Source organism: Pteropus medius, unplaced genomic scaffold (assembly GCF_902729225.1).
Source record: "Pteropus medius unplaced genomic scaffold, Ma_sr-lr_union100, whole genome shotgun sequence".
Classification (NCBI taxonomy): Eukaryota; Metazoa; Chordata; class Mammalia; order Chiroptera; family Pteropodidae; genus Pteropus; species Pteropus medius.
Window position 1 is genome coordinate 494,660 of NW_024352786.1, and position 72,089 is coordinate 566,748.

Consider the following 72,089-nt stretch of genomic DNA (forward strand, 5'->3'; position numbering starts at 1 on the left):
ATTGTTCAGTTTCATATTTTTGCATGTATCTGTTCAGTTTTCTCAGCACCATTTGTTGAAGAGACTGTCTTTACTCCATTGTATATTCTTGACTCCTTTGTCATAGATTAAATAACTGTATATATAGATGTGGATTTATTTCTGGGTTCTCAATTCTGTTCCATTGATCTTACGTGTCTTTTTTTTTTTTGCCAGTACCATGCTGTTTTAATTACTATAAGCCTTATAGTATAGTTTGATATCAGGTAGTGTGATACCTCCAACTTTGTTCTTCTTTCTTAAGATTACCATGGCTATTTGGGGTCTTTTATGGTTCCATATAAATTTTAGGATCATTTGTTTTAGTCCCCTGAAAAATGCCATTGGTATTTTGATAGGGATTGCATTGAACCTATAAATTTCTTTGGGTGGTATGACCATTTTAACGATGTTGAGTCTTTCTACCTAAGAGCATGGTATACACCTCTATTTATTTGTATCTTCTTCAATTTCTTTTTTCATCAACATAATTTTCCAGCAACAGGTCTTTTACCCCTTTGATTAATTTGATTCTGAAATATTTTATTATTTTTGATGCAATTGTAAATGGAATTATTGTCTTAATTTTTCTTTTTGATAGTTCATCATTGGCGTGTAAAAATGCAACCGAATTCTGAGTATTAATTTTGTATCTTGCTACTTGACAGAATTTGTCAGTTCTAATGGTTTTCTGGTAGAATCTTTAGAGTTCTCTCTATATGGTACCATGTCATCTGCGAATAATGCCAGTTTTACTTCTTCATTTCCAATTTGGGTGCCTTTTATTTCTCTTTCTTGTCTGATTGCTGTAGCTAGGATTTCCAATACTATGTTGAATAGAAGTGGTAGAAGTGGGCATCCTTGTCTTGTTCTTGATCTTAAGGAAAATGCCTTTGCCTTTTCCCATTGAGTATGATGTTACCTGTACGTTTGTCATATATGGCCTTTATTATGTTGAAGTGTGTTCCCTCTATTCTCACTTTGCTGAGAGTTTTTATCATAAATGGGTGCTAGATTTTGTCAAATGCTCCAAAATATGTTGAAAGCGCAAATTTAATCATTGGCAGCAAATACTATCAGTTGTTTTCCTTAAAGTAACAGCCTTACATTGTTAATTTTCGAGAAATATCTGCCAAACACCCAAGTCTGAATAACTGCAATCAAGACTATCAGTTGATCTCACAAGCAAAAAAGATGTTCCATGCAAAGAGCAGCTGATTCAGATCACAGCTTGAACAATGGCCTCGGTGCTCTTCTTCTAGACCAGCATGGTACTTGGGTATGCAGCACATGTCCCATTTCTTCACACAGAATATTAAGAATGTATATACTTAAGGTCTGAATTATGATAAAATTATGAGCAACATCATTAAGTGAAACTGCCATTAATATTATCATTATTAGTATTTTTATTGCAAGTATACTACAGTAGGACCCCTTTTATCCACAGGTTCACTTTTCACAATACCAGTTACTGCAGTCTGAAAATATTAAATAAAAAATTCCAGAAATAAACTATTCATAAGTTTTAAATTACTAATTATTCTGAGTAGCATGATGAAATCTAGCAGTGTCCTGCTCCATCCCACCCGAGATGTGACTCATCCCTTTGTCCAGCTATCCATGCTATATAAGCTCCCTGTCTGTTAGTCATCTCAATGCTTGTGTTCAAGTAACCTTATTTTACTTAATAATGGCCCTAAGGTGCAGGGGTAGTGATGCTGGCAATTTGGATATGCCAAAGAGAAGACGTAAGTGCTTCCTTCAAGTGAAAAGGTGAAAGTTCTCAACTTGATAAGGAAAGATAAAAAATTGTATGGTGAGATCGCTAAAATCTACAGTAAGAATGAATCTTCCATCCATGAAATCGTGTAGAAGAAAAAAACCATTATGCTGGTTTTGCTGTTGCAACTCAAACTGCAAAAGTTAGGGCCGCAGTGAGTTATAAGTGCTTAGTCAATATGGAAAAGGCATTAACTTTGTAGGTAGAAGACACGAACAGAAAATGTGTTCCAACTGACAGCAATGTGCTGCGCCAGAAAGTATTGAGCCTATAGGAAGATGTTGGCAAGGGATCCCCTGAAAGGAGCAATGCCCGGCCATTTTCTGTGAGTAAGGAAGGTTATACAGACTCAGGAATAGGTTTTGACTGAAAAATATAAAAATTACTGAAGAGGCTGTGTCTGCTGATGAAGCAGCTGGTGCTACACTTCTGGCAGAGCTGAAGAAGTGAATTAAGGTTTGGTACCTTCTGCGGTTTTCGGCATCCACTGGGTGTCTTAGGTCATATCTCTTGCAGATAAGAGGGGACTACTGTAGTTAAAATTTGATGTATGTTTATTATTATTACCTCAAGTCTCAGTGTCCTCAACATTTATGTTAGATGACACATAAGCATTCCAACAATAACTACTAATTCCTTTCTGTATGGCTGACTTTTGTGCTAATAAAATTTCTGAAAACTGTTGACTGCTGTTCAAAAAGAAAATCTATTAGTATGAGGAGGTCACATATTTATATACACCATACACAGATTTAAAAAGAAAATGCAGTTTATGTCTTTTCTCATTTATTTGATCTTTCTTTTATGTACTTAATCTACTGAGTAAGTAGGTGGGACAATTTATTCTAATTTAATAACCTTAGTGTAATCCAATAGTTTAAATCTTTAGGCAACTTAGTGGATTTTGGTCTAAATCCTAGTATTCTGGTTTCCTTTTTCTCAATCTGCTACTCTCCAACATGGTGTCTGGGTGTGTTGGAGAGGGAGATCATGTGGCGAAGGGAAAAAGACGGTCCCTAAGATTTATTTTCAAGGCTGTACACTGTCCTCTGGTCTCTGTAGAAATGTTTGTTGTTTAACTATGGCTACTGCTTGTCCTATTAGACAATGAGGTGGTTGTCTGTTCTCTATAAATTCAGGGTCAGGGCCAAATACCTCTCTTTGATTATTGGCCTTAAGATCTTTGTGACATCCATTCTGTCCTGGAACATGTTGTCTTTGACACACTGACTCTGACTATGAGCCAAGTCATACTATGAGCTGACTCCTGTGTGCCACCTTGGGGTCATGTGGGAACATCTATCTTAGAAGAATTCAACGAAGACCCTTCTGTCTAATCACATCGTGTTACATTTTTACTCTATTGTCACTACCCATTCTCCCAAGGGATGGTGTAGAACAAAATCTTGTGTTTTAGGCATTCCCCTAAATCTAATACTCTCTCCTCTTTGCCTCTGAGATAGGAAAGCAGGACACAGACATTTTGCCTACCTTTCCATGGTTCTCTTTACCCAGGGCCAGAGGGTGGGCTTTCCACCTGCTTTATGTCACACCTTGGGTTCTGTGATCTGGCACAGCAGCCCCGCCTTTCTATGTGTTGAAAGTGATGCTTTGTAATTTAGACATCTTTCTTTCTCCTGACAGCCTGGCTTTCAAGTCCTCTCTCACTCTTAAAGAGGCCAATAAAATCAGCTCTGAGAATAAAAGCTAATCAACAGCGTCTTTGTTCTAGGTTCTTTCCTGCCCTAGAGCAACCAACCTCAAGCCTCAAATTGGTGAAGGAAAGCTGAAATGATTTAAAGGGGAGAAATTAAGAACATTACTAATTTAATATATCTTTTGTTATGTTAATTTGCTAATGTTTGTCTAACTTCAAAACCCATGCTTTTTCCAATGCGGGATATTTGGCACTGGGTAAGCCTGTAGTCTTTTAGGGCAAAATAGAAGAAAATCACAAATTGGAGGATATAAAGAGATTTGAAGTAGCTAGAATTTGGATACAAGAAGTGAGGAAGGAAAGAGACATATTTAAGATTTTCTGAGAGTGCCTGTGCCAAGTATCATTGCTATAGAAAATGGAAGTATTCCTAAACATCTTATGATGTTGCTTCAAGACAGATATCTCCATTTTAAAGAGTTATTAGTAAAAGGGCTGCTTGCAATCCAAAACATATAGGTCTCATCCAGTGGTATATCCAGAATAATTAGGGTATAATATTATTGCTAGATAGAATTTCTTTAAAATTTCAACATTTGTTTTGAGACCATCTAAATTGAATTAGGACATGGAGTCAGTCTGTCTGGGTTTGAGGACTTCAGTTTTCTCATCTATAAAATGAGAATTATAATAGTCAGCATTTGTTGAGTGTTTTAGTAAGTCAGGCACTCTTCTAAGCACTTGTATATTAACTTACGTAATAGGTAAATAACCCCAGGATATATTATTGCCATCTCTTTTCGCAGATGACAAAACTACATCTCTGAGAGATTAAGTTACTTGTTAGAGTTGAAAGGGGACTAGAACCCAGGTAGTGTGGCTCTAGATCTGAGTGGTAACAGTTAACACTTTTTTACTTATTCTACCCCAGGCACTGATCTAAGTGCTCCGTATCCTAAGAGATAAGAACTGTTTTTATCCCATTTTAAAGATTAGAATACTGAGTATTCTAAGTACTTAAGTATCTTGCTCAAGCTGGCACTGTTAGCAAGTGTGGAGCACTTGACCATGCAGTCTCCTCCAGAGTTTGTGCTCTCGACTTCAATGTTATATTGTCTCAAAGATACTTATGAACAAAAACGAAGAAAATCCATGTGAAATACTTAGCACAGCACCTGGGACAGAGGAAATGCTCAGTAAAAATAAACGGATTATTAATCAGGAAATCCTATCAATTGACAAATGTGACATAGATCCTTTAAGCAAGGAGTGTTCTGTACAAGTAAATCTTTTGCTATATGTGCCCACCTCATTTAATTTTATAGAATTTCATTCATTCACTCATTCATTAATTCATTAATACATTCAATCAGTCAATTTTGCCTCACATGTTACTTTAATGTGCCAACACTGTAGCAAGTGCTCTGGCGTGTGAAGTAGATACCTCCTTGAAAAAAGGCTCATGGATTTGCTGTAGTGAAGTTAAAAAAAGCATTAAACAACTTAAAAAAATTCTATGTTAGCAGTTGAGCTTCTCGAACTAGTTAATTTTAGTTGTTTGAAAGAGATTTGTTCTGGGCTTCGGAAATGCCTGGTAATACTGTGTCATTTAGCTGTTTCAGGCTAAATTTTCACACCTGCCATGCAACATTTTTACATGCTTAACTTTGAAATGCTTTACCTCTTAATCTGAAAGCTGTGTGCAAAACTTTATAGCTTTACACTTAATGTCCTGCTCACTGTTATTTCCTTACATATTTAAAAAACATAGCTCTGTTGTGAATGCCATTTGCTCCTGCTAAGGGGAGTCTGTGTAACCTAGAAAGCATAGGTTTCAGAATCAAAACATATGTGCAAAGCCAATTCTCCTAGTTTTTTGACCTCTAGCAAGATATTTAACTGCATCGAACATCAGTTTCCTCATTTATGAAAGGGGATGATGCTTTCTACCCTACAGGATTGCTGGTGATTAAATTAAGTAATGAAGGCAAAAAACATCTCCTCTAAGGCACTCTGCTCCAGCTATATATTTCTATTGGACTATTGTTATTCTAATAATTTTAAGAAAGTGTGATTTTTGTCTTTTTTTTGGTTTAAAGTCATAAACAGTTATTTACTACTTTTTAAAAATTCATTTGCTTTTTTATAAGAGTTATTTTTTTCCCCCTTCTAGTTTTTCGGTAGTTATCTAAATGAAGTGATGCAATGCAGTTTAAAGCTAATGAGAATATATATTTTAAGGGGAATAAATTCTTATTATGGAAACCAATAATAGTAAATTAGATAGGATAAGGGAAAAAAGTGACCCAAGCAGAATTTTCATAAAAACGGGAAAGGTTAGAAAAAGAAAGATTTCAAAATTGATATGAACAAAGAGAAGAATCAAAACAATGAGAACTGTCTTGACTTTTGCAAGCCAACATTTGAAATGATAAAACAATTGAATCTTAGACTTTTGAGGGGTTCTTAAAAGCCAAAGGGAGTCCAGTGCCCGCCATAGAAATCTGATGCACAGCATCTCTGCTAAGCGGCCATCCAGCCTCAATTTCTAGAGAAAAAGAATTTACATCTTTGTGAAGCATCATAAGACAGTTACAAAGTGTTCTGTTCGATGGAGATGTCCTTTCACAATTCTACCATTCTTTGAAAGATCACATCATTGTTCTTATTTTTTATATGAAAGTTCTTCAAATATTCAAAGACAGGACTTTCTTCAAATTATACCACATCTTCTCTCTTGTTTTCTACAAGTTGCCAGTGTTTCTCTTAGAATGTAGAGCATAGAACAGACGAAATTAAGTATTTTTTTAATTGAAACTGTATCAATCCACTCCTATTCCCTACTGCCATGTGGATTTTTTTTTACCTTAAATATTTTATTACTGATACCCGAATCAGGATTTAAACTGAGGCTCATAAAATTTCAAAGATATGTTTTTCCTAGCACCATAATATTTCATTATAACCTACATTCTAGGCACAGAAAACTGATTTTCTCCAAATATACCATGTTCCTCTCATCACAATAATTGTCCACAAACATCATTTCGGCCTGTAATTACTCATTTCTGTCCTTGTAAATTTTAACTCAATTTTTCATACTCAGGACTCCACCTTTTGCTTCCCAGGCCCTTCCCTCCACACAAGACAGACAGCTCTTTTTTATGATCTTATACAACAGAACTCATATACATTTATTGAGAAGAAAATGGAGGCGAGGGTCCAATTTGTTGTCATGTTTAAATTTGCTTGATTTTATTTGAAATAATTTAAACTTACAGAAGAATAACCATGTTAGCCATGCCTTTGATCCAGAAACATTTTTTTTTTTTTTTTTTGGCAGAAAAAATTAAATATTTTTGTAGAATTTATTTAAAATGGATCTGGAGTCTATGGCCATGCTACCCTGAACAAGCTCGATCCCGTCTGATCTTGGAAGCTAAGCAGGGTCAGGCCTGGTTAGTGCTTGGATGGGGAAGACCAGGTGCCGTAGGCGTAAAAATTAAAAAATAAGAGATCGTAAGCTTGACAAGGTCCTTGCATCTGTGAGGTCAACCAAGGGTTGCCTCGCCTAAAAAAAAAATGGATCTGAAAATATATTTCCGATACAGATATTTAGAAGTCTTTAAGTTGCACATTCTTTTTCTTAATCAGGAAATCCTATAAATTGCTCAAAATATATTTGTGTTCTAAAAGTTTTCAGTAGAATTCAAATTCATTTTTTTTTTTTTTAATAATAAAAACAGAAAATTGGTTACCTTTAGTGTTAGGTGCTTCTGGATATTTCTAAGCAAAAAATCATTCTAGAAGTGGATTTTTCACTTTTTCAAACACCAGGTAGCTTGCTTTCCATCAACTCATACTTTATTATATATTTTCCTGTCATATATTAATCACGAAAATGAGTATTTTACTTAATAATATTTAGCAGACGCATTTACAAAAGCTAGCTAATATCATATTTCTACTGAGAATTTCTCTGAGAATTTTTTCGTTTCTGAGTTTTGCGGAGAGTGAGATGGCCAGATACCTAATGACCAAGAAGATTAATTTACATTATATTTAGAATCGTAACCTCTCACATGTTACTGCAACTAAAGGCTAGGTGACAGTTTTATTTTCTTTACATAGTATCCACAAACTTTATCTAGGGGTTTTCTTTTTCGTGTATTTTTTTTTTTTGTCACCATTTTATTTTGAACAATGCTACAATGAAAGAAAAATGATTGTTTTTTTCTCGTTCATGATAATAGCATGATATGCCTTAACATGTTAATTAAACTGTTTCATGATTTCTATTTTCTCAAGACTATAAAATCAATAAAGTCTAGAAAGTTCAAAGAGGAAGTCTTGATGTAGTTGAATATTAGGAAATTCAATATATTTAATCAGAGCATGTATTGAAGTAACGTGATGGAGGTCATTTAAAAATAGATAGCTGCTGTAGTAATTTTCGCTTCAACATGCATTTATCAGTCACAGGAGAGCATCAAAAAGTTCTTGCTGAAGCGCTTGAATTTCCTATCCTTATTGTTAAAGCTGCTTTGAAATTTGAGAGAGAGAAGCATTGCAGCTGCTGGCCAAAGAGCCACCAAAGAGCACGTATATATACAGCAGAGAATGGCGCTAAATTCTTACTGAAAAAAGATGCAACTAACGACAGTAACAACAAAATAGAGACTGTTGAGTGACTTTTAGACTTGGGAAATTAGAGAATCAGAGAAGCTTAATGATGAAAGGGGACATTTCTTTGTATTTATTATGATTATCTGAGATCTTAGCACAAATGCCTTCTAGGCAGGTGCTATAAACTAGTGACATGGGTCAGACGGGGACAGTGGCTGACTAGAATTTACACACCCATCCACAGGAAGAGGCTTCCATTCGGTGCCAGCGTCTCGTAACTGTAAGGGAATACAGGCCGAGCTGTGCATTACTGGATTTCTCAAGAGAAGACAGAAATCTGGATTTTAATGTGAAAGTTCCTTGGGCTGTTTTGCATAATTGCACAAATTGTGAAAGGACAGCATGGAGGGCTGCAAGTAGTATGGCTATTTGTGAACCAATTACCCAAGGGTTAAATTTGTCCCATTGGTAGGTAGTTTGCAGCCTCTGGTTGAGACTGTTAGAAAGTTTTCTTATTATTAACTGAGATCTCTTTTTCAGAAGCTTTGATTCCTTGGATGTTAGGGTCATGCTGAACTAATGTAATGTTTACACATGCACACAACAGTGTTTAAAATATTCGAAGTCAGTTATCATATTTCTTTACTAAATTTAGGGTTTAGGAAACCAATCAAAGAAATAAATGCTTAGTCTGTTGTGAATGAACAGTAATGAATGTAGGCTAGCCCCTAGTGCTTGCTTCTTTCCATCTGATTGTTAACAATTACTTTAATAACGCATTCTAGAATCCTGCCTTAAATCAAAGTTAAGATGACTGGTTTATTGTTTGAAGAATCTGTCAATTTCTGGACTACCCAGTGGAGAGTTCTAAATGTCTGCCACCTGTGGGCTCTTTCCTGCCAAGTCCCCAAAACCGTAGGCGCGTGGCTGGCAGTGTATTGGTGAGTGGGATCCTAAAATAGTCTGTTGTGACCACACCTGGTGTTGAGAAAACTTGGAGGGAATTTAGCCTCTTGGTGACTTCATAAGCTTTAGACTATATCCTCTCTCACTCATTCCCTTTGTGTGTGTGGCTGGTCTTTATTAGACTGAAAAGGCCATACTTTAGAACAAGTCGTACAGGCTGCTAAGTTTGTGCTGGGCACAGTTCCAACTGCTTTATATGTATATTAAGTCATCGAATCTTCACAATAACTCTGAGATAGTAACCTTGCTTTTTAAAGACAAGGAAACTGAGCACAAGGCCATAGTGATAAAGCAGGAGTTCGATCCAGGCGTCTGGCTCCAGGACACGTTCATCTTTCTTTCTATAGCTCAGCCTAGGTGCCTGGATCTTCACTACAAGTTTAAATCCCTCCACAGACTGCAGCTGGACTGCAAACAAAACAAAACAAAACAAAACAAAACAAAACAAAAAAAACCCTGCTTTGGTAGAGACTGTGATGAACTCTGTCCTGTGTCTGGCCCCTAGCTGGACTGACCTCCCCATGCACTTCAAGCCACCTCTACACCAGCCCACGGAGACAGTGGCAAGAGCTCTTGGATGTCCTTGCAGTGGCCAAGGAAGTCTCCTTGATTGTTGTTGACGTGCCTTCCTTTCCTCCTGTCTTCATCCAATGCTGAACTCGAGGTTCTGCTACAGTCACCATCCACCTTGACTGTAGAGCTTGGTATTTTCACTTGGTCCTCTCTGCTTTTGATCCTTAACTGGTTGACTGGACGTTCTAGCATTTAAAGCCTTAGGCTGGCCTGGCCCTGCTAAACCCCATACTGACATGGGTTTGCATTTAGATTCCACAGCTTAACAGGGGCGAGACTTTGAACAAGTTAAGTATCTTTTCAAGTTTACCCCTTAGCAAAATGGAGAGGTTATAGCCTATTTATTAGATTCTGAGGATTAACAAGCAACACATATAAAATGTCTAGAACAGTGTCTGACACAAAAGTATTCAAATGACACTTCTTACTATGATAATTATTCCTGGCAAGTAGAAACTGGGTAATTTGCGATTAGATTTTTAAAATTTCAGTTAAGCCTTTTTCCTAAGCCTTAGGTAGTTGCCAAGGAAAGGATGAAGTACCTGTTGCGATCTCTGACTGGCTGGCAACTCCAAGTTTAAACAACTGGGTTCTAAATGTCCTTACTTGTGAGAGCAATTGAAAAAATATGAATTCATCAAGAATAATCAATCAGGATAATAGCTTACAATACATATGCAATGAAAGAACCATATAACTTTTATTATGCATTAATTTATTCAAGCTGCCATTTTATAAAAATATCTGGCAGGATTATGTTTATGTTTATCTGATTCTTTTTTTTTTTTTTTTAGCTTTGTGCTACAACTTATCCTTTGTTGAAAGTTCAGATGAACTAGACTTCAAAAAAACCACATTTGTTACTTTTTTATCATCAAGAAATATTTGGAAAATATGGAAAGGTATAAAAAGGAAAATAAAGATTACTTATAATTGCATAAACCAGAGATAAATGCAGATAACATTTTGGTGTATACCATTCTAGTCTTTTTTCTTTGTAATATGTAGTAAAGTAAATAAAGATATTATAATAGGAAATAGAAGAATTTGTCAAATCACTGACTTGTCTATGAAAAACAGATTTCAATACCTAGTACATGAATCCCATCCTATTGGGTATATGGTTATATCATAATTTAATTAACAAGTTACTTAATAAAATTCCAATTTTTACTATATAAAATTAACATATTTAAAGGATATTTCCTTTTCCTTTTTAACATCTGAATCCTATTAATATGATTAGAATGCCCCGCCCCCACACCCCAACTACAGAAGCTGGAAGATATGCCAGATATTTGACTTCCCAGCCTCCCTTACAGCCAATGTACGGGCTCCCCCCCGACCTTGAATAGAAAGATAGAGTGCTGAAGAAGTGGGGCGATGCAGAATTCATATGCAGAGAAAGGTGACAGCCAGTTCCCCACGTGGGCAGTGGCAGTGGTGCCAGCAGCAGCCTCAGTGATACTTACAAGGAAATCACTGAGTTAGAAAGTATCCCTATTTAAATATTCTCTTAGAAAGGCTAATTTAACTTACATTTCTGCAGCCATGAGCATACCTGTGCTCATGTCCTTTACTTCTAAAATATATGTTTCCATTACACACATTATCTCAAAAGCTATTGTTCAATAGTTTGGGGAAAGATGTTGATATATGTGGAATTTGGTTTGGGCATAAGCGATTTTACCACTGTTGCCAACAAATAACAAAAACCGAGTGTAGGTTAACACACAGAAGAATGCAGTGCGGTGAGGCGGCTCCGTGCCTCCCGGGCTTCTTCTAGGATCAGTTTGGCTGCACAGACTGTCTTGAACGTGTGTATTGCTTGGTTCTCCCAGACTGTTTTGCAGTTTTTGTCCTCATCTCTATGATTTGCGTCTGATCCTTTCTTACACTTCTTTTCGTTAAGCTAGCTTTTACTTTTTTAAATGGTAGAATCCTGTATTTACTGTAGTATTTCTTTACTGTTGTAACTTTTTGTTTATTTGTTTAATTAGAATTGTTATTGTTTTTGTTAGTACTCTGGTTGTAACACAGATTTGAGTGGCCTTTCCTAATTTTATTTTTTTCTGTAAATGCAGTTCGGCAGAAAAGGAGATTTCTTAGTAATGCAACATTGGGCTGGAGCAGAAACATGGGGACTTCCTTCACTTGCCCAGTCATACCAAATCCCAGAGCTACTTGTTAAACATACAGATTTCAGAACTCCCCTCAGATCTGATTTTGAATCTCCAGGGATGGCACTGGCAATCCATTCACAGGCGACTGAGGTGATTCTTACCTTATACAAGTTAAGGAAATGGTCCTACTATGACTAGGCTGGGAATAGTAATTTTTTTAATTTTTTTTTTTTATTACATTGACATAGTATTGCCTCCAATTAAAGGCCCCTTTAAAAAAATAACAACAATTGTATTATCGTTATGATTTAAATTGTCCTGGTCTGTAGGATCTTCCACTCAGTCTGGTTTTATTTGCAAGGCAAATCTCAGACGTCACCTTATCCACTCACACTAACGATGAACTGAAGCAGCCTGCATAAAGAGCCCGCTCATATTTTTATTGTATAATATATTAATTATCAAATATGATACAATAACAAAAGCTTTCTCTTCGAACGATAAAGGCAGAATAAGTGAATTTTTAAACTGCTTTATAAATATTAAGTGCAAAACTTGTGAAGATGAGGCTCAGACGAAGAATAGAATAAGCACAGGGAAGGGGAAGGGTGCCTGTTAATAGAAGCTTTACATGAAATTAAACAGAAAGCCAACTTATATTTAGAGGTTGTTTCTGTTTGTTTGTCTTAGCATTTTTTGTTTGCTTTCTTGGTCTAGTCCTGAATTTTTAAAAGAGGGAACTTTATTTTTATTTTTCCCGTTTGAGCTAAAGTATAGAAAAGATACATTTTAAGCCTATCATAAAAGACTTTTGTAAACTGTATAATTTGTTGTAATACTCTGTAAACTCAGAGTAATAAAGATAAACCAACTCATAATGACAATGCTTGAATTCCAGAAATTTCTTCCATAACAACCTTGTTCATCATTCTTCTAGTTACACCTCTGAGGCTGGAAACCTCATAGTTTATATCAACATTCAGTTGGATTTATTGTCACTTTCTCTGCTTCGTAAAGAGAAACACAACCTATGGCAGTCTGTGAGCAATAAGAAATCTTGTTTTGAAATTAATAACACTCTACTCTTTCCCATGATTTATATGTTGATGGATGGAAAGATTTGAATACATAGCAGTTTGAGTTATCATGAACTAAAGCAATACTTCTCAGGGCTTTGAATCAAGAGTAGTCTTGAACTTCAGCTGTCATAGTGCACACCAGTATTTCTGTAATTCCAGCAATAAAGTACTTTTTGCCCCCACAGGAACGGAAGAAGCCATCTGGTATGGTGCTGTACATAGTAATATGTTATTTTGGGGCCTTTACTTCATCTGAGCCCCCTCACATTTGGAGAACTGATTTTTATTTAAAAAGGGATTTTCTCATGGTCTTGTTGTTTTTCATCATACCTGATATCATAGGTGGAGAAGTCTAGGGTATGCAACATTTTAGAGAGCTAGTCTTGTCATTTAGGGCATTATTCTTACACCAGTTTCAATTAGTCAGGTCAGAATTTTCCAGCTGTTCTCTCCACCTACTACAAATACATAAAATCCTACCAAAGCCCTTTCACTGGTAAACACTTCTTTTGTTTAATTTAGGACACACAACGTTAGTTAGTCCTGGGTTTGCTGTATCAGAATTATTTCACATGAGCCTGAGAACACAATATTGTAAGTTATCCTTTGAGATTGAGGCAGAGTTAGATGGAAACTCTGAAAATTGAGAATACAAAACATTCTTAGATTTCTCCCTTTTCCATCATTTCAACCAAACTTTAGCTTCTCAGTTTTATCTTTCTACATTCACTTTAAAAGGATAGGTTGTTATACAATGGATGCCATACCACAGATCACCACCCAGGCTTGCGGCACTCATTCCAACCGCTGCTGGGAGCAAGAGCGGTGACAACTTTCAGCTGAGCCCTTCTCCAATAATTGCCCTCACCCAAAGCCAATACCCGTTTTTGGAGGTGGACATCCTAATAAATAGTCATAGTCTCCCACTCAGTTTTCAGAACTGGAGTCTTGGTCCAAGTCCAGCTCAAAAGTATATCTATTGGACTCATGGATGCATTTAGTGGTAATTTCCTTGGTCCCCAAATATATAATTCCAGTGGACATATTTAGTTGGACCTTATGTAGGTGGCAGAACATATTGATGTTTTGGCCTATAGTGGGAACGGCCAAGAGTAAATGGACACGTGCAGCCACCATGGCCTAAGAACATAGTGACCAGGAGTTCAGACCTCTCATTAGTGAGAGTCTGGATCACCCTATTAGTGTGTGAGCTGACCAGCGGAGGGAATAACAGAGAAAATGGGAATCTAGAAAGGTTGTAGAGAAGGAAATGATGTTCAGTTGTGCCACTGGGACCATCTGCAGTGGCAGGTATGTAATTTCTCCCACTAACCTTCCTCTATCAGTTTCTCCAGGAAAAAAATCAGAATTCTGCAAGAGCTTGACCCAGAATTTATTATATGACACAAATGAGTCTGAATGGATCAAGCAATGGACCAGGGTAGATGCTATAATGTGGCACTCAGATCTCTTCCTCATGTCTGAGGCCAGCATCACGGAAGATGTTGGAAATATCGGTGGCTAAGTGTTCACCGTTGAGTTAACACCTCAGTAACTGTCTTCGGCATGAGTGCTGTAGTTTTAAAAAGTTTCAAAACATATTTAATGTTGTTTTGATCATTATGTACTATTATTTCTAAAGTTAACTCAGTCAAAAAATTAACATAGCCTTGTGATTACAGGAAAAATTTTTAAATGTAATTTTAATTTAAAATCTTGTTTTTATTATAGAGAAGAAATACTAACAAAGGACTTTCAAGCTTAAAATATGTAACGTGAAGGTAAAATTCAGTTAAACCTAGACTTTACGAAGATATAGGATAAAAAAGTAACACTGAACAATTTATTCTGCTGGAGTATATTTTAATGTTTTCTAAATAGATGTTGTTAAATTACTATGCTATTTACAGTCCATTGGAAACTTTAACAAGGTGGTGTAATCATTTCACTTAAAAAGATCAGTATTTACCACATACTGGAACTTGCATCATTTGCAACTTTTTAAAACTCTGGTGAAAATTTTGGATGGCTATTTAAAAATGTGGCAGAGGATCTACTTTTACAGAATTCTTTTAGATATGCTACAAGCAAAAAAGTTTGAGGAACATTCGTCTGGGTTTCATAAGTAAAAAATGGAATTAATGCCAGACCAAATGGACACACACATATATTGGCATGTTGCAGTTTTTTTTTTTCATATCCTCACCAACATTTGAATGATCACATTTTAAACTTTTAAAAAAACTAATATAAATGTGCATATATATTGGTGTCTTATTGTGCTTTTAGTTTGCATTTCCCTAATTACTAGTCAGATTGAGCATTTTTTCATATGTTTATCAGTCATATTAATTTCCTTTTACTGTAGGGCACCTTTTCAGACTTTTGCCTATATTTTTCTTTTGGGTTGTTGTGTTTTTCTAATTGCTTTGAAGGGATTCTTAACATATCCTGGTTACTAACTTTTTCCGTTATATGTGTAGAAGATGCTCTCTTCCAGTTCATGACTTGCATTTTTATTCTCTTTAGAATGTGATAAATAGAAGTTTAAGTCATTTCTTTGTATCTAAAGAAATCTTTCCCTATGTAAAAATCATAAAAATTATAATCTCTTTTAAAAGTTTTCTTCACATTCAGGTTTTTAAACAACCTGGAATTGATTTCTATGCTTGATGTATATGCATAAAATTTTATTTTTTCCCCACATAGATGATTATTATAGCACCAATTATTGAAAACACTATTGTTTAGCCATTATCTAAAGTGCCAACTCTGCCATAAATCAGCTTCTATATATATGTCAATCTGTGTCTGGGCTCTCTATTTTTTCATAGACCAACGCGTCTCTTGCCCTGTGTGGCAGAAACTTTATCAATCCCATTTCTTCCTAAGAACACCTTTCAACACCTTTGCCAGTCCCTCTTTCATTGAATGGGGCCATGTGACCAAGTTCTATACAGAATGTAAACAGAAGTCATGTCCATCACTTCCACATCTGGCCCCTAAGTTTCCCCATGAGATCCTTCAGTCTCTCTTCTCTTGTCTGTTGCAGATGTAGAAAATCCAGTGACGTATTTTGAGTCCAAAATCAATGGCAGAATCCAGACAGGAGTTGGGGTTCTGAATATCTGCATGATGCTCCTCCCAGCTCATCACTGTACCCCTCTCTCCTTATCTGCCACCACCATGCCTTGGACTTTTATTATTATCACTTGTTAAATCAATATAGATCATTGAGAACTCAATGTAATAGACCTTGGATTTTTATACTTGCACATCCTTCCACTATGCAAATGAGAAAATTGTCAATAGTACAACATGAAGCTGACTCCATAAGATACAGCTTATGTCATTGGAGAAATAAATTTGGAGATTGAATACATTACTATATAAAGTGTTATTTTTCTATTAATAAGAGGAAAATAAGACATCTTGTTCTTTCAGGCCATTACACACTCTAGCTAACATAGCTAATAGATTATCCCCTATTGAGACAGCTAGGAGAAAGATCACACATTTTTTTTGGAAGGTACATGAAAAAGCAACCAGAGCTATTGCACAACATAGGTATCAAGGTGCCAGGATCGATACGTATGTCTTATAAACATTTGGACTTTTTATTCTAAGCATAGCTCTGCTCCTATGAAAGGGGAATATTGTTAGTACTGTAGTTTCCTCATTTTTCCTACCTAGAAAGCAATCAGAATAAGAATCTCTTTAAATTTAGGGGCGAAGGTTTCTGATATCATTTTTGCAGACTGGTGAGGAGGTGGATGTGGTCCGTGCTGCCTTGTGTTTTTGGAGGCGGCATGGTGAGCATCCATCCCTGCAGTTGCCTTGATATTATACTCTGGCTCTGTTGCATCATTTGGTGACTCGGAATATGTCTCTATCTCTGGTCATTTATCTATAAAAGGGAGATGACAGTAGTCTCATTTCAAAGGGCTCTTGTGAGGAATAAATGAGATAATTTATGTAAAACACCTAGAACAGTGCCTAGCACTTGTCTTATTAAATGCGGGTTATGTAGTGAGAGAAATCCAAACTAATGACTATAATTTGAGGAGACAGAAAAAAATAGGTAAAAAAAGACTAAAAATTCAATTTGATGAATAATAGTAAAATTAGAAAGACATGTTGCTCAAATAAAATATTCTGATAAAAAATGTACACTGATCTCACAATTTGATATATCTGTATTTGGTCATTAGAAAAACTATAGAAAAAGCCTTTACATATTGAGTTTACTTTTAAAAAGGCACTTGCCAAGGGAGCTCAAATTATTAATGTCTTACTATAAAAAGTACTATTGTATTTGAAAAATTATGAAACAAATCACTTTTTATTGATACATAAGCACATTCAATACATACAATTGGAATATTATAATGAAGGTACAAATATCCTTTGTCAAAAACGGGCTAGCTAACTATTTTGTCCCCTTCCCTCAAATATTGTCAAATATATTTTAGGGTGATCACTGCATAAACTCAGAAAAGACAAAGAGGACAAGAAAATTAAAAATATATGATGCTTTATTGTCAAAAATAGACAAACTTTAATTTCCTTTAACAGGAATATTAATTTAAGAGTCTCCATAAGCCATCACCATTTTGTAAGCATAAAAGACAATAGTCAAAGACAACTGTTAGAGGAAGAAGGACGATAGTTTTACATTCAAACCAGAGAAGCCTCACTTACAGACTCAGTGACCTTTAGAGCCATAACTAATAATAGACATGCAAAACAAGGTTGACTTATGGGCCCAGCCTTAGAGATGGCACTGTGAATTGAATAGTGAAGTTTTAAGTCACTTATGGGGGATCAGTAACAGAATCTATCCACTAGGATGAAGCTGTCCCTACCAGGTATGTGAAGTGGTGCTTACAGCTTGGACAAAAGATCTGAATAAGCTCCTTATCCATGACCTGCAGCAAGGATGTAAAGGCCCATGGAAATGAACATTGTAGTTGTGGAGGTTACATTCTCTCATTAACATAAGAATAATGATCTAGGTAGTAGGAATAAGAAAAAAATAAGGCCTTTATAGTTCCCCTGGGGACAGGTATCCAAGGTCGAAGAAAATTGGGTGTGTGCATTGGTTAACCAGACCATGATTTTCATCTTCTACTTTGTAGGATACACCATAGTCATAGCCAAAGCGGACTTTGTAATAGGCCTATATTAATAATGAAAAGTGGCAGTGTGCAAGCTATTTCCTTTGAAGACTTGGGAAAAGGAGAGATAAACTTGAGTTTCCAGGAGAAGCCAGGGATGAGAGATAACACTGACTGGTGAGAGGGTTCATCTGAGATTAGGCATAATAGTGAAAAGAAGCTAGATTATCAAATGAATGAACAGAACCTGATAATTCATTTCTCATCCCCATAAGCATTCACCATTCACTCAATGGAAGAGTAATCAACGACATGCAAAAAAACAGTTCAACATTTTCCATTTTTCTGGTTTAAAGATAACATTAAATACTTGAGATCTAAAAAAATTGAGCTTATATTGTACCATAAAGTTATTTAAAACAATACTGTGATTACTAAAGTGGCAGTTCAAACTTTTGCCACCTCTTTAAAACAAAAGAGTGGGGAAGATGCAAAGAAACAGTGAAGTAGTTCTGTTCTCACTGACATTTCTTACTCTTGCACTGGGTTTGGTTTCAATTACACTCGCCCACTTAATTTTATCCTCCTGTAAAAGAACTCTTCAAATTGGAGTTGGGACAGGAAATTGGTGGTGTGGACTTCTGGAAGTTTTTATGGACAAAGTATCATTCAGTAAGATTCTGTGATTGAAAAGATCACTCTGAAATTTTACAGAATAAAAGTTGTATGAAAATCAAACTCAGGAAAGTTGGTATAATAGTCTGATAGAAAGACTACCTGGAAAACTCTGTGGAATCAAATATAAAGCTAAAGTGGATTGCTTTTTTCCTTTTCTTATCCATTCCATTCTATTTTATTTAAAAAAATGTGATATTTGCAGACAATGTACATTCTCTTGGGTCATTTCTCAAAAGCCACAAAATAAATTCTTTAGTTGGGGTTGCTGTGAATATGAAACAGAAGGAAGAAGAGCTTGATTTGGAGTTTCTTGTTGAGAGCAGGCAGGGCAAACTACAGGGACCATAACTGAGCAGCTACAGAGTTTTATTACCCAAGCATTAAAAAGGACCTTTTTAAATGTTCCCCTTTTAGCACTCTTCAATGACTGTTGTTCCAATCAAGGAGTAAAGCTTTTTCTTAACAAGTCGAAATCCTGAGCTTAGGATCAGAGTTCGTCTGAGGCTGGATGAGAAGCGACCTCGACTAAAGAAAAAGTCCCTGAAACTGGTCCACGAGCAATTCTCCTGCTTAAATACAAGTGTAAGCTCAAAAGTGGGTACCACACTAGAGTCACACACAATCCTATCCAGCTTTATACATACATTTTCAACCTCCATGTTCACGAGCATAACACAACCTCTTAGGCCGCAGGGCTCCGTGGAGGAGAGCCGAAGGACATCTTGAGCAATTCTCTGGGTCAGTTTCTCAGGGACGAGGACTTTTGAGCAACCTAGTTTGGTTTGCTTCGATTTGGACAGACAGTTCTCCAGCATTTTAACCAAACTCTGGCAAGTTGTCTCCTCAAATATCACCTCGTTGAGATTGGGTTCGGGAACAACATAATCCCAGTAGTCAAAATCTGCAGAAAATAGAGGTTTAAAAGTAAAAGAAAAGAAATCTAGGAACAAGAAAAGCACGCCAAGATTGGCTGCATCTATCTATCATATCTACCTGTTTTTAATATTAGTTTGGGGGTCAGCTGATCTCACTTTGCTGTTAACTAGTGGGGTAACAGAACAAGTCATCTGGTCTCTGAGACTGAAAATTAATCTATGAAGTAAAGGTTTTGATAAATAAGTTAGATAACCATTTTTCTTTAGATTTATGTGTATATATACATATACAATCTTAAAGACCATGCATCAAAAATTTATGATTACTACTGATTTTCTTTCCTTTCTTGCTCCCTTATTTGCTTATGGGGACTTTCTATTTGTCTTACAGAGAACATGCATTACTTCTGGAATAAAATATGGTTATATGTTTTTTTTTTTAACTTCTAAGAATACATGAATTTATTATTGTAAAATATCAATTTTTTTTGCTATTGTCCTTAAGCGATGAATTTAAGATGACTCTGAGGAGCTATGTTAAATATCTATAAATTTGTTTCTTTAAAAGTCTTTACTGAAATAACCTGTAGATACCAATTTTAGCTTCAACTTCTTTGATTAAAAATTGCTCAAAGAAGACCTTTTAGGTCCAGGAGGATATTTTTAACTGGCTGGGTAGTTTTCCATAGCCAAGCAAAACAAAATAGTCCTAAGAAAACAAACTTAGGTTTGCGCAAAGGAAAAGAGATAGCTCTGCATTTGGTCACCTATCTTCCAAATTAATCCTACCACTTGGCAAGATGCTGCAGTCAACTGAGCAGGGTGCAGACAGATGCCCTGCAGGCACCATTCCGTAAACCTACTTCACCCTTATAGGCTGTAGTGGTTTCCTTTCTTCATACTAGGTATTCACTTAGATCATTGTGTCTGTGTTTTTTTTTACAACTATGAAACAAATGAAACAAATGAAACAAATGCATTCTACATTATAAGGCTCCATATTTTATCTATGTTGAAGATAAAGAATTTTAGAGCTTTGGCTTATAAAATTACATCAACCATTTTGCATTCTAAATGAGGAAGACCCAAAGATCTGAAGCAATTCGTCATCGGTGACAGAGCAGTGTTAACTTAAAAACTGCTGTTTAAAATTGTAAATGACAGTATTTCCAGCATCACTACTGTTTTAAAGTCTTCTTCTGGCATTAAAAATGGAATAATGGTTATATCCACAAATAGAATATTACTTGGCAATAAAAGGAACGCATTTTGATATAAGCAACACCATGGAAGGATCTTAAAATCATTAGGCTGCAGAATAGAAACCAGATACAAAAGAGTACATATTATATGATTCCATTTACATGAAACTCTAGAAGCAAAAGTAAACGGGGAGTAGGAGAGTGAGCAATTAATGGTAAATGGGTACATGGGGATTTCGGGGGAGGGAGTCATCATGATAGTGGTTACAAGAGTGATTACATTTGTTAAAACACAATAACTGTACACTTAAAATTCACCAACACTTCACAGCCATGTAGAGTAAGGAATCTATCTTTTCATTCCAAAGAGCCTATTAGCAGCAGACTAGACTAATGGAGTCCTCAGTATTTTATTTTTTGCTTCTTTTGTTTCTCACTATCATGGACAGAAGATGCTAGAAAGTTTGGGAAGGAGTTTCCACAGATGGATTTTGTGGCACCTCCATCGGGGAAAGGGGTGACACCGCATGCCTACCAGTCCGGTCCGAGATGTGGAGGGGCTGCAACCTTTGGAGGGATGAGAGGCAGAGAGCTGGGAAACTCACCATTTAGCAGGCTCCTCGGGTTGAAGCCATGGTCCAGCAACTGGGAGATGCTGCCCGGGTTCTTACTGCTCAAACTGCCAGTTGCAACCATGGTCAACGGCTCTGTTTCCCTCGCGGGGCGGAACGGCTTTTCCGAGGCGCTGGAAAAAGCAAGCAACAAGGACAGATTTGCAAGAGCAGGCAAGACGTGCAGAGGCTCCTAAAGTGCTCCGCGTCCCCGAAGCGAACTAGCCGAGGCACTCATTCTCAAAAGGGAAGGAACAGACTCCTGCAACTCAAGTGTACAAAGCTTCGGGAGCGGGAACTCCAACTACAGCCGCAACCTGAAACTCATTCAAAGTTAGCAAAACTTGGAGTTCACTTGCTCCGCGGAGATCACCCCCGCGGCCTACGCAGCGGCGGCCCCCGCCTCTACTGCTCCCCCACTTAGGCCGCCGCCTCGCTCACCTGCCGGGAGTTCGCAAGTCGGACGCGCTCTATGGCAACGCTGCAGGGTAAACTGAGGCAGGCACGCTACTCTGGAGCCCCCTCCCTTGGGGGCTCAGTGACCTGCAGACCCCAGCAGTGATCCGCTCCCAGCTTTGACCCAACCCAACCAGCTGCATCGCCTTTGGGACAGCGAGCACTTTATAGGCCCAGCCTCCTCACCCGGCCCGGCCCGCCCACCTGCACCGCCCGCCCAGGCCCTGTGCCCTGCCCCTCCCTGGGCCGGGTCGCATTTCAACTCCGACTCTTCCAGCTGGCTAAGGAGAGTCATTGAGAATTGAGGACAAGATTGCAGTACTGTTGATACCTGCTATTTCCAAAGTGGGCCACGAGTCACCGTGACCGCAATTCCGGGTGCACGACTCGCCCCAAACTGACCAGTCCCCCGCCACCAACCTGGATGCTTCGGCGCGACCCCTCCCCCAGCGCGTGCGCGCGCACTCACGCCGCTGGTGCCCTTGCTGTTTCTGTCCCGGGCAGCGGGGAAGCTTTCTGCCCTTTGTCTGTTACCATGACCTGAGGCTTTGCTGTGTCATACCGAACATTTTGCTTAACTCTGTTTGGATGTTCGGTGAGCATTATTTATGCACCTAGTTCTGGTCTCTAACCAAGTCAACTTTATTCCATGTCGCAGGGTTTCTATGTCCTCTCCTGAACGCAGTGAGATCTAGCTTTCCTTTCCGGCATCGAAGGCTCTCCAGCGTTGTAGGGAGGGTCTTCATCACTCACTGCATTCCTGGGCTTCCGGCACCCTTCGTGCTGTTTCATCTATGACTAATGCATTTTCTCCGCGAGAGGGGTGAGCCTGGTACTCTTCCAATTAGACCTGGCTCCGGAGCGCTGGGAGCTTGAATGAAGGGGAGCTTGCCAAGAAACTAAACAAAACCATTAGTGGGATCTTAGCTGCCTCCTTCACTCGCCTTATCGCTGGGAGCAGTTGTCATTCCCGGAGGCAGAAGTTGCTGGAGAGCTTTGCCAGGGGGAGGAACATGGGCTTGGGCAGTCTTGAAGGGTCTTGGGGGCAATGAAGATACAGAGTTTTGTATCCTGTCAGGGATAATCCCCTGAGACTTGATTCGCAGTCCTGAACATGAGCGCATCATGGGGGACGAGGAGCCTAAGAAAGAAGTAACATGTTCGCACGACGCATGAGCAACAAGCTAAACTTATGTTTTCTCCCAAAGTTTCTAAGCCACCCTTTTCCCCGCTTTGGTGTGCTAGTAGAAGACAATTTGTTCCGAGTGGCCGCCGTCCCTAATGACGGGGATGGGTCTGGGGAAGAAAGGCGTGGGGATGCCTGGAGGGGGGAAGACTCTTCCAACAAAGAGCAGGTCCTAGTGTTGGCTCTCCGGTCTATAGGATTACTTTGTTACTCATAAGCATCTGCAGGTTGGGGCCTTGAAAGGCAGTTTCAGCTGTCCAGGCTAAAAATTCAGTAAGAAAAACAACAACATAAGGGGTAAGGAGGATGTGATAAACAGATCAGTGGGAGGACATTGGAGGCAGGGCCGCAGAAATTAAAGCCAGCTTGACAATCCATTTTTAACTCCATTCAGGAAGCTGTATTGCCTGAAGGTCAGGAGAACCAAGGGAAGAGATGCTGGTAGGCTGGTCTTTGAAAGCAGATTTCCACTTCTATTTCTATAATCGAAAAGTGGAAAATAAACAACCCCATTTAAGCCGATTAAAAAGCAGTTTTAGTGGCTAGTGTGTTCATGACTAATGGATATGTGCCCCTCGTCAGATCTCAGATGCCAGCTGCCTGGCAGCGGGAAGGAGGTGAGTGGGTGCCAGCCACAGAGCCTCCTTTCCTTTTCGGGGTGGGGAGGGGGGAGACGATATTAAACAAGCTGCCTCTTACCTGCCTCCAAGGAGAGTTTATAGGATTAATAATTTCCGGTTAATGAGTGGTCTGAACCTACACTGGTGAAATGAAGAAATTGCCCATTTCAATTTCCTTAGGGTATTTAGGCATAACTCATAAATTAAGAACTCCCAAAGGGCCAGAAAGATTATTAGACCTTTAGAAAGTGGCAGTTACTCTCAGCTCACCTAACTGAAAATTTTGCAAAGCCCTTTGGGATTTTACTGCAAAAAATAACTTACCTATGTTGCGAAAGACTTCAAATAATATTCTTTTTGATGAAGTGAGCCTTGCTCTCAAATTGCAGAGCACAAGAAATGACTGATATAGAACACATACCTGGAATAATCAGTAGAGATTGTCTGGGTTTTATTTACTTAAAAGGATAAAAAGCATCCTATTACCACTAGTTTGCACCTTTGCAATGTTAAATAAACTGAGCTGATTTTTAAAAAAGAAATATAGACCAGAATTATGGAAAACTAAGTGCCATCATTGTGTTGTCATGAGATGTGACATGCTTAGTCTATTAGATTTTTTAATGTTGTGGATACAGATAATTATTTATAGCTGAAAATTGATCACATTGGTGTATTATGGGTGTTTATCAGGTGCAGTGATGAAATACCTTTCATTGCTATTTTATTACATTCTCTATAGTTAACACTTTAAAAATAGTTTATGAAGACACTTACTTGGAAATAATAGTTGCATATAAAGAGAAAATCGAATTGATCAAATAATTTTTCTTTTATACACCAATATATCATAACAAACTACCAAAATCATAATTTGCTTTTTTCATACTATGATTTACTCATCCACCTTCTTACAAAAAAGAAATGACAATAACAAGTGACAACAACATGTTCATCTGATGTATATGCAAGTATTTAAGTTTCAGGCCCCCTCATGTATGAATATAGTAGTCATAATATCATTGCTTATATCAAGTGTAAATTCGGAATATAAGGGATATTGTAAAAATAAAAAACAAACCCCAAACCAAATATGGTGCTTTAATGTACCATTGTAGGAAATATTGGTGTCTTGTATATTCATGGTTTGGAGTGTTGCATATTTATTACATGTCTCACCAGCTAATTTTCTCTCTTTATCCAGTATGAGCCATTGTTCCTGAGCTCTTATTAATACATTTATATTCAGTGCATTGTTTATTTCATTTCATAAACTATGACACCAAAGGAAAAACAACCGTGTTTCTTAATCTGTACAACGGATTCAGGGAGGATTTAGAGGATATGGAGGTTGATCTGTACAATACCCAACATCTCTTAGCAAGCTCAGAGGGTTGTTGTGAGGATTAAAAGAGATTAAAATCAATGCTAAGTATTATCTATTCTTTTTTTTATATATAAACAAATCTGAGTTCTTTAAATGTATATTGTCTCTGGATTTCCTTGGTTGTGGTAAATCTGTAAATTTAGTGTCCACATGAAGTCTTAGAATAGGGCCTGGTACATAGCAAGTGCTTAATAAATGATAGTTATTATTATTTCAATTATTATTGTTCTGAAATTGTAGTTCTCTGGTTCAGTGCAGCAAGCACTAAAGGGCCTGAATGGGACTGGGGAAGTATTATTAAAGTAGAACAAAATTTATGATCTTTCCTGTTTGCAAAATATTTACCACTGATTGGGAAAGCTTTATTTATTTTTTATTATAACACATGCATAACTGTATGGGAGAGCAGGAAGGAAATCTCTCAATGATGTTTAAGAAAATAATGTAGGTAAAGTTATCATGCTGCAAAATACAGAGTTATATGTATTAACTTTCTTTTATTAATCTAAGAAATGGTTTTCTGAGAAAAAATAAAATTTACAGATATATGAAATCATTTACTATAAAACCACTTGATTGTTTCAAGATATATATGACCCTTGTTAACATTCTGGATAAGATATTTTACTATTATTTTTGTCTTTGAGGATGCCCTAACCAATAAAATTTCCATTTACTAATAAAATATGCAATATGAGTTATTCTATAGAATGATAGTTTTTCATTAAATAAGGTGACATGGAGACTTATTTAGTATAAGACAAAAATAAAAGACCATATAAAATAATATGTAATAACTGCTGCTAAAAGCTGAATCTCCCAGTAGCAGAAGGCATTGCCTCTCTAAATTCAAGCAGAGAAATGGTTACCATAGTGACTTGTCTCTCAAAATAGTTGTATGATTTTTTCTCTTCATAAACAATGCTATGTATTATCATCCTTTAAATAAAGAAAGCTGATATGTTTAAATGCACATATTTTTTCCTTAATTATTCAAAGATTTATAATTCAGGTGCTCACATAAGAGAATGTCAACCAGGAACATGATGTAGGTCCTTGATGTTTTCCTAGGGATACATCTTAAAACCTTTGCAGCTCTCAAATTTGAGAATATCACCATAACACATCATTTCTCTGGAATATGTATGAGATAAGAAGAGGAAAATAAAGCTATGTGGTCACATAGATGCCGGTGTTTCATTGATCCCCCATTTCTATATTAGCTGAATGTTCTATTCTGGTGCACATGCTTTGCACGGCTTTTGTTATTTATGTTTGTATCCAAGAAAAATTACACATTGCTTCATAACATAAACCTGTGGGATTGCACAAGAATACCCAAATATGAACTAAATGGAGGATTCTGCCAAGTAATCTTTATAATGGGTCTGATCCTCATTTTGAAGATGTAAATAAAGCACATTAAAGTTAAGAAGCTTGCCAAAGTCACAGAGAAATTCTGTTTATCTTCATCGTGTAGTAATTAGATGTATGGACTGTGAAGCCTGACTGCCTAGGTTCATATCCCAGCAATGATACTAGCTGTATAAACTTTGATAAGCTAGTTTACATGTCTATGTCTCCATTTCTACCTTTAAAATGGGAGTTATAATAACCTCATTTCATAAAGGGTTGTTGGGGGCATTAAATGAGTTAATACACAATGCACTAAAAAGAAAAAAGCCAGCCCTGATTATAATTATAAATTTTGCCCTGACTTTGAAAAATCACCAATGACCTGGGGAGTGTTTACATATATTCCAGGATGTGTATAGAGGTGTATCTTTTGTACATATTTATTCATTGGTTGATCAACATTCAGTATTTGTTGAGTATTAATTATCCTTTAGGCATCGAAATACAAGAGTCTCTGTCTCCAGGGAGATTATAGTTTAGAAAGAAATATAGACAAATAAATACAAGATTACAATTAATGTGATAAGTTAGGAGCAGAGCAGTACAGGGTGCTATGGCAGTACAATTATATAAGCACTAGTCTATTTTGAAGAAAGGTTTATAGCCTTGCTACTCACAGTATATTTCATGGACTAGTAGTATGAATATCACTTTGGAGCTAATAAGAAATGCAGAACCTCAATCCTCAACCCAACTGAAACAGAATTTGCTTTTTAAAAAGATCCCTAGGTAATTCTTATTGTATGCAACTAAAATTTGAGAAACACCGATTTTAAAGAGAATAGACAAAACAGTAAGACCATTTAAACATTTTAAAAACTTTCTGTGGGTCAATTGATAAAAAATATTTCTTGAGTTCCTACCATATACAAGGCATGGCTTTGATGAAAGATGGATTCCCAGCCTTGCCCTTGTGTTGTGGATTCGTCATAGTTCCAGTCAGACAAACTGGCCCTAATGAATCTAATCAGTCCTGTGTGATTCTTAGCCCTTTGGCCTGACTCATAAAACTGAACAGCTATGTGACAACAGTCCAGTTTTTGAGAAGACTATATTATATAAAAATAAAATCCTGTTTAATAAACTTGAGACACTATCAAACCATAAAGTATTTTCAACCCTGATGAAACAGAATTATGTAACATTAAGAATGAGCTTACATTGTAAAATGTATTTAAAATGATTGATCAGTCTACGGCCATGCTACCTTGAACAAACCCAATCTCATTTGTTCTCAGAAGCTAAGTAGGGTCAGGCCTTGGATGGGAGACAACCTAGGAAGACCAGGTGCTATAGGCATAAAAAAATAAAAAAATAAGGGATTGTAAACTGACAAGGTCCTTGCAATCTATGAGGTCAACCAAGCGTTGCCTCACCTAAAAAAATAAAAAATAAAACGATTGATTTGTGGAAGGTTGTATTTGGAAACAACCTATTTAACAGAAAGAACAGAATACAGAAAAATATACTATATGTATAGTTATATGTGTGTGTGTGTGTGTGTGTGTGTGTGTGTTTCCAAATTTACTGCAGAAAGTAAATACGGTTATGCAAGTATTCATCTCTTCTGCTATAATTATATTATAAAATGTACTTTAAAATATTGACTTGGCTTTTTCAAATATTGTGCTGGTAATTAAGAACTATTTTTCTAGATGATATATATTATAGTGGAGGCTGGAGGCTTTAAATCATAAATTGCTGAAGCAGCATTTTAAGAAATGGCAATATAGCTGTAAGCACACTGGACATTATTGATGCATCATCTCTAAGCTGAGTAATAAGTAGTACTTAACAAACTAATTTTTAACAATACATAATTCCCTTTTCAGTAGGTTTAGATGTCCATATGTTGAGTATAAAAACAGCATTCACTTCTGTACATGTAGCAGAATAGCACACCTTAATGATTTGACTTTAAGCTCTAACTCAACCAGACTACACTTCAAATTCTTGCTTGGCCACAAGTAGGCACTGTGAAATTAACTTAAATACTTTGAATTTCAGCTTCCTTATCTACATGTTAAGGGCTTAAAGTGGCCATCCTAAACACACATGGCTTATGTGAATTTGTTCATGTGAGTGCACATTCTATTGCAGTAAGTAATTCATCAAGTGCTATGTTGGATTGTTTCAGGATGGTAGTAGAATTTACTTGTATATAATGAATAATAAAGAGTACACTAGCTGGAGAATTAGGAGACCTTCCACCACATACAGATTTTATACTGACTTGATCTATGACTTTGGACAGGGTGAGTCCCAGAATCACCTAGGAGTTTTGAGAAACTAAAAAGAGATTCACTCAGGCTGGAAAGGGGAGAGAGTTATTTGGATTTCAGAGCAGTAGAGAGTAGGCCTAACTTTTTGGCAGTATCCAGGATGTAGCAAGACACTAGCGAGGAGCTAGACAAGGTTGTCGTATTTGGGAAAGATTCCTCTTGTGCCCTGAGCACCACACAGAGTAGCAGGAAATGACCAGATCTGATGGGATGCTAAGGGCATGGGTGATAGACATCTTGTTTTTAACCTGTGGGTGACCAGCAATTAGAGGGGGGCTGTCTTTATCTCCACCACACTCCTGAAGCCTCAACATTGCACAGGATTTAAAATCCTTGAGATAAGCATTGAGTCTGTGGAGTGGAAGATGAGGATGATAAGGAGAAAGAATGACCGGCATTACATTTACCTATTCTTTGGTGGAATAAAGGACAAACACCAGATATTAAGCTAAACAGCAAACGATAATGCGAACATTGCTTTATTGAACAACCAGTATGTGAACTAAGATTGATATTATTTAATCTATTTCCCCACATAGCTATAGTTCTACTTATGAAAAATATAATGTATTTATTTACTTTTCATTTTATTCAGCTTATACATCTTAAAATAGCTTTCTTGTAAGCTCCACTTATAGCATTTATATCTAACTTAAGAGTTCCATATCTAGTGCATTTTTTAGTTTATCCATTATTGAAATCATGTTGTCTATAAAGAAATCTATATATAAAGTACTTCTTAAAAAGTTTTTTTAATATGTTCTGCATTTAAGCAGTTACTATAAACAATTCACAAATCAGGAATATTTTTGTACTTTCTAAATCAGGGAGCTGTTTATAGATAAACATAATAAATGTATTATAACCCTTGTAGGCAGTTATGTAGGTGGAATCTAACAAATGTAACTGTAAAAATTAGTTTTAATCTTACACTTTATCTTATTCTTAAGTAGTCCAGGGGAAATGTTATTGAAGCAGGTCCAGAAAATTCAAAATGAAATAAAATGATAAAGTAAAATTGACTATGAATTTACAAACAAATAACCAATTAAAAAATTACAAAATGGAAGATCAAATTTTTGCTGCTTACTTTCCTTTCTTGCACACTCCACCAGCCCCAGAGGTAACCTCTTTTATTAGTTTTTATGTACTTTTCTAGAACTTCTTTATGGAACTAAAAGCACCAACTAATATAAATTTCTATTTAACTCTTTTTTATCCTAAAGGGAAATATTATATTTATGTTCTACACATTGCCTTTCTGCACTGACAATATAGCTTAGAGATCTTTCCTTGTGAATACGTAGCCTCTTCTCTCCCTCTCCTTCCCCTTCCCCAGTTATAAAGTGTTCTGTTTCATAGATCTTTATTTAACTAGTACCTTACATAGGGACATTTTCATTATTTACAGATTTTTGCAATTACATACAGTGCTGTAATGGATAATCTTATCAATAAGTCTCTTTGAGTGTGGGCAAATAAACCTATAAGATAAATTCCCAAAGAAAAGACTTGTAGACAGAAAATAAATGTGCCAAGTATAGTTCTGAACACACTTGATAAATTATCCTCATAGGGTTGTATAGTTTTAGGCACCCATGAATCAAGTGTAAGAATTCCTGTTGCCTCATATTCTCTTTAATGCCTGTTCACTCATTTCTTAAATATTTTAAGCATCTACTATGCCTTTTATGTAGTTTTAACATGGTCTAGAAACATATTGGTTAGGAGTTAAAATTTCTCTCATTCTAAGTAGAAAAGATGCTATCCTAATTTTAAAAAGGGAGAAACTATAAGTGGAAAGTATTAATCATAATTTTCAGTAAAAAACTAGAAATATATCACATTCTTTCCGATTTCTACTTTTGAGTCTGTATCTACAATGACCATTATAATTTCACTGATTGGTCTACTCAGGCAACACAAAAATTTCTTTTTACCACTCCGCTATACTAAATTGTCAGTCAGATGTTTTGTTGTTATGTGGGGACATCACTACGTTTATTGAAGCCATAGGCCCTTTGAATTCTGTTAAGGAAAGGATCTACATTAAAACAGAGAACAATATTCTTTAAGATAACACTTATGAGTTGCCTGTAACTTGATTTCAATGTTCAAATAGTTAAATAAAATTTCTCTTTTTAATCGCTGCAAAATTGTGACTTTGTGATAGCTCACAGTAGAATATTCAATTAAATGCAATTCGGTACATCAAATGTTTGTAAATGATACTGAGTACAGGTGAGACCATGGGTTTGAATGCAGTTTTGGGAAAGTTCTTGGTCTGCTCTCTCCAATTTCATAGCCATTATTCACAGTGCTGTTGAGCACTTTAAAATGTGACTAGTTTGAATTGAGATTGTATAAGATACATGCCAGATTTCAAATATTTAATTGAAAATAGAGAATGTAAACTATCTCATTATTAATTACATTATTGGTTATATGTTGAAAGGGTAAGTTTTGATATATTGGGTTAAATAAAATATATTACTAAAATTAATTTCACCCGCTTTTTAAAAATGACTTTAAAACACAGGGATACTGCTTTTCGGGGAAGAGTTTTCAGTCTGCTCTTGCTTTGTTTGCATTCACTCAAGATTCCAAATAACTCGATTTGGAGAGATAAGAGGAGCTTTATATATCTTGTCGGCAGTTGTCAATGCTTTTGCATCCTTTATTTGGCAGAGAGAGTTGGTAAAGTGATAACACTTTTTCGAAGATACATGTAACTGCCCTAATTAATCAAAGGGTAACAGTAGAAATGTAAATTCAGGCATGGCTCCAGACCCCTAACAGCTGGAAGTGATGGAATGGTCCATTGGCCAAGTGGTCCGTTGGAATTTATAATTGCAGAAGGCACTGATTGTGGGCAGCTCTATTAGACAGTATAGTCCTTGAACCGGGGAGACCCAAAGATCCTATGACATGAAAGTGTCATAATGAAACTAAGATGTTGCTTTGCCTTTTTCACTATTATCAAGTAAACTGGGCTTTCTAAATACATAACAGAAAGTAGAAGCCCATTAGAAGCTAGATATCTTTTTTAAAGATGTCAATTTCTGATGTATTTATGAATTATAATAAAGAGCTGTATACATCAAAAAAATAAAAATAAAACACGTGGCTACTAGAAAATTTAAGATGTTATATGTGGCTTGCAGTCATGGCTCACCTTAAGAAATATAAGACAACATTATTCTAGATCTTTGTCACTTCATCTTAAAAAAGAAAGAGTAGTAGATACTTTGTATTTATAAGAGGATTTGAACATTATTAAAGTTGTACTGGGTAAGTAGTAACTATTAATTTGGGGGGACAGGTTTATCGAGGTATATTTTAAATATATTAAAATTCATTCTTTTTAGTGTAGAGTTCTACAAATTTTGAATGATCCATGCAGTCATGTAACCATTACCACCACAGTCAATATATACAACAGTTCTATCACAACATATTACTTGTGAATATTTGTAATCAATCTCTTTCCTCAGTTCCAGATACTTTAGTGATGCTATCTCTCACACGAAGGAAATTTTCTACTATTCGCTGTTTGCTAAGAGGTTTTATCATGAATGGATGTTAAATTTTGTCAAATGTATTTTCTACACCTTTTGAGATTGTTATATGGTTTTCTGCTTTAATCTGTTGGTATGGTAAATTACATCTATTGATTTTAGAAGTGGAACTGGCCTTACATTTCCTTATGATATGTTATCACTTTTATATTCTTGGATTTAATTTGCTAACATTTTTCAAATTTGAGGGAATGAGATTGTAAAGGATAGAGGTAAGCATCAGGCTCTGATGGATCTTATAAGTCATGTTTAGGAACAAATTGAATATCACTTAAATGTTAGCCATTTTCTCCCACAATTTAAATTCCTACCTTAGAGTATTTCTTGAGTACTTTCATCTGACTAGGTGTAGAGAAGAATGTAGTACTGACTCAGCTGACATGACTTAAATTAGATAAAGACTACATTTTAGTGGTAAATTATTTTGCTTCAGGAGAGTTTTTCCATCTCAGAGTAAAATCTTCAGTGAAAGCTCCTTATGTGAATTTACAGCTTTCTGACAAACTATAGGTTTTTTTTTGTTTTTTTGTTTTTTTTGTTTTTTTTTACTGAAATGTACTTATTTTATTTTTGTCTTTGGGTTAGAATAATTTATTAAGAATTATTAATTTATATGCTTCTATGACACGATGAAGTTCCTATTCAATTGTAAGGGTGCATCACAAATAATTTGTTACAAATATAAACTATTACATTTTGTGAACGTTTTAATTTTTTTAAAAACAAATTAACTCAGTTAAAAATTTTCCTTATTTATAATCATTACAATTCCCCTTTATAAATGGGAGAGGAAGGAGAGTTATTTTTAGCATCATGCCATTGTGTATGGAGGTGTTTTATACATGTAAATAACATCTGTTGGGTATACCAAGGTGGATCATCAAGAAGTGTGAAGTGTGGTGGTCTTGGGAGGCCCTCATAACTTAGCTATGAGTTAAATGACTAGTTGTTATAGGATGCTAAGTTCTTAACCCTAGCCAACCGTCTTACATCAGAACCAGGAAAGAGAATAGAGTTGCTCAACACAAATATATGACCATTGTCTTCTGTAGGGAAAACAGAGCAAGGGCATATCTCTTCAATGGTGGGCCAGTTGTACCTCTTTCGAAACATCAGAAAGACATGTAGACAAAGAATTAGAATTCCTTATTAGAAAGAACTTGTTCTAAATTGATTTCTACATCCACATATTTTCAGGACATAAAACTCATAGCTCAATATTTTTCTGAATGAGATTGAGGATGTTTATTGACTACCAGCATAATTGTCTAAATGCTAATCTCTCTCCTTTTTTTTTTTTTTTTGCTTTTTCAGCAGCACATCAGAGATTTTACAGATCTGCATTATTATTAGAGTTGCATGATTCTCCTCCCTCTCATTAAGATTATGCACTGTTTATAAAATATGTGTGTTAGAAGATGAATTAGCCTTTGTATATCTACCTTTTAAAAAATAGACATGCTCAGATGGAGACTTTTCATGAAATAAAAGCTTCTTTAGATTACATACTTCAAAGAATTATTGCACTAAGCTCCTCTGGAAGGAAATGTTGGCTATGGTCCCTGACCTTTGTACTAGGAATGCAACAAATTCTAATTTTTGGTTTGCTGATTCAGGGTTAAGGAAAATCTTCCATGGTCCCTTCTTATCGCCGACCCCTTTGAATTTGGAAAAAAAGGAGAAATTGTACTTTAATGGAATTCTATAAAGTGAAACAAGGAGTGGACATGGAGAGGGAGTCTTCTTTCACACAATACATTTTCATTTAGTTCTAGGGCTTATGAAGGAGCCATTAGAATCAAGGCAGCATGATCTGATGCATTCATTCTCTTATATACTAGAATTGCCATTTAAAAACATTAAAAGTGAAAAAAAAATCAATAATTGACAGTCTAACAGGACTAGTTGACTCAGCAACTAAGTCACCAATTAGCCTCATTTCTGGAAGAACTCCAGCATTCAATAATTAGATTTTTTTTTTTCTAGGAGTTGAATTGGTAAAAGCAGGTCAGTCCCCTTGGACTTTGTTTCCTCTTCTATCAGGGGAGTCTTGGTCAGACAGCACAGTTGGCCTCCTCACACATACTTTAAAGCCCATGAGATCTGGAAGAATTTGCCAGGACTGTTTGGTTAGTGCTTATTCATTTTGGGATAAAGAGACCTGGCCAGTCAGTCTTTGCATATGGCAACTTTTTTTTTTTTTGTTATTTTGTAACACTTTTATTAAGAGTAAACCCATATCAATATTCCTAAACTGTTAACAGTAGAGAACTGAAGTATCAAAGGAAGCACATTAAGAATCATATGTAACAGACAAAACCCCTTAAATTTTCTTATTGCCTTTACACAATATATTTAAGCAAAACTGAATTCTTTATTAAGCAAACATTTTTGCATATGTTACGTTCTCTTTATCCTTTTGTGCCTTATCTTTTTTTTGACTTTTAGCAATTCTGCCTGGATAGCTTTATATTTTAGTGCTATCTCCGAGCTGTTTTAAGAGCAGTCAATGCTTGATCATATTTTTTTAATCTTTGCCATCCTTGAGCTCTAAAGTACAGTGTTCAGGTATTTGACGGATCTGTTTCAAGAGCCTCCAAACAACTGTCAATTGTTCCCTGCTAATTTGACATCTTTGGTTGACAAACACCAGTATTCATCATGCAGCTTAAAGCTATAGGTTGCAGCTTTAATCTTTCTGCTTTCTCAATAGCAGCTTTTGAAACTTCCACGTATCTTAAAAATTTATATATTTTTTAATGTCCATCTCCCAGTTCTGAGACTTAAAAAAAGTATTTATAATGTTTTTTATTTAAGTTATTAATAATGTTTTATCTACATTTTTAAAATCTATATCTGCTTCTGAGAACTCTCCATGATTGTCACCAGAGCCAGCTTTTGGGAATATTTCCCAATTATCCCCTTCCTTCAATTTTCTGCATTCTGCAATAACTCACACTTTGGCAGGTTTTTTACCTTTCACTTCTACATTTTCCAGAATTCCTGCCATACCCATTCCTTTAATTATTATTTTTTCCCCTTTCCTTTAATTATTTGGCCAAATACCTATGTTTCCCACCTAAGCGTGCAGTTAGAATTGTAATAAAGAACTGAGAACCATTTGTATTACAGCCTGCATTTGCCATGCTCCATAAACCCTCCTGCTCATGCTTATAATAGAAACTTTCATCTTCAAATTTTTCACCATAAATACTTTCTCCACTTGTCCCATTCTGATTTGAGAAGCCTTTACCCTGAATCATAAGTATTTTAATAATTTGACAAAACAGACATTCTTTGAAATGGAGAGGTTTCCCAGTGTTGGGTCCAATGCTTTTTCCTGTACACAATGCACAAACATTTTCTGCAGTTCGTGTTCAATTCTAAAATAATTTGACCAACTTGCTTGCCTCTGATGTCCAAGTCAAAGAAGACTCAGTGGTTCCTGGGGTTGGAGGGCTTAGCTTGAGGGGAGACATGTGACATTTTGACTTGCAGATGTGTTTGGAAGTGGGTCTGGCAACATTCTTAAACAAATGTTTTGTATCTGAACAAGGAGAGTCTTTGGTAAAACCATAGAGTAGGCTTTTATCTTCAGTGACCGTCTACCTTCCTCTCTATGCAACCTGAGCAAATTTTGCTCATTCTCACTCTGGCTAAACAGTGTCTTCTGGCTTTCTGAGATACTTAGCTTGAAAGCTTTGGCTTCCTTGTTATAGGATGCTTTAGCCCTCCTCTGCAGTGCCTCAGGCTCTATGCCTTTCCCATCTCTTTCAGTTTACCTCCAAACTTTATCTGACTTAGTTCCAATCCCTAAGTGCTCTAATTTTCAGGCAAGAATGGGTGGCCACTACACATCAGATATTCTATAAGTCCTGTTAATACATTAGATTGCTTACATTTTTTATCTCTCTTGGCTAATACAATGTCAGTCTAGATAAAAAGGTAGAAAATTAAAACATTTCAACAGACGAGTAGGAAGAGCCTTTACAAGCCTTGTATTTCACATTCTTTCAATAATTGCCTGCTCCACAAATAACTAGAACTCATTTTGTGGATATGTTTATGTTTCTTTTTTTCTTCAAGACATTTTAAAGAAACTATAAATAAGCAGTTTGAGAGTTTTAAAAATAAAGAATAAAGGAAAAAATATTACCTTTACATTTACTCCAGGTAAGTCTTTAGAACTGGAAGAGTACTCAGAGGCTACACAGATTTTGTCTATTCGTTTTAGTACACTTTAAGATATAACCTAGTCTAATCGTCTTACTTATAAAGCCATGAAACAAAAATACGGAAAAGAGAAGTATTTATAAGGTCACAGAGACTGGTTACTGGCAGAATGGGAACCAGAACATAATTTTAATAAAATTGATACGATACATTTTATTTTCATAAAGATCAGTAGCTTTAAATATTCATTCTAAACATTGGGGCTTTCTATGTCCTGTTATAAAGATAATTCTTCTAACAACATTCTCTCATTTTTTTCTCATAAGCTGCATCTTTAATTTCCTTTTAAATCTAACTCAAATTCACTTTCCTGTAAGAAAATGAGTGACTCCCTTACTACAAACTTATCTTACTTGACATCTCATCAGCTTTTCGTAAATATTTTTAGTATGTTTATGTTTAGCACGCACTCACTTATTTAAAATGAAAGTTACTGTGCCTAGTGTGTCTTATTTTTCCATAAATAAGCATTTTCCCTTTTCACTTCATTGAACCAATGGATGCTTTGAAATGCTACTGATGCCAAAATGCTTTGGATTTTCTTTTTATCTCATCCTATTTCCTCTACCTTTTTTCTTCTGGGCCACCTGAATCTGAAAACAGAAGCTGCAGTGGAGATTAAGTGAGCAATTCTAGGCTGATTGCAATTGAAAGCAACTTCATCTGGTGTTCAGGAGGATGTAACATAAGGGAGGCTGGTAACATTTTACTTATAGTACATTCAAAGCCAAAAAATCTGTAAATAAATAGTCAGGAGGTATGAAAAGCTGGTTGTAAAGGGAAAAAAAGTACAAGAGTTTTAAAGACATGAGGGAAAGAGTATTTAATTTAGATCAACCTTCTGTCTCTGCTTTTTATATCCTTGCTGTGAATTCAGGAAGATGAGCTCCCAATTTAATTGTGGGTGTGTGTCTAGGTAGCTGTGTGTTCGGAGATCTCTTAAATTTTTGCCCATCATCTGATCCCTATAATGCCCTGAAAGAACCCAGGCTTCCTGGAAAATCTCAGATTTGCTTCTTGGGAGTTTATTTCTTTCTGGTGCAATCTGATTCACCATGATATTTATAGCGAATGTTTTGCTTTTGTACTGGTGACTTGGGCTCACGGTGCATTTTTCTAGACGGTGTTGTCATGAAATGTGACTTGCAAAGCTATTTAAAGGCTAAAGCAGACTTTAAATTTTTTTCTTTTGGGCAAGTATCAAGATCAAAGGCTGTACTATTTCTTAATAACTTTCTCTACCCCTCCTTGCCTCTGCTAGATCCTGTCGAGGATTTTGATACTTAAAAATTAGTAGAAAAAAACATCAGAACAAATAAGATACAGTATTTCACTCCCCTATCATTAACTGAGGGTATACATTTTAGTCTCTTTCTCAGAGATATCAGAAGTGAAAGTCAGTCTGATTTAAATGTATTATTGAAAGGATTGTAGTGTTTTGGAGTGCTCAACACTGAGGAGCCCATTTTCCCACTTCTGAAATAATTAGTGTGCAAGAGATATTGTGCAGCAAACGAGGTTCTCTGTTTCTTTCTCTTCTTCCTTTCTATTCCTTTGGGTGGAGAATAAAGGCAGGAACTTTGTCTAACAATGCTCAGAAATTGTTTATAAAAAGTGATCAATATTAACGAGATGACTTGTTTACCTTTTCTTTCTTTCTTTTTTCTTTTGTAGATCCTCTGTTATGAAGAATCTGACTGACCTAAACTTACACCTGGAATGGTCAATAAGTATTATGCACTAGATTTTCAGGACAAAGCCAAGAATGGTGGTCATTGTAAACTCGAGAAGCCTCCAGGATGGAGCCCGGATATTCTGGGGAAGTCAGAGGGGTTGAAGAAACAGATGTGAAAGAAGGAGGGAGGAAAGAAGAGGAAGAGAGGCAAAAGAGGGAAGGACAGGAAGACGCTCAACCCAGGCAGACTTTAAACCAGTGATTTTCAACAAGGGGCAATTTTGCCCCACTTTCATTTGGCCATTTCTGGAGTCATATTTGCCTGCTACAACTTGGGGTTAGATGATCCTGGTGACTAGCAAATAAAGCCAAGAATGCTGCTAACCACCCCCTGATGTACAGGACAGCTCCCACAAAAAAAGGTTCATCGAGCCCAAAATGTCAATAGTGCCGTGGCTGAGAAACCTTCTCTAAACCAACTGAGAAGGAACTCAGTGGAAAAGTTATGTCTTGCAACCGCCTCTGCACATGTATGCACGATCAACTAATGATGGTAGATTGTTTTCTTTTTGGTAATGCACTGTACCTATAAGCTGTCCCAGACAATGTGGGCACAGCTGAGGTTTTATATTAGGTTTCACCTCCATCCATTTCTTACCTGAGACTCTATATGTAAACATAACTATATATATTTTTTCTTCTTGGCATATTAAACTTCTTCAGTCTTCCTAGGTTATATCTTCAGTAGTTCTACTTCCGGCCTTTTACCTCAGCGGAAACATATTTTTTAGAAGAACAATCCTTGAATCACTGATTTATTCATGTCTTCAAGGTATTGTTGTAGATTCTTCAGATATATCAGTACATCGGTGAACAAAACAAAACAAAATGTCTAGCTTACATACTAGCAAAGAAGACAGACAATAAACAATAGACATTGTAGTTAAATAAAGGATATAATATGTTACAGAGATTTTTTAAGAAAAAAAAGTAAGGCAGTGAAGGAGGAGCAGGTGGTGTGGAGTATTAGCAGTGTAATGAGGGAAGACCTCATTGACAAAGTGACACAAAGTACAGAGGTGAAGCAGGGAGGAAACGGTTATGTACATTCTTGTTTTCCTTTCAAATGCTAACCTTTGGTAAAGAAGCTGTACATGCAGTGATGAGTTGAATAATCCTTAGTGCATCCAGCAAATTTTCTTTCAAGGAAGCCTGTATCTAGGAGCATTTTTTTAAAACAGCTTTGCCAATCCAATTTGTGAATTGGTTCACTGGTCTGAAGTTTAAAATGTAGGTCATCTGGAAATTCAGGAGATAGGTTATGGTTCAATAATTTATTGAGGCCTCTGTGGTGTTACAGAAAGTGAATGAAGGCGGATTTCCAAAGGAACATGGTTATTTAGCCAGCACAGTATCTGTTATTACTCTTGCTATGTAGTCGTAAATAGCACACATTGTAACTTTAAGCCATGTAGCCTTCATTTATTCACTCACTTCAGAGAAGTTTTTAAATACTTATAAAGGGCAGTGCACTGTGTACAAAGACGTGGAAGGCAGAGTGCTGAAACTTACAGAGCTCACGTTCAGAAGAGATAGACATTTCTTCTTAGAGTGTAGTAAGGTGTAATCAAGATAGAAATCAAATGTCATAAAAATACAGGCATACCTACTTTTACTGCACTTCACTTTATTGCACTTTGCAGATACTGCATTTTTTCCAAATTGAAGGTTTGTGTTGACCAAGTATGTTGGCACCATTTTTCCAACAGTCTCAGATGATGGTTAGCGCTTTTTATCAATAAAGTATTTTTAAATTAAGCTATCTCTCTCTCTCTATTTTTATACATAATGCTAACATACACTTAATAGGCTACAGTATAGTGTAAACATAACTTTTATATGTACTGGGAACCAAAACATTCATGTGACTCACTGCGATAACAGCTTTACTGCGGTGGTCTGGAACCGAACTTACAATATCTCCGAGGTCTGCCTGGACAGAGCACCAAGTGAAAGAAATCAGAGCTGAAGGCACTGAAGAGGCTCCACGGACAAGATGGCATTTGAATAAGTCTTAATTGATGCATATAGTTGAAATAGGAAGAAAGGGGAAGTGGGGAGAGCATTCCCAGAGTACAACAAAGCAGCAGAGATGGGAAGCAGTCAAAAAGCATTTTGGAAGCTGTAGGTTAAGCATACATTGTTCTGTGATCACAAGCAAATTTTTGCTTAAAGCTGTTAAGAGCCCGAGGTATTCAGACCATAGAAACTGGGACAACTAAATTTTCTGGCCCTTCTCTCAGTTCCAAAATGAGGACAAGTACATCAGTAAGGTTATGACATTATTTTGGAAGGGTTAGATTTTCTTCATAATATTTTTCTAATGTGGACTTAAGTTTTTCACTTGAAGATCCTTGTCTAATTGAAAGACCTCACCAGTCTAAAACCTTGCTTCCAAGGCGCTCATTCTTATCTGACCCTTACCAAAATCCTGAAGTCCACTTTGCAGTGAACCCTCCACATTTGAAAATCTTCCTCTCAAATTGGTCTCCTCCTATTCCTCCTGGCCACTGTGTGTTACCAATATCATTACTCTTCTTCATTGCAACCGTGGTCGATTTTTTAATTGTTAAGCTGTACAATACCTGCTTAAAAAGGAAATTATGTATTAACTTAAAAGACCAATAACTATGGTACCATAAAGCAATTGCTTGAAATTTTGGTACATTTAAAACCTAATTTTTAAAATGTAGCATTCAAGATACTATACATGAGGCAAAATATGTGCTCAAAATCCAATAGCATACATTACCTTGCCTGTCCCATAACTATAAATAATAGACACAGTCTTCAGAACTGAGTTATTTAATCAGAGTGAATACTTATTGATCATTTATTAAAGATTCTAGGGACTTTACGTGGCTTTTTAGCATTGCTACTTTATTTCGGGCAGTAACTATATAAAATAAGGATTATTATTGTGGCCATTTTACAGATAGAGAAACTGAGATTCAGAGATATTAAGGAACCCAACTATGGTCTAGTTAAGGAAAGGATGCAAGCTATTTGAAGACCTGTTTCTTGACAAAGAAACTTTGGAAAAATGGAACCTGCTTGCTCACTCCGTGATGCTAGCAAAAAAATCATATTCTTGCATCTCTACTTAAGAAGTGAGATATCTGACTTGCAGAGAGGTAGCTTCCTTATTTTTTTATCTATCTATCTATCTATCTATCTATCTATCTATCTATCTATCTATCTATCTATCTATCTCTATCATCTATCTAATCTATCATCTATCTATCTATTTATCATCTATTTATTATCTATCTATCATTTATCTTCTATTATCTAATCTATCATTTATTATGTATCATCTTTAACAAGAGGAAATTGATTTTATTTAAATGCAATCTATTAAAGTAGAAATAGATTTGTACAATTTATGTTGCTTTTTTTAAAATTTAAAAAGTAGTAGTACATTTTATAAGTGTCTCTCTGGATTTTACTGTTGGTTTCACATAATATAGTATAATGTCTGTTTAAAAGAACATAATGCAGAAATTCAAAACTGTACATTACTTTAAAAGTCACTTTCATTAAGAAGTTTTTAAAACTTTTATTTAAATATTTTTATAATGAGATAAATGGAAGTAAAAATTTAAAGATAAAGTACTACCCAACTAGCCTTCGTTGTTGTTGTTTTTTAATTTAAAACTGTTTATTGGTCTATGGCCATGCCACCCTGAATGTGCCTGATCTCATCTGATCTCGGAAGCTAAGCAGAGTCAGGCCTGGTTAGTACTTGGATGGGAGACCACCTAGGAAGATCAGGTGCTGTAAGCATTAAAAAAATTAATAAAATAAATTTGTTTATTGTAGTGTGCATATTGCTAATATTTTCTACTAGATAAGTATAACATGGACAGAAAAGCATGTACTGGTACATAAAATATAATTAGAGAATTTATTGTAGATATTGAACATTTTTATGTTTCCAAATGTTAGTGTTACAGAACATCTTCTCAGTTTTACTGCACTTCAAAAATTGTTTTTGAAAATGAGTTAAACTTAATAGTAGGTGTTGACAGAGTTCACAAAAGTGTTTGAGAAGAATATGCTTTCTATACAAGTGAGGCCCTGAAACTTTAAAGCTGAGGTCATAGTTTGTATCAATATGATAAATATTCACTATTTTATTGTATAAATTGCTTAGAGAAAATTATAGTAATATTTTAGTGATAACAAATCTAACAAGACAACATGTTAAGGAATACCAAATTTATATGTGTGTTTTGGAAGATGGTACTGTAAAAGATTATTTGTGATAATTTTAAAATACTGTGATCATAACAAATTATGTTAATAAGGTTGTTTTTTTTTTGACTCAAAACAGTAAAAGTTGTCCTCTTGGTAAATGTGAAGTATTACTTACTTATTTACAATATTGTTTGAACAAGCGAAAGATGTCTTACTGAAAATCAGACTTTACATTTTAAGCTTTAGATGTTCTGTTTTATATCAGTTATGTTTCACATAATAGAGTAACTTTTTTGAAGTAGAAATGTTTTTTTGAAACATTTTTAGAATGTTTTTAACTTATCAGACTCTTAACTTAAAAATCAACAATGCTTTTATAACCTCTCATACCTTGACTACTATCAATTTCCTTTAAACATTTTAAAGTAATGAGACTAAACTTAGACTAGTGGATTTGCATTTATACTATCAGCTATAACAACACATAAACTTAACATCTATATGTTATTCAGGTTTAAAAATGGTTTTGGCTTCACGAATGAGGGCAATTATAACTACATGTTAAAATGACACATATATTTTCATGTTTGATTACTAATTGGAGGAAAGAACATGTTTCTTCTTCTTCCTACTCCATTTCTTGAAAGTATCCATTTTTCTTTCCTTTGATAAAGAGAGCTTCATGCTGGCTTCACACCACAATGCATGCACCAGCTCTTCCAGTGTGAACAGAGACTTCCTGTTTTCTTTTATCTTGCCGTGCATCGTATGACTCAACTTAGTGTGTCTATCATATCCTCCAACCACAAAGAGTTTGTCTCCCAGGGCGCACACAGCAACAGCATCTTGAGGAACACTCAGAGGTGCCACAGTTGACCATGAATCATTTTTTGGATCATACCCTGGGCTCCAGTGGAGTGACTGCGGCTCGGGAGCCTTCAGACACAGAAAGGGAGAGACTGAGTTTTGTGGCTTCAAGAGGAAGGCTGGAGAAACAGCTGCTATTGTCTCTGGCAGATGGACACCATTTTTCCTGTGCTGATACCTTCTTTATTTTAAACAAAAAGATTTGCTTCTCATGTTCGTTGACATTTCTCAGTGTACCCAGGATAACATTTAGGTCTACCTTGGGGTGTGAAGAATGAGAAAATTTTTAAAGATTTTGATTTAAGAAAGAGAGAGAGAGAAAAAAGCAGACTTAGGTTTCCTGAAATCTAGACTTTACCAGCAAATTACTCCATACTCTTTCTTTTTTTATATCACTTGTTATATTATATTTTAATTTTTCAGTTTACCTGTTCTGACTCCTTCCCCTCACCTCCAGTTGATAAGCTTCTTAAGGACAGAAACTATGTCTTCTTTAATTTTGTGTCACCAGACTCCTCATATTTCAAACAATGTCTGGTAGATAATAAGCATTCAATCAACACCTCAAAAACTGGTGGCTTACTTGACTGATTGTGTATACTGTCTTTTAAAAAACAGATCTCCCAGGCCCAAATTTGCAACTGTTTGGTAGTAGAATAATTAGAGAACTCCACATTTTATGGTACTATCTTTGCCTAAAGTCACAAATAGAGATCCCTTATTCTTCTAGATCTGATATTCCATGCTGACCTGTATATTAAGTCTGTATGTAGGCTTAATGGTAAGAGCACATTTAACATAAGCTTTTTAAAATTCTTTTTTACATTTTCTAGAGGCAGGCGAGATGTGGACTTTTTTTTAATTGGAATTCCTATTTAAAATTTTTTCCTCTAATCTATACTTAGGTTGACTTTGTAGTAAGTTTGTATTTGACAAAGCACTTTATAGAAGATAAGATGGATATTTCCTCTCAGAGTGCAAATTTTCCGAAAGATGATAAGCTTTTTCTTTTTCCTTAAAGTCTTTTTTTTTCTTTTTTCCTATTTCTAGGTCAGCATTTATTAAATCATTAGGAAGAAAATTAAGGTCATCTTTTTAATGTGCATTGACTTTGTTACCCTTTCTTTCTAAGTAGCCACTTGAACTAGATTTATTGATGAAAGTGAATGGCTAAGTCTCTCATTAAGCCATGTAGCACAGAACAGTGAGAAAAATTTGCAAAGTCTAGTTATGCTATGTTGCCCCTTTCTCCCCTTTGTTGTCTTCGATTCTGAACTTTCTCTTCAGATACCAAGGTCTTGTTGGACCAGGACTGTGTGTGATTGACTTGCTTGGAATAGATGGACCTAGTAGATGGTCTTCTGTTGAAAACCATGTATCAGAATTCCGTGGCGATGAATCTAGAGTCATGATGATGTTTGAAAATCTTCCCTAAATTAAAAGGACACATTAACAAATTACTTGTTAGTGAGTAATGAAAATGAACAACAGTGGCACACTGTGTTCATTGGACAGTTTGAAATTGCGTGTGTAACGCCCGCGGTTGTCTCTCTGGCATTTGTGGTTTCACGGTCATAAAATAGGATAGCAGTGTTGTGTGCAGTCTTCATAGAAACTTTTCTTTTGCTTTCACATTAATCACAAACTTATTTCTAAATGATAATTCAAGTAATTCTTTAAATTTGTTGGAATGATTCTTTTAGAAGTCTTATTGGTCACAGAATATCTCTGTTCCAGATGATGTGATAGTTTTGATGAAATACAAGCAAATGTCCCCTTATTCTAGCTGGCAATCTATCTGAAAAATATGGCTGCATTATACAGAGATCTTACAGAATTTTGACTTTGTTAACAGTTTTCCACTGTTTTTGTTTTATCCAGTCAATTTGAATTTCAGCAAAAACTCAGCTGAATAAAAGATTTTATGTAAATTTTATTTGATCTTGTTTACATTGTTATTTCTAATGAGGCACAGATTCTTAAATCCACCAACTCAAATTAATATGGCAGAAAGGAGATGCACTCTAGCATAGTCAACTTTTCCTGTTCTAGGGGATTATGTTCTTAAATAGCCTACATTATTGTTTGTTGAACAAGCCAATCTTATTTACTTGTGCAGCTTTTGAAAATGGTTCTCATTTCCTGACAGTGCCTTGGGAGTCTGTAGCAGGGCTGCAGAAGAAGAGCAGGAATCTCCTGCTTTTCTTCCTCGTATGCAGCACTTTCTCTTCCTCCTCTGTGGCTGTACTCCTCACTGCTATCTTGTCCCTATTTCTGAATTTTTTGTCACCTCTATGCTGTGAACAGACTTACTGGTTTTCTTTTCACAGATTTTTATTTCACACTCCACCTGTAAAAGCCACAATCCTCATATCCACTTTGGGAAATCACACCCATCCTTCAAGGAAAGCCATCTTCTACTGCAACCCCTTTCCCAAACACTGAGATAGAGGTCTCTTCCCCTGGTCTTCTCTAGCATTATTGTTGGTACTGTTTTTATTGCAGCCATTCTCTCTTCCTTATTAGGATAATTTCTGCTCATCTTATCTCTCCTGCTAGTCTGTGAGCCCCTGGAAGCTGGAAACTGTGTCCTTATTTACTCAAGAGTGCACATGTTAGTTTTTGAGACACAATAGGAGACTGATTATTTCTTGAGTGCATGAATATCGTATCTTAGGGAGTATGTACTCATATTAGCAAATTGCATCCCCTCAGCCCGAATCTCTTTCTTTCACCTCAGATTCCATAGGCTGCAGACCCAACACAGAGATGGAAGTTCTCTCCTGTGTCCGGCTTCAGCTGACCAGAGTCTTGCCATCAAAGGTCCTGATAAAAGGAAGCCACATCCAAGACATGGGACAAAAAAACCCCACAGTTAGTTTTGGTCTCTATAATACGTTGTTTATTGGTTTCAGTGCCCATCTCATGGAAATGAAATATTTATTTTCCTATTCTCTAATTTTTGGAATTTAAAAAATGTGTTTATATAAGAACAGAACAGAAAAGACACTTCTCCTTTTATTTTTTAATGAAAATTTTACTGCATTACAGATATATTATCATTTGATTTCACAGGAGAGTAAAAATCTTAATTATTAGTCTGTGAAATATCCCCAAGCAAAATTTTCCTACAGTCTCATTAAATATAACTTCCTTAAGTTCTAAATTCTAATTTAACTAAGCAAAGGCAATATGCTCATGTAACTACAAAAGTTTAAGATATTCAGAAGAGTAATAAAAAAAATACTAAAAACCCAAGCAATTCATCCAAAGTTGCAAGTAATAAATGCAAAACTATTGCTGTCAGAAATGTAATTATAGGCATCAGTCCAGGGTAAACATGTTGGAAGGTTGCAATGTCTAAGATCTCTTTTAAGAATAAAGCCTACACACTACTGGATGTGTAGTATGGGATGTTTAACGATGTTGCTGGGACTCCCATGGCATCCCTGTACTGAACCCCAGGGACAGCCTTTCTCAGTTAGTCCTGAAGATTTACCTTATGCTGAGAGTAGGACAGAAAGCATTATTGCTAGAAAAAGAACTTCAGGGTGACACAAGACAAGCCTAGGATTATAAAACAAAAAAGCAGAGTGTAGTAATGCATATTTGAGACAGCCAACTTCTATAGAAATTCATTAAATTGAGTGCATCTATGGGGACTTAGAATAAGTATGTTAGCAGATAATAACAAAAGGCCTAGATAAGAGAATATCTAGGACATGAGACAAGAAAACCTCAGACATTCAGAGAAAAGTAGACAATTTAGAAGACTGGACTAGAATGGAGACAAGCCCAAGAGCTACACCTAAGGGTTTGCCCTGCTTCTTTTGAAAGAGAAAATGAAGCACAAGAACCCGAATTTATATATTTTAGACGTTTCTATAGATTTATACCTAAGGTAACTCTATGGTTTTTTTGTCAGTGATGGATTTACTCTTTTTCAGCAATCATTACTTTGTACTCATAAAATCTCAGTAGAAAGAGCTATTTTTGTAGGGATGGAACTTGCTGGCAATTTGAATTAAGATTTTTGTGAGTGGGCAAAACCAGGGGTAGCAGATTCACAAATATAATTTATCTCACAATTAAAATGTACAATAAAGATGCAATTTCTTTATTACAACCATAACTAATTGGCCTTCTTCCAAAACCCCTATTTACTAATTAGCAAGAAAAAATTTAAATGCCTTATGTGGTTTAAAGCTTAATGGAATCAGGTAATTTAAATAGTCCATTTAGAAAATAGTCTGAATTTCTGGGATAAAAATGCCCAGTTGTCCTGTAGTTTTCCTTTCTCGCTGCTTTGTTTCCTAATGTGTATGGAGAAGGGATGTGACTTATACAGCCTTGTGGTGGTGGGGAAGATCAGGGTCCTCAAATAAGATGTTCTTTTTGACTTGACATTGCTTGCTTGCTGTCATACACAGCTAAAGTTTGTGGCCAGAGTAACTCTCATTTTGGGTTGGGATCCTATGGCCTTGGTGATAAAACTGGCCTGGTATTACCCAGGCCCTTGTTGGAGATGGAGTACTCTCTCAGGTCTGGTAAAATATTACATTTGGCCTTGACTTTGGAGGTCTGCATCATAGCTCTTTCTACAAAGTCCTTTGTGATAAGTCTGCCAACAAGCACCTTTTATTCCCTTCAGCCTAGATTCTTAACAAATTCTCCATGAGCCATCTGGGTACTAAGGCTGATTCAGGAAGGGCTAATTCTCAAGTCCTTCCATGCTCATTTGTTCTCTATTTTGCTAGCTCATTGAAGTGGCCACACACCAGATAGATGTTGGAAGAGGTCAGCTCATACCTGAATTCTTTTAGAGTGAAGATAATAGCCTGTTTCTGACCTCAGCTTATTCTCAATGACATGAAGCTATTCTCCCTATCTGGGACAAATCACCAAAGGAGAATATCGGGATCCTTGTTAGGCCACTTTACTCTCCCACTTTCTCTCACTTTCTGTCCACCCTTGCTGGGCCTGGAATGGGAGTATTTGACCTTTACTTTTCTTATATCTTACTTTTTCTCTTTTTCTCCACTAAGGCAAGACTTAGTGGAGGACAAAGTTATCTTCTCTATATTTTAGAAAGACCGTGTTGTCTCACTCCTTTTGGATTGGTGACTGATTTCTTAAAGAAGGTTGAAATTAAATTACTTAGAAAATCATCTCGACATAATAGCTGGGTTTTGCTGCTTAATCCTAGTCTAAACATTAGAATTTTCCGATTCTCTTTGCATTTCGAATCATTATCTGTACATTTTCTCCCACCCTACAATAGAAACCGAATGCTTTAGGCAATGTACTTAAAAAGACAAAGCAGAAAGTATGTTAATTTTTAAAATATTATATTTACTACACAGTACTACACCCCTCCCCTCAAGTCACAGATAAAGTTACTTCCATAAACGTATTTCTGTCTGAGTGGGCCTCAGGTTACAACACAACAGCACTGGGGCACTACTGAGGCAGACCTGATGGTTCCAGCTTAACAACACATTTCTTGGGAGAAATCTTATGATCTAACATCATCTACCAAAAAACAAAACAAATAAAACAACAAAAACCTCTGTGTGTTCAGGCATATGTACCTATATACATATACATATATACACACACATATATTTAACTTTAAACTTATTTATTTAAAAAGCTTTTTTAGTTTTTTTTTAAATTTGATTGATTTAAAAAGAATGTGGATTCTAAATTACCTTTGTACTCTGAGAATTCTATAAGAAATAATCAATTTAAAAGCACTTATATGATGCCACAGTTATACCATTAACTTATATTGTGTAAACATTGCAAATTGTTTCCCCATAACATTAGTTAATTATCTTTACACTTATCCTGGTATTTTCACAAATTCAATGTTTCCTTGTCATTTAATTCTAAGGAAACAGTGAGAAAGTGATCATAGCACATTGACTAATATGGAAAATCATGGTTGTATTTTTGAGTGAAAAAGAAGTTTGGCTTTTCCTTCTGGTTGCAACTCAGAACATGATCTGAATTTCTCTGCTGTTAAGCAAACATTTTTAATGACATAAATGATATATGTTTAAGCAGTGTGTGATTTCAAATATTTGAAAAAAAAAAATGACTGCTGTTGAAATGCTGAAGGTTAAGCTCCTTAACACTGAACTTCCAAATTTAAGGTTTTTACTTTCAGTCGTAGGTAGCAATGCAATTCTTTAAATATGTATATCATATCATGGGTCCACATATTCATAGTTCTAACATGTTTTCATTCTCTTGATATCAGATACATTATCCTATGAAAAGTTGCCTCTTAGTTATAAAACTTCCAAGAAGTTCTCTAGAATTGAAATCATACGTCTGGTGGTATTTACCCCAAACTTCATCAATCTGCTGAAAAATGAAATGTCCCTAGAATCCCTTCTGTTCAAGTTGGAAAGGACTTGAGTGATCATCTATGCTTTCTAAAGTAAAGGTCATTCTCCTGCTCCTTGGGGAAGGCAAGAGCAAAAGAAAGACTTATCTTTATTTAAATATCTGTGAACATAACACCATCTTCTACAATCTGGGATATTTTATCTTCCTGACTCTACCTGCTTAAAATCTAGCTTAAAAGGACGCTTTTATTATATTTAGCTCTTTTGACTTGAGAATTTTAGCTTTTTGGCCATTATTTTAGTTCTATTATTTTTTAATTGGATTTTTCATTAGGTATCTCTCTCTCTTTTCATCATTAACTTTTAGAGTTTACCAGAAAGCTTCCTATGCAAAAAAAAAAAAAAGGTTTCACCGGCAGACAAAAATGGTTTGCCTGATTTCTATAAAGCTACACTTAAAGCTGTTTTTGGAAACATTGGGAAAAAATTTTTTTTTCTGAATCATTGCCATGATGTAATTATTAGAAAGGTACAGGAATCCATGTGTAGTGCTCAGCTATAGATTCCAGAGATAGCTTTTCTATTATTTCTCTTCTTTGTTGATAGTGGCTAGCCTCATAAAATTCAGTTTTTCAAATACTCCTTTTAAAAAAATGATATAAAAATGACTTATATACCCAGAACTTTAAAATAGTGATTATCTCTGTTGGTTTTTATGGGAGATTTTTCATGTTCTTTCTGCCTCTCTGTATTTTTTAATTTTCTGCAAAAAATAGAAACTAAAAATTGAGTAGTCATAGTTCTACAAAGCGATCAGTATATTCAGTTCATATAACCTACATATTATTGATGTTTACCTAATTAAACAATCATGCTTTTAGTTTGGCTATCTTTTACTGTGGTTTCTTATTCCTAAAATTCAGAAACCTCATGAATTTCTCTTTCCTGAGGGGCCATATCGAGAGAATGCCAACAGAACCTATGAACATGTTCATTCATTTGGCTGTTTGGCCACTTGTTGTTATTGACACAATTTTAAAATTTGAACTGAATTCAATTCAAATGGGTTATTTTCCCAAAGACTGCCAGGAGATTTTCTCTGATACCCAAATACTGACATCCAGATAAATACAGAATCCAGTTGTCATTAGCGTTGCTGTCTACGCTGTGACTGCTCCACCTTGGACATCAAAAGTCTTATTTTCAGAGTTGTTTTGGCATCTGGATGCATCCTAAATTGCTAGAAATAGGTTGGAAAAGAGAGTCTGACAGTTTTTATTAGTCCTCTTTCTTCTTTCTTCATGACAGGAGAGCACACTGCCATTTTTCCCTTTGGGCTGTAAGGAGAGATCCTTTGGAATTCATAGCATACTTCGGCATTGCCTTTATTTGTATTCTTGCTCAGTGCCAGACCTAGATAGTTGCAGAGGATGATGTGGCTCCATGGCCTTAGATGAAATTAATACTTTTTGTAAGATGGAAGAGTGAGTAAATAAGTGACAGAGACCTGCCAATCATGAAAACTCTGCCCAGTGGTTGAGGATTATGACACTGTTTAGTGCCAGTCAGATCACGCTCAGAGCAGCATGCTGAAATGTGGGCATATCCCTTTACAGGGAATGTACAAACCACAACACATGCACGTGGGACCATCACAGCAACAGTGTAGCATTTTTGTGATATCTGCTATGTTTTGGGCACCTTGGTCAGTCTGTACCCATCTTATATCATTAAGAGATAAGTATTGTTATTGCATTTCTTGTGGATTAGGAGACTGAAGCTTAGAGACTTTACTTGCTCAAAGTTATATATATACAGTATAGATGCAAATGAAAACCTTGATTTTTCTGACTTTGATGCCCTTGCTCGAAGCCCCGTGGGAAACTACTCTTTACAGTAGTCTCTGACCAGAGAAAGGAATTAGTGTTGTGGCCTATTGAGAAAGGTCTGAAGAAACCATTGTGGAGGTAGTGGGGGAGGGGTGGGGTGGTGGAGAGAGTAGAACTAAGAAGAAAACTTGTGGTGGGAGGAATGGAAGCCGTCATCAAATATTTTAAGGGCTATGTGGAAGAATGGTTAGATGTGTTTTTTGTTTTTATGACTTCAAAGAAAATAAAAGCATTATTGGGTGGAAGTCACTGAGCCATAGATCAGAGAAAGGTCTTCCTAAGTCTCAGTGGTATACAGAATAGGGTTGTTTTTGAAAGAAGTAAGATTTCCATCTCTAGAGGTGTTGCATAACAGGCAGGGATAGAGTGAGAAATATGCATTAGATGAGTGTTCGGATTCTTTTAAAAATTCCTCGCAAAAGTGAAATATGTGTATAAACACACTTTGTAGCCTAGAGAAAACGGAACTGGAAACTCATACATTTTAATAGGATTTGTACTTGGATCTGCTCTCCTGGTAACAATGAGAGTAAACCACATGCATTGTCTTCTTCATTTTCCTGAGTGTTCAAAGGTATGAACTTATGAGATGTTTGTCAGAGTGTCCTGGGTCTGTGGTTGGAGAAACCTAAATGATTCTTCTTCCTAAAATAGTCTTTTACTCTGGACTCATTTATTACATGCTAAATCCAGCATCTAGTGTAGCTGCTGGACGGACAGAGTGGATAAAAACTGTGTTCATGCTGAGAGACCGACTCTGAAGGCTTGCTCCTTGTCATCCTTTCTGAGGTGGAAATAATCTTATCACTTCGGCAAGGGTGCAAGAAGCAAATGTTGGCACTCCTGTGGCGCATTCAAGCTTCCAGCAGGCAATAGTGACTCAGGACATTTCCTTTTAGCAACAAGATGCATTGGAGGATATCCCACATTCTCAATACATCTCTGGTCAGGATTTCCTGATTAGTACGCCATTTTGTTTTTAGTTTAGAGTGCATAAATCCAGAAGTTGTGTGAATTGCTTACCAGGCAACATAGCAGTATAAGAGTGATGGCTTTTGAAAGCACTGATCATGTTGAACTTGAGAAGATGAAAGCAGGGCTTCCCAAAACTGATCATAACAATGTTGCAGTAACATTGCACTGAATCATTTACTCAGAATGATTATTTGAAACTCAATGATAATATCTTTTCCTCAGAAGCCATGGTTTTGTATGTGACCCAAATAAAACATGTGCCTCTTGTTTTAGAAAAGAAATGCACAGGTAGAAAGATTATGTGCTCTAATTCAGAAACTCTTAAACTGAAGTTTTCTACAGGTCATCTATGTGGGTCCCTAAATTCTGTAAATGTGGGTGCAAATTTTATTTTGTGTTATGTAGATACTCTAAACTTCAATGACCTAATAATTAGGTGGAGATAATATTACTGTCTCCTCATATGGTGGTTGATAATATTAATACCTCCTCATATTGTGGTTGTGATTTAAAGAAACCATGACACAAAAAAGTTAAGAAAAATTGAACTCTAATCCTTCTTTTTCCTTCATTTAATAGATGGAGAAACAGATTCCATAGAGGTTAAGAATTATGTTGATGTAACATGTGCTTTTATTTTATTTTTAAATTTATTTTTTATTAAAGTTGGCATACAATATTATGTTAGTTTCAGAAGTACAGCATAGTGATTTGACATTTATATATCTTAAAAAGTGATCACCATAATAAGTCTAGTAACCATCTGCCACTATATATAGTTATTGTGATATTGTTGACTCTATTTCCTATGCTGTACATTACATCTCTGTGACTTATAGTATAACTGGAAGTTTGTACTTCTTAATCTTCTTTCCCTTTTCCACCTCACCCCTCTCTCCTCTCCCATCAGTTTGCTCTCTGTATCTATGAGTTTGTTTCTGTTTTGTTTTGTTTTGTTTGTTGTTTATTTTGTTGTTTAGATTCCACATATAAGTGAAATCATACGGTATTTGTCTTTCTCTGTCCAACTTATTTCACTTAATATAATACCCTCTAGGTCCATCCACGTTGCCACGAATGGCAAGATTTCATTCTTTTATACAGCTAGGTAATTTTCCATTGTATATATGTACCACATCTTCTTTATTCATTCATCTATCAGTGAACATCTTGGCTATTGTCAATAGCACTGCAGTGAACATAGGAGTGAATATATCTTTTCAAATTCTCGTTTTTATTTTCTTCAGATAAATACTCAGAAGTGAAATTTCAGGGTCAATGGTAGTTCTATTTTGAATTTTTTGAGGAATCTTTGTATTATTCCATAGTGGCTGCACTAGCTTATAATCCCCATATAACCTGTGCTGTTAGCACAGCTGAGTCCAGAGCACTGGTTTTCTGACTCCTTGACTGGGAGTCTGCCCATATCAGCTCTAGACAAAGTTGTATTTGAGCCTTATCTATCATTATTGGTCATCTGTTTTCCAGAAGAAGGCGAGGTGAAGGTTCTTTTTCTGAGATTCATTGTCTATGATTAAATGTGACTGAAAGAGGGCTCTGACATCAGACATTGTAAATGATAATTTATTATTATCATTACTCATTTTTGTCATCTGGCCATGAGAAACATGTGACAATGGATTCATCAATGCAGATGCAAAATCTTGGATTGTATTATATGACTCAAGTGTACACTGGAGTCTTAATACAACTATGATGGAAGAATAAATATTTTGTTAAAGCACTTTTGAACAAGGAAATCATAACTTGGTTTACTTGACCTCTTTTGAAAAATCAGTTAATGTAACTGTGGGAATAGCTAATTAGTTGACATTCGATGATCAGAAAATATTAATTTTGTTTTCTAATTACATGCAACTTCTCACATGTGTATTTTTTTATTGTTTACAAAGTGCTTTCACATATTTTATTTAAAAGCAGTCTGGTATGGTAAATTATCATTACCCATATTTATAGTTGAGAAACTGAGGACAGGGATTTGAAGAGATTTGCCTGAAATCGTGGAGCTAATAAAGGTTAAAACTGGAATGAGAACACTTGCCTTCTGATTCCAAATTCGGTTCTTTTTCCATCATAACATACAGCCTCCGAATCACCACTAGTCATGTTGCCTTTCATACTCCAATGATGAATACTTTTCAAGGTAAGGATGAAATTGGAGTGGGCCATGCTGTCCTTGAGATTTTGCAGCCATGCCCTGTGTGAAAGAAATATGTCCTGTTAGCCTGCCAGGTGTGACCAGACTGAGGTATGTGGCCTCAGGGACTGGCCAGATACAGGATCCTAGGGAATGTGGGTCAACGCAACCATTCACCAAGATTAATTTTATTCTTTCTATTTCAGGTAGGTTTTAATAGTATATGTGGATACAAAATACTTCTCAAGGAACATGAGGCAAGTGTACCAACAAAGTTATTAAGTTACTATCCTCCTCGAAGGGCTGAACACAGTGTAATTTCCGTTCAATTTTTTTGTCAACTATAAGAACCAATAGGATTTTCTTTAAAATGATGATGAGTCAAGGTTTTCATCCCTTGGTTTTATCTGAGAGATAAACCACGTAAAAATATAGCTTACATAAACAATTGCTTTTTATTAACCTTATCTTTTTTTTTAATTTAAATTTTTATGAAAAGAAAAAAATAATGCTCAACTTTTTACTATGTGAATAAATCTGCCACACACCAGGACATGAAGTGATGTTAATAATGAAGTGAGCATTTCTGGCTTGCTTGAGATGGAGAGGAAAGTTTTGAGTCTTTCTCCTGCTCGTGAATTAACACAGGTGGGATCTCAAAGGGCCTTGTTCATGATTAGTGTTTTTTTTGTTTGTTTGTTTGTTTTAAGTGTGAATTGATGCAGCTGTATTGAGAAGCCTGAAGCAAATCCTGATGGACAAAGGGTTTGAATCTCTTTCTTATTTGGTCATGGTCATGACCAGGACTGCAGAACTCGACTGCTTTGCAGGCATTACAGACCTCGGCATTACCAGATCTCAAACATGGCCTTGTTTTCTCATAGAGAACTGCCTCTTTAGCAAAGACTTATAATCTTCTATGTAAAATAAAGATGATTCTTCTTATATAATATTTCTGCTATAGTCCTGAATAATATCTTCATTCTTTTTTTACTACTGTAATTTTTGAACACCTTATATACTTAGATTGTTTGAGGAAACTACTACAAAAAGATGCCTCAAGGAACCACTTAAGAAGAACCTTCAGCTTCATGTCCAACGTTCTTGGCTCTAAATACTTGACAATCTAGTTTCACTCAACCACAAATTTCTTTTGCTCTATTTTCACAAGTTTGTTAAATACCAACCTCTCAAACTTTCATCTTTTATATCTACACGTAAGCACAGTTTCATCCATCATTGTTCGCATTTCCTGATGTGGCTTTAATAATTTGAAAAAGCCCTCTCAGGGAATGCATGAAGCTTCATCTGGTCCTTAGCTTAATGCTGCCTCTCCTTAGCACCCAACTTTTATGGCTCATTGGGCAGATTCTAGACACAATGAGGGGGTCACAAAAGAAGCAATGTATGAACCACAAAAAATTACTAGCCCCAACTAACTGGACAATTTTAAATTGACTCTTATTAAACCACTATTTCATCTATACTGGTGTCTTCCAGTTGTCCATATCTATAAAGCCCAGGTATGTTTCTTCAGTATTCCACTTGCTGGGGAGATGGGGAGAAGGTAGGCAGTATATATAAACAGTTAAGCAACTGCTGGAAAATCTTGATGGATAGCCTGTCAATCTGCTTTGCTCTTCTCCCCTAGTTCTAATTGCGGTTCTGAATTCTTTGAAGACTAAAGAGAAATTCCTGTCTTTGACAACTGAACTAACAGGTCGTCTAGGGGGGAAATACTGCTCAAATCTGTCAATACATGTTGCTAACATACGTTGCATTTATAGACAGGGAGAAAACTCAACCTAGCAAGTCTTTGGAAAGATGTGTGAGTTGTCTGACAGGTGTGACATCTCAGCACAACAAGTTAAAGCAACACCTAGCAGTGGGTTGTGTCCGGTAAGACTCGATTGGTCACAGATGACAATCCCTGCTCCCTAAGCTGTTTCTCCAGTGTCTATGATTAATATCAAATGTCAAGTAAATCTCACTTCCAACAATAAGGTCAAAGACATATTTAGTTAAAACAGCATAGGATTTCAGTTTCCTGTAACCCAATCAAGCTATCAGGGTACTTCCTAGGGGATTATCCCTAGATAAATTAGATAAAAGGAGAGTTACAAGTGCTTTCTTCCTTTAGCAAAGCTTTAAGCAGTGCACAGCAAAAGAAAATATTTAGCACTTGTATGAGGAATGGTGGGGCAAACCTTTTTTAGACAAATGTCTTAAGCTAAAGTGGAAGGTTCTGCGATGAACTCAAATAGAGCCTGGATAACACACAATCATGGATTCAATGATTTCAATCAAAACCAAAGTTTGTTTACATATTTTCAGAGTGGACAAAGAAGAGATGTTCTTTGACTTTTTATTTATTAATGCATACATTCTGTACTATAATTGACTATAAATGTGTGTATGTGTACATATGTGTACATTTTTTCAATGTCTGTAATAGCCAAGAGCCTGGTAAGCATTAAATGCAAATATATATATATATGTGTGTGTAAAATATATATATATATATTTTACACACACATATATATATATATATATTTACACACATATATATTTTACTGAAAATATTTTTATAGGAGATGTGCAAAATCAAATGTATTGATTTAATGTAGTTGTGTAGAACACAAAAGTGGTTTTCTGTCTTTTGTCTGCAGAAAGGGGTTATATGCAAGCCCCAACTTGTGGGTGTTTCTTGATTCAGATGATCACACTTTTTAAGAGTTCATTTTTATTTTTATATTATAAATATAAACTTATCTATTTATCATTTAATTTTCAATTCTTTCAGTCAGTGTTTTAAAAGAGATCAAGAAAGTTCAAATTAAACATCCATTTTTCTTGTTGTCCCTCATACCCAATTTGTCACTTCTATCTCTATGCCTCTCTCTTTATATACCATTTATCAACAATTCCACAAGGATTTGAAGTTGCTTGAAGCAAGAGTATGAATAATGAAATAATAACATAGAAATACAAAATCGAGATTAAATAAATCTCTATTATAAATAAAGGGCAAATGGGTTCTTAGAAATGGTTTAACATACATCTAGAATTACAAAAGTGAATTTGAGAGAGGCTAGTCAAAAAATCTGTGCTGCTGTTGCTTTAGCCAGACCAGATCTTTGTGTATCACCAAAGAAATGCCAACTGCATGGGATCCTTTTTGGTCGGAGGACAAGTCAACACATATTTATGCCCAGAAATGACAGTGAGAGTGAGATTGGTTTTAAAACTAAGTTTATATAATAACAACATTAGCAATTAAAAAATGGAAAGAAAAAGCCAAATTCAAGCTATTTTCTTTTTATTTTTATCAGCAAAATGCAAGTTATCTGGCTTGATGAATTGTCTCAGTGGGATGTCTTCATTTTATGTTGATTCATTCTGTGAGGTTTGCATAGACAAAAAAAAAAAAACATAGTCCATAGGAAACACATTTTTTTTCTTGGCCATTTGTCCCTTTGAAATGCTAGCACAGTTGTTTGTGACCTTTCAACATTATGAGGAAGTCATCCATTAAGAATCGGCTGCTGAAGAAAGGTCCAGTCCCTAAAATTACGTCCCTGCTGGATCTGCCCTGTTCCTCACCTCACTCCTACCACTCTCTTTCCAACATTGTCTCTCTGTAGACTGGTGTATGGGATTTGTCTTATTCGAACCTATCATAGCATGGAGGAGCTAAAAGTGTCATTCACTGCCTCTCAGACTCCAGTGGGCAAATGAACCACTTAGAGATCTTACTAAAATGAAGATTGTGATTCTGTAGATCGTGAGATCTTGAGTGGGCTCTTCTAATGAGATCCTGGGTGACACAATACCACTTAGTCTGCAGACCACATTTTTCATAGCAAGAGTATAACTTATCCTAGAGGCACTATAATAGAGAGCAGGGTTTTTTTAAACTTCCACTCTATTGACAGTTTAGGCTGAATAAATCTTCATTGTGGAGAAATGTTTTGCACTTTATAGGTGCGATCCCTAACGTTTTCAGCACCAGAGACTGATGCTCCTATGAGAATCTATTGCCTGATGGGTGGAGCTGAGGCGGTGATGTTAGCGCTGGGGAACGGCTGCAAATACGGATGAAGTTTCCCTCAGCTCGTGGCTCACCTCCTGTTGTATAGCCGGGTTCTTAACAGGCCACAAACTGCTACTGGTCTGTGGCCCAGGAGTTGGGGACCCCTGCATTTTAGGATGTTAAGCAATATCCCTGGCTTCTACTTACCAGATGACAGAAGTATTCTTCCCTTCCAGTTATGACAATCAAAATTATCTTCAGACATTGCCAAATATCCATAGGGGATAAAATCATCCTTAGTTGAGAACCGCTGGTATAGAGGGTATTATTTAAGGCTCTATATTAGAATGTTTGGATTGAAAATATGTCTCACCAACTTACTGAATGAATGGTGATGGGCAATTTACTTAACTATATGCCTCAGTTTTCTCCTCTGTAAAATGGGAATCTAATAGTATATCCATTAGATATTGATTGAACAAAGACAATGACATAGGAGGCTCCTGAATTTCCCTCCTCCTACTGATGCACTGAATATACAGCTACACATGAAGCAATTTCCTCTGAGAGGAATACAGAAACTAGCTGAGTGACTCCTATGTATCAGGCAACTGAGAAAAAATACTCATATTGAGATGGATAGGAAAGGCTGAGACATGTCATAAACCCCACCCTCAACACAGCACCATATATTGGGAGGGAACTCTCAACTTCCAGCTTCTCCCTGAGGAGAGAAAGTTTTGGACCACATATCTAGTGGTTCAACTTTTAAGGCTACTACCTAAGGGACAGGCCTCAAATCACCTAGCTCTGAAAGCCAATGGGACTTGTGTTCACAAGTCCCAGAGAACTATAGCAAACAAAGAAAACCCTGAAGACTCCATCAAAATTCTATTAACACTACTAGAATAACCTAATTCAATAATGTTGCAGGATACAAAATCAATACACAAAAATCAGTTGTATATCTATACACTAACAATGAACTAATGGAAAGAGAAATTAAGACAACAACTCCATTTTCAATAGGATCAAAAAGAATAAAATACTTAGTAATAAATTTAACCAAGGAGGTGAAAGGTCTGTACATTGAAAACTATAAAACATTAATGAAAGATATTGAAGAAGCCAAAAACTATATGGAAAGATACTCTGTGGTCCTGGATTGGAAGAATTAATATTGTTAAAATGCATATACTACTCAAAACCATCTATAGATTTAATGCAATGCCTATCAAAAGTCAAAATGGCCTTTAAAAAGAAATATAAAAAACAACCCTAGAGTGGACATTAAACTACAAAAGACCCCAAATAGCCAAAATAATCTGAGAAAGAACAAAGCTGGCACATCACATTTCTTGATTTCAAAATACATTACACAGCTACAGTAATTAAAACAATATAGTATAGGCATAAAAACAGATATGAATATCAATGGAACAGAATAGAGAGCTCAGAAATAAACCCCTGTATATATGGTAAATTAATTTACAGTGAAGAAGCCAAGAAAATACAATGGGGAAAGGAGAGTCTCTTCAATTAACGGTGTTTGGAAAACTAGATATCCACATGCAGAAGAATAAAACTGTACTCCAATCTTACACCATACACAAATATCAACTCAAAACGAATTCAAGACTTGAACAGAAAATTTCAAACCATAAAAGTTCTAGAAGAAAATATGTATGGGAAGCTCCTTGGTCTTGGCAACGATATTTTGAATTTGGCACCAAAAGCAAAGGCCATAAAAATAAGCAAGTGGAGATACGTAAAACTAAAAAGCTTCTGCCGAGCAAAAGGAACCATCAACGAATTAAAGTACAACCTACAAAGTTGAAAAAAATATTTGTAAACAACCTATCTGATAAGGGGTTGATAAGGGGTTGACATCTAAAATATACAAACTCTTATATAATTCGGTAGCGAAAAAACAAAACAAAAACAATCACAAAACCTACAAATAATCCAATTAAAAATAGGAAAGAACCTGAATAGATATTTTTTCTATATAAGGCATACAAATAGCCAACAGGTACACCAAAAGGTGCTTAACATCACTAATCACCAGGGGAATGCAAATCAGTATCACAATGAGCTATCACCTCACATTTGTTAGGATGTTATAGTATGAAAATACCAAGGGATAACAAATGCTGGCAAGGGTGTGGAGAAAAGGGAATACTTCTATACTGTTTGTATAGAAGATAACCAAACAGCCAATAAACACACGGAAAGTACTCAACTTTATTAGTCATTAGAGGGGGAAAAAAATCCCACAAAAAACACAATGTGATACCACACATGCTAGAATACTTAAAATGAAAAAGACACAAAATAGCAGTGCTGTTATGGAGGCAGAGAACCTGAAACTGGCGCCCATCGCTGGTGGGAGAGTAACTTTGTCCCACTTTGGAAAACTGTTTGCAAGTATCTGTTGGCTTGGGTCATTTGAGAGTATATGCCAAGACAGGAAGAAATATCCAAGAGATTTTTTGTGGGAAAAGTTGGTGAAGGATAAAGGTAGAGAGCATGAGTAAGCAGGGAGAGCTTTTAATTCACTGTGAAAGGATGGAGGAAGGAAGGAGGATTGGACAAGAGTCTCAAACTGCAGCACAGTTCTATGAAAGTTATAGCCAGTAAGACTGAGAGTTCTTGAACCAAAGTTGCTCATTAGACAAATATCATGTCACACAGAATGGACTTGATCTAGTATTTTCTTTGTGCTCAGCCACTGGCTTGGGGAAGTTTGGGGTAAGCGTGGCTTTGGTGCCATCACAGTGGTGAATCCAGAGGGCAGCAACTCGGGCTGTCAGTTGCCTATGCTTCCTGCAGCAGGATATCTAAGCAGCCCATTTCCATGGCGGACACAGGAATTAGCTTCTAAATATGAACATACACAACTTATGATCTAGTATTTCCACTCCTAGGTATATAACCACGGAAATTCATATATTCATCAAAAACATGTACAAGAGTGTTCACAGACAGGACTGCAGAATTTGAGACTCAATTAGAAAAACTCAATTAGTTATTTTATAAATTTCGTTGCTCTTTTTACTGTTTGCTTTTTCCAGTTGGGCATTCTTGGTATAAAGAAAAGCTTTAGTTTTATGACATATTAATTAGACTTGTCAGTAAATTTTATTATTTTTAATTGCGTCTATTTAGTTGATCTATATCCTTTTGAATGATTCCTCTAGTGCATGACTGTTTATGGCTTTCTCAAGCTCTGATTCAACTCCCACAACTCAGCTCAAGTGTCTGTCCTCCAAGGTTTGCTTCCCTTGTGCCAGGAGCAATTGTGGCATAATGGAAAGAATACTAAACTACGAGACACGAGTGAAACGCCGCTTTATATATGATATTAACTAGGGTTCATTCAGTTGTATATGTCAGAAAAACATGAAAAATAAGAGTGGTTTAAACACACAAGATTTTATTCTGGCTATGAAAGAAGTCCAAAAGTGGGAGACAAGGGCTGATAGGGTGATTTATGAAATTGTCTCTGACATCTCTAGGACGAGATCCTTGTCCTTATGTGTCAAGATAGTGTTTGTGCACCAGCAATGATGTCTGAGTCCAGGCCAGTAGCAAGGAGAGCTGAGGAAGCCCATGATGCTCCCTCTTTTAAGGCCACTTCTTTTGAATCACCTGATCCTTGGGTAAGCTACCCGCATGGCAATGCCTAATTGGAAAAGAGTCTGAGTAAAGTAATTGTTACTGGTAAAGTAGTTGTTAGTGAGCAATGTGATCACTAAAATTGGGTGTTTATTGCTAGGAAGAATGCATAGAGAGAGATTTAGCAGTTTCTGTTGAGTCACTAAACACAACTGTGGTGTATGCCAATTTAATTTTTTTCATAAAGGAAAAAAATTGGGGGGTATCATGAAATAATATATTTCCATTGGAAATAATTCAAACAAATCAGAAAATTGGAAGACAAAGATAAAAAGTAATTGAAATTCTATCCGAGTTAAATTTTTAAATTTTATTACTATCTCTGTGAATATTTTTCATATACATGTTTGTACATACACTATGTAATTTTCCAGAAATGATATTATTTCATACAATCCTGGCTTTCTCTAAATCCGCTGGGTGGGCACGCCTTGCCTTAGGGTATTTGCACTTATGATTGTCTGTCTGCAGTGCCCTTTCTCCAGATGTTAGCATGGCTATTTCCCTCCCTTTCATGGCATGGCTAGCTCTTCACCTCATTATGGGCTAGCTTGCATCCTTCCCCAGGATGGCTAGCTCCCTCACTTCCTTAGTATGGTTATCTCCCTTCCTTCCTAAATATGGCTAAGTTCCTACTTCTTCAGTGTGGCTAGATTCGTCCCTTCCTCAGTATGGCGACCTCCCTCATTTCCTCATTCTGACCACCCTCCCTCACTTCCATAGTATGATTGTTTCTCTTCCTTCTTCAGTATGGCTAACTTCCTACTTTCTTAGTGTGGCTAACTTCATCACTTCTTTCAGGGTTTTGCTCATATGTCATTTTCTTAGTAAGGGCTAGCTGATAACCACTAAATTTATAATTGCACTCATCTCCTTCTTTTTCATATTTTATTTTATTTTTCTCTATAAAACTTGTTACCTTTTAATATGTTACATAATTTAGTTTTTATGCTACTTTCTGTTTTTTTTTTTCCCCAGGACAATGAGAATCTCATGAAAGTAGGAATTTTTGTTTTGTCCACTGTTTATCCAGTGTATAGAATAGGGCTCAGCACATAGTAAGTACTCAATAAATCTTCACTGAAGAATGAATTCACAGCACTTCATAACACCTGATCACATCATCAGTTGGGAGAGCTGAATAAGATAGCATGGACAATGGCATTTAGCACAGGGACAGATGGCAGAGGCTCAAAAGAATGATGTTAAATCTGCTCTTATGTCTATTTAAAGTTTCTGTGCCTCTACAAGAGCAATTACTACCATGTTTTTTAAATAATACTCATTTGTTTATCTTACCCATGAGCCCCATGGATTCTCTGAAGGTTTTAACTATTTTTATTTTTCTTTATATTACTAGCATTGACAATAGTCTAGTATCTAGTAGGTGCTCTATAAATCTGAATTGATGTGAATCATTTGTTGCTATTCCTAAATCTGCAGACACTGCCATACTTTCTAATTTCCAAATGCTTCCCCCACCTGCTGTACTGAAATATTTATGAAGCTTTTTGGTACTCAGAGGAAATCAGGTTTTAGCACAGCTGAGGCTGTCTTCTCTCTCTAGTCAATGGTTTTGTTGAAAGCTCATTTTAATCAATGCACTAGAGGGGAATTTTTGAATAGGAAAGAGTCATTCAGCTTTGTGAAATGTCCAGGTGGAATAAATATTAGATGCTTTTGTTATTTCTGCCACTTTGGTTAATGAAGCTGTCCCCTTCATAATATAATTAGAGCAAGAACAATTCTCTCACCAAATATAAAGTGACACACATAAGATCTTGTTACTAGAATATTTCTCTGAAGAGTCACAGGAAACCATTCAAACACAGGACTTGACATAGCAGGGTAAATAAAGCCAATTAAGAAAATGGTAAGCAATTTCATGAGAGAAATTCTAATTCTAGCTAAAGATGTTCAATGTCCTTTTTGTATCAAATCACTTTTTATTTTTTAAGACTCAGAGGAAATTGTTGCATAAATCTGTTTTTATTATCCCTGGGTGAGGTATTTTTATAAGGCCAGGATAACATTTATACTTTCAAATACAAGTCAGAATTCGAGGGGGAAAAAAACATGTGTCTATAGTGATCTGTTGAGACAGAAGAAAAAATTAGTCTTTTGAATTTAGTAATAGTGATCTGTTGAGACAGAAGAAAAAATTAGTCTTTTGAATTTAGTAGTCTAACTTCTGAAAGTGCAAGATAAGTCAACAAAAAGCATGAACTCCCAAGAGAAACAATACAGCTCTCCTTCATGGTCTATTAAGCCAGATACTTTCCAATTAGACAAGACTTCCTTTGGTATACCTTGCAGAAGTTGGTTATTACACATAAACGGTCAACTCCACACGACGGCTTGCTTCACATCTTGATTGCCTGACTTTTCCTTTCATTCATTCAGCTCATCCTTAAAATGCCCCTATACACATTTTCTAGAACAAATATATATATATTTTTTTCCTTTAGGACTTGATAAGCTTATACATTTTTCTTAGCACAAAATTTCTACATACAGTCAAGAAAATGAACTCTGTTGAGCTTTAACTGAGACGTGTTGATTTCCTCTAGCAGACTGAAGGGCTTGAGATCTGTATTAATCATTTATAGCTACTGTGGCTGAAGTATAATGAATTTTTTTTTAAGCCATGCAACACACATACTTTTGGACATGGCTGCCGAGATATACACTAAATATTCAGACATCTTTTAATTACCAAAGCAGAATGAACACACGTTAAATCATGTTTGAATGTGTAAAAGGTATAAGATTTAGGTTTACAAGACATTAACATAGAATTTCATATTGTAAAATATCAAGAGGTAGATATCCTAATGTAATTTCTCCTCCTAAATATCCTCGTCTTTTGTCCAAAGATGCTAGGCACCTTTGGGATGTAGTATGCTTAGTTCAAAGAGTCTGAGCTTTAGTCTTTGGAAGAACTAGATTCACATCTTCATTCTGTCATTTACCAGCTCTGTGGCCACCTCTTAATATATCTGAGTCTTATAAAAAGCAGCCTATAACACCTGTTTTACAGGATGAATGTAAAGGAAAAACCGACATTTATATCTTTTGGTTATTATATATAGTAGGGTCGAAATAAATGGTAGTTGTTTATTTACCACACTGTTTTATAAAATTTGAATATTTTGCTTGGAAAAATTTTCTGTGATATATGTTATTTCAGTTGAACAAGATAACAGGCATATTGTAACTTATAGCAGTCTTTATAGATAACAATTTTAGAGACATCTAAATTATTCTGAAACCATTGTTATGAATATATTTACCTTAGTCCCTAAATAAAGATGATTTAACTTACACATTATGATTTTGCATTCTGTATCTATAGATCAACATGGCTGTTCATTCTAGGGCCATTTAGAGCCACCTGTCACCTATGGTAAAACCATTCATGTATATTTTGTAAAAGCAATACCTAGTTATTAGTTTGAGGGAGAGGCAGGAAGAAAGCAAAGATGTGCTTGGGAATCACTTAGAAATGAACAGAATGTGGATAACATAGGATGCCTAAAGGACAGAATGACTAAATTGTTTTAAAGGTTGATGTATAGGATGTAGGAGGACATTTATGACGACAAGAACCAATGTGAGGTTCATTGCACAAAAGAGTAAGTAATAGGGGTGGGAGTGGTATAAACATGCTGTATTTTCTTTAGACTTCAGTTGGTCAGACTGTAGGAGGGTAAACAGATTGAAAAACTGATTTGCTTATCAAAAGAATAGCTGAGAGAAATTACGTAAAAATGAGAAAAGACACTTTGACTCATTCTGCTATATTTAAAATGAAAATTTTACAGAGACACAGTGTTGACAAAGAATAAACTTTAATTAAGCCTGGATTGTTTGTGTGAATGTGTGTGTGTGTGTGTGTGTGTGTGTGTTACTTTTCCCCTGAGAATTCTTCTTCAGAGGCACAATAGCCCATCTGAGTTATTTTTTTAATTGGATTTTGTGTACTTTCCCTCACTCACATTGGCAATGGTATTATTGAAGCAGTGGTGTTGGTTTCTAAAAGCCCTTTCTGCTTTCTGGCTTATATCGTGATCTCATTGTAATTTAATTCAAACAAAAGTTTGAAGCCTCAAGAGAAGAAATTCTCTTTTACAGGCAAAAAGTCTAGGGTGTTAAGTATTGAACACAATGGCTATGCTTCGAATTTTCTGGTATGAATGTATCAAGTGTATCCAATGTTTTTGTTGAAACTGGTAAGATGAAAGCCTCATACTTGACTACGTTCTAAAAGAGATGCAAAGGACCTGTTGAGAGAGTCTTCTTAGGAAGCAGAGGAGGTGAGGAAAGGAGAAAAGCCAGGTCAAGGAGTCTGAGAGAACCAGCCAACTGAATTGATCTAGAAGGATTCTGGAGATGGAGTACTAATTCCTTCAGTGGCTCTTATGCTTCCACAACATTGACAAAGACAAATGATGCTTTTTGAAAGACCTGGGAGGGATGATCAGAATCACTTAGTGAACCTCAGCTCTAGTTATGCATATGCCACCAACAAGCTCTCTAGATAACCTGGGACTAGTAATTTATCTCTAAAAGAGGGAGACTGATTGAATGATCATTGAAGATCTCAGATATTTTTGTTGTTGCTTAAATCAATTCTAATTAATAGATGACATAGAATGGGCATGACATGAAAGAAAAATTAGAGACTTTGGTAGAAAATGGTCAAAGGCCAAATTTTCACATAGGATACTCAGGTATTCAGAGTTTAGACCATGGGGGAAAACGCCAGACAGAGGCCTTCTTCTTTACTCCTAAATCCTGCTCTGTCCATATCCTGACTCTTCATCTTCCTAACTCTACCATTCACTTTTGATACTTCACTGTAGGAAAGGTCAGAATTTTCACTTATAATGCAAGAGGAATAAGAAGTAGGCAACTATTTCATCCAAGAAGTTGAAATCATGGAGAGTATGAAATTTTTCACCTCTGAAAGCTGCAAATCTACTGTTTCAGCAGTAGAGCTTCTTAATACTGGTGCTGTAAATATATAAAGTCTTATCTCTCTATATGAAGTTGCACTGCGTCTGTGAACTCTGGATTCTTTCTAATTAGCTTGCTGTTTGTATAAAGATAAATGCTAGTTAAAAAACACCAACTTCAGACACTGGGTATTTACTCAGATATCCTTACTGTTGGGGTAAATATGGCCTAAGGAACAATTAACTAGCATTTATACCTGTTTGTAATATGTCATGCTTTTTTATCTTGATTTTCAGAGAAATGTGGGATAACTTTCCAAAAAGCAAGGAATTTTCTTCCTCCTATTTAATTTCTCATCTTTATTTTCCCAAATAATTTTAATATTTAGGACAGTTCTTTTTAGGTCTGTTTTTCATCTGTATAAAATTATTCGATTTAATTAAAAATTAGTTAAAGAGTTAAACACAAATCCTAAGCCTGAAGTGCATTACTATTTTCACCCCTGCGTAGCCATCTTGCCTTGAGTAACTACCTCATTGGATGTGGCCTCAAGATGTGTTTCTATCACTCCAGATTCACTGTTTGCTAATGAAAAATGCAATCAAATGGCTGCTGTTTGTTCTAAAAAATTCTAAACCAGCACAATAGTTACTCTTAATTAACTGAATACAGACAAGGTCATTCTTCAGTGTGTCCATTATTAAGACTCAGACTAGTAAAAGATAAATGATGCCTATTTGCTACACTGTGCATATGTGTAGTGGGGTAGAAAGAGGAATACGAATGGAATTCGAAGATTTAAATCTTCAAAGGCAGTCTCACCTTTTCTTGCACGAAATGTTTTTTTCTCCATTGTAAGTAAGACCTGCTTTTAGAATTTTAGTGGAAACTAAGGATCTTCTTTCATCAAAAAACTGGTCATTCTCTTTTGCAGGATTCACATAGGTTATTTTTCTAGGTAAATTATAACAAAAACACAATTTAGATTTTAAATACTTAATCCAGTAAGGTAAACTATTTGTTAAAATTCAGTTATTCTTTGATTCATTCAAAAACTTAGAAAGTATCTTCTTTTTTGGAGAGAATTCCATTAAAGCTTGACTCATTGAAGATCTTTCACTTTAATTCTGTTTCTGTCTCTGCTTGGTCTTGCAGGAATGAAACATGGAAGTCAGACAAGCAGCTATAGCTATGTCTGCAAGAGTTTGTCATGACTATCTTCGTGGAAAACATCTTAAAGAAAATCCTAGAGCCATGCTGAAGAATCTAAGTTGGAAAGGTTCTAGAGAAGAGGAAAGAGGGTAGGAGGGAAACAGGGAGAGAAGAGTAGAGAGAAGGAAAGAGAGGACAGGAATGAATAAAATCTATCAGAGAGAAGAGGAAATGTAGAAAGCACATCAGATTTCAGTTTTTAAATTAGAGATTTTAACCATTTTGATTGAGTTGACCATATGTTTATAATTAAACATTAGTTAAATATTATGATAAACTACATAAACATTAAATAAATATTATTCACATGGAATTACATGTGTGAGTAAATTCATAAGAATAATGAATACAGCCTGAGTAGAAGGCTCAAATGCCACCTATTCTCTAAAACTTCATTTGAGTTCCCCATGGAATTACTCCCTCTTGTTTGGTTCCAGAGGATATGCACATTCACTTATAGTACGCATTGTGACTACGCATTGCAGATATTTCTCTCCAGTAGATTATGAGCTTTGTGAGAAGAGGAGAAACTTTGTCCATATAACTAATATTTATTCAGAACTTGTTATATGCTGGCATTTTAAAAACCATGTTTCATGTACTTAATTCTCTAAACAATACTAAAAGATAAATCGTTTTTATTGCCATTTAAAAGATGATTAAGCCAAAGCAAAGGAAGTTAAGTATTGTCAAGGTCACATAGCAAGAAAGAGGTAGAGCTAGAATTTGAGAGTAGACAGTCTGATTCTCATACTTTCACTTTTAAGTAATCTAATATATTATGCTACACGGCATCTAACATGCAATGAAATAGTTCAGCTACTTGAATTGTTAGTGGTTAAATTCTTTAAAATTCTAATAAATAAACTATTTCTATAAAATGCAACCTGGCTTTTCCAGAGGTTTTCTTTATTTTAAAGGAAGGTTGTTGCCTTACTTTTTAGATCACCTTTTTTTTTTTTTTTTTTGCCATTTCAGGAAATGTGTGAAATGCCTCTAATTAGATGCATCAAAAAATGTAAGCTGTAAGATGTTGTGATAACTTCATATTTCAAACAGTTTCCACTGATGTTAGAGTGAGAAGAGGGAGGGCAAAATAAAGATATTATTTTAAGTTTATTTTCCTAATAGTTGTAATTTATTTTGTAGAACTCAAAAGTGGTCTCAGAAGGCCAAAATGTAAATGCATCTACGTAGTGACTAAAAAGAGTGGACACAGTAGGGTCTACGGAAGGCCTGAGCCACCATATTTCTCTCACTGCTGCATTCAATAAACATTTATTGGGTGCCAACCTGTTTAGAGTTCTCCAAGGTGAAACTCCAGTGCAAGTTGCTGAATAGTATCTCTACTTACCTTTGCACCATCAGGAAACCTGGGAATGTTACCCTATAGTTTGAACTTTGGTAATTTTTTTTCTTTTTTTTTTTCTAATAACATCTCTTTTCTTAGAGAAGCTAATAGCAACCTGAGGGGAAGGATTGTGGCCCATGTTCTTTCTGCTTTCCGACGATGCCTACCGGGGCTATTCTCATAATGGTCGGTCAGTAAAATATTTGCCAAACAGATGAATGAGTGGCTCGATCAGTCACCTGAGAGAGTGTGAGTATTCCCAGTAAAAAATAGCAAAAGACATAAAATTTTACAGTGTTAGAACATTGCTTTGATTCAAAGATTTTAGACAATTAAAAAATTCATCATTTCTCTCTCCCCTACTTCATACATGTCCTCTTTTTCCTCCTTTTCTTGTCTCAATATTTTTTCCCTTTCTCTACTTTTCACCTTTTTTCCTTTCCTTCTCCAACTACGAAGTATGTCCTCATGATCTCTATCACTAACCAAAAATACATCTATATTTAAGAGAAAAGAAGTGGAATTTTTAAAGATGTGATTTTGTTTTTAGATTATTTGGGCTTGAGATGTTAGTGAGGTATCAGGAAATCATGATATGGAATATAAATTAAGAGAGAAGTTGGGGCTGTCACATAGATTGGTATTTATCTAGCATAAAGGTAATATTTGAAGGTGTGGGAATAGATGTGACCCCATTGCCTTAAACACGGCACCAAAGTTTACTCTGAAACATTAGCTCTACAATCAACATTAACAACAACGAAGCTGTTAGTAGCACTTCACATGTGCCAGGCATTGCTCCTAGTGATACACAATTATTCAGTTCTCACTGACATTAGTATCTGATTTTGCAGAATGTCTGAGGTTATTGGTAGTATTTATCAAATTGCTGTTTATCTACTTTCCTTTTTTTTCTGATTGTGTGATTTAGGACAAGTTATTAAACTTTTCACACACACATATATATGTGTGTATATATATAATTTTCTGTTTCTATAATCTCACTTTTATGTGTTTCATCATTATCAATACCAAAAATCATAGGCCTTTTTACTTTGTCACTTACTATTTTATGCATAATAGTAATCATAGAGTTCATAAGTTGAGTGCTGTGCTTACTCTGTGACAGACATTATGCTATACTATATATATATTTGGTATATACATATACATGTCTTATATACATACCATACATATACATATATATACACATACATATATATACATATGCATATATATGATATATATGTATATATATTTATCTTATCTAAACCTCATAATAACCATATGAGTTAGTTTGTATTTTATTCCCATTTTATATGTGAAAAACTGAAGTTTAGAGAGAATTATTAACTTGGTACAGCTAGTCAGGTGAATTAGGAATGATGTGTCTGGATACAAATACTACGCAATTCACCAGCAGGCTACTTTGCCTATTGATACTGTCTCTTTTCTACTTTTTCCTGCCGCCTACAAACATGCTTAAGGCTCTTGCATTCTTTAAAAACAATTTTTTATTGAGGTATAATTAACACAAAACATTATATTAGTTTCATATGTACAACGTAATGATTCAATATTTGTGTATATTGCAAAATGATCACTATGATAACTCTTGTTATCCATACACAGTTACAAAAATTTTTTTCATGGCATGGCACTTTCAAGATCCACTCTCCTAGCTACTTTCAAATATGCAATACAGTATTATTAACTAGTCACTGCACTGAATGTTACATTCCCATGATTTATTTCACAACTGGGGATTTGTACCTTTTGACTTCTTTCACCCATTTCACCACCCTCCCTGACCCTACCCCCTCAGGCAACCTCCATTCGGTTCTCTATATCCAGGAGCTTGGTTAGTTATTTTTGTTTGTTTTGTTTTGGTTTGGTTTTAGATTCCACATATAAGTGAGATCATACGGCATGTGTCTTTTTCTATCTGGCTGATGTTACTTAGCATGACGCTCTCAAGGTCCATTCATGTTGTCACGAATGGCAAGATTTCATTCCATTTTATGGATGAATAATATTCCATTGTATATATTACCACAAGTTTTTAATCCATTCATCCATCGATGGACATTTAGGTTGTTTCCATGTCTTGGCTATTGTAAACAATACAGCAATGAACATGGTGGGTGCATATATCTTTTTCATTTCCTTGTTAGACAAAAGTAACAACAGTTTTGCTTATCGTAGCAACC

The 72,089-nt window shown here is 35.7% G+C and overlaps 1 protein-coding gene and 3 pseudogenes across 3 annotated transcripts; 2 read left to right on the forward strand and 2 right to left on the reverse strand.

The window, feature by feature from the left end:
- Positions 1-6,846: 6,846 nt before the first annotated feature.
- LOC120591355 (uncharacterized) lies at positions 6,847-6,954 on the forward strand (annotated as a pseudogene).
- A 10,388-nt stretch (positions 6,955-17,342) lies between these two features.
- On the reverse strand, positions 17,343-22,512 carry DDIT4L (DNA damage inducible transcript 4 like). Of its 3 annotated transcripts, none has more exons than XM_039848732.1 (3): positions 22,327-22,512; positions 21,303-21,442; positions 17,343-19,521 (listed from the first exon to the last, which is right to left on the reverse strand). In XM_039848732.1, exons 1-3 carry the CDS (start codon positions 22,365-22,367, stop codon positions 19,031-19,033), a joined length of 672 nt encoding a protein of 223 aa, XP_039704666.1. In that variant the 5' UTR covers positions 22,368-22,512; the 3' UTR covers positions 17,343-19,030. The 3 variants fall into 3 exon arrangements, with proteins under 3 accessions (XP_039704666.1, XP_039704668.1, XP_039704667.1); XM_039848734.1 differs by lacking the exon at positions 22,327-22,512 and adding an exon at positions 22,096-22,200; XM_039848733.1 differs by lacking the exon at positions 22,327-22,512 and adding an exon at positions 21,750-21,943.
- A 12,098-nt stretch (positions 22,513-34,610) lies between these two features.
- LOC120591122 (peptidyl-prolyl cis-trans isomerase D-like) lies at positions 34,611-35,719 on the reverse strand (annotated as a pseudogene).
- A 6,149-nt stretch (positions 35,720-41,868) lies between these two features.
- On the forward strand, positions 41,869-41,987 carry LOC120591388 (uncharacterized; annotated as a pseudogene).
- The last annotated feature ends 30,102 nt before the right edge of the window (positions 41,988-72,089 follow it).

Excerpts from the sequence above, each read along its gene's own strand:
- DDIT4L (XM_039848732.1), bottom strand. The coding sequence starts at position 22,367 with ATGCTCACCGAACATCCAAACAGAGTTAAGCAAAATGTTCG. Across the intron at positions 21,443-22,326 it reads AGAGTTAAGCAAAATGTTCG|CGCCTCGGAAAAGCCGTTCC; the intron begins GTATGACACAGC and ends TGCTTTTTCCAG. Across the intron at positions 19,522-21,302 it reads CCCGAGGAGCCTGCTAAATG|ATTTTGACTACTGGGATTAT; the intron begins GTGAGTTTCCCA and ends TATTTTCTGCAG.